General features: G+C 44.6%; 1 protein-coding gene across 1 annotated transcript; it reads right to left on the reverse strand.

The window, feature by feature from the left end:
- Positions 1-289: 289 nt before the first annotated feature.
- LOC100497454 lies at positions 290-10,555 on the reverse strand. The gene is made up of 8 exons (XM_002942579.4): positions 10,378-10,555; positions 7,376-7,423; positions 6,480-6,797; positions 5,849-5,893; positions 3,301-3,612; positions 1,848-2,105; positions 865-998; positions 290-780 (listed from the first exon to the last, which is right to left on the reverse strand). Exons 1-7 carry the CDS (start codon positions 10,421-10,423, stop codon positions 880-882), a joined length of 1,146 nt encoding a protein of 381 aa, XP_002942625.1. The 5' UTR covers positions 10,424-10,555; the 3' UTR covers positions 290-780; positions 865-879.
- Between the last annotated feature and the right edge of the window lie 61,534 nt (positions 10,556-72,089).

The raw sequence follows: 72,089 nt of genomic DNA on the forward strand, positions 1-72,089 counted from the left end.
TTCATGGTCTCCTTGTTGGAGCCTCTAGCTGCTCTGCTAACTACCCTGATCCTGCCTCTCACTCCTACAGTGAGCAATTACAGACCTTTCCTGGCACTTACTTCGCCTACTGGAACCTACCTCCATTTCAGGCCTTTCAGCACCGACTCCTCCAGCGAGCGGGGACCAAAGAGACAGAACATGTAGTGGCTTCTCTTTATTCATTGGAGAGAAATTACTTCCTTGGGGGCAGACTACACTCTTAAGTACTTTAAATAACAAAAACAGTCTAAATACACAAGCACAACAGTTTATGGATAAACACAGTTTTATTAAATAACAAACAACATTCCAACATTCTGTTATATAATTATATCCCTCTTGTTTTGCTTTTGGAGTTGGGGTACAAGCTTTCGGCCCTGAGTAGAACCAACTCCCCAGTAACTCACTCAGAACTCTAGAGAAGCAACATATTTATGGTCTCTGACTCCCGTTCCACTTCTAGTTTGAATGAACAAGAATGAGTAAAGGCTGAGGTGACTGCAAAGTAGCTTGGAGCTTCTTGGAAGGAGACCTTAGTAGGAGCTGGTCAAGAGTTGGCCATCTATTTCCATGCCGTGGGTGGGTAGATACATATATACAAGTGAATCTCATTATTCACCAATGAGAGAGAATGAGTAAGGGGCACTACTGATCATTTCACTGTTGTCTGCAATTAGCAATTATTGTACAATTACTGTGTAAAACTGGTATTTGTGGCTGTGGGGCCTTTCTGTACTGTCTGTTTTCCTTTTGTTTTACCTGAAAGAGAATGAAAATAATTTTAGATGAATATTCTTTAATTAAAAGCTTAATTACTGGGGGTGGGGTTGCCAAAAGTCTTACCTTCCAAAGATGTTTTTAAATCTTTCCCAGATCTGGAGGTGGGACACCCTGGTCTTTCATGATCTGATTCTCTTCCAACGCATTCTCACTGAAAGGTGCAACAGTTGCAGGTCTCGGTCCCTCTGGCTCTGCTCCTAGTAACAGGCAGGTACTATTGTTTCTATTTATGCCGGAAATGCTTTACTGTGTCCTGTGTCCCAGTATAAAAGCTGAGCTGACTTCCAAACCACATCTCTGAGAAGCTAACATTTGACCCCCTGAAGTGATTGAACCTTTCCTTCTTCTTTAATGGAACTGCGTTTAGCAAACCCATCTTGTATCCCCGTCTGAGCTCACATAGAGCAGCCGTAACCTAAAGAGCAATAAGGACTCAGCAGAAGAGGGTTTTGGGTGGAATGTGCATGGCTGGTTCTGCTTCTTTATAAATAGCTGGAATGAGTAGGTTGAACAAGGTCCAATAGACCTTGAGATTTAAAGTCTTGAGAACTACCTAGGGCCCCAGATAATTGACTCCACTGCTTCATCACACGCTAAAGGTTGGGGCTACTGTAGAGTTACCTTCCCTTTTACCCATTCTATCCACACCGGTACAACATGGCATGAATATATCCCAGTCATGTGAATCTTTTTCTCACCAACTCTGTAATGGAACCCCAACATCCTACTGTCATTACCTACATGAGCTCAAGGAACTTTTGCACCAAGCTCAATGCCTTAATTCTCTTTGTAAGGGGAATTATCTTCCTTTATCAAGTTAAATGGGTCCCTATAAAAGCTGAAGACTCCCAGATAAAGCCACTTGGGAAATGGGTAAAGAAACCAAATCGCCACTTATTATATTACAAGTAAAACCCGAAGAGCGTCTCATAATCCCAGGGTGCCTCCTATACACACTGGGCAGCATAAAAGACAAATTACCCCCAGAAGATACTGTAAGGCAGAGATGCTCTAGTTGGGGGCAAATAGAAGAGACAAATCATTACCTTTATAACAGAGATCCCAGGGATTTATAGATCTGGAGGCCCTGCTGATGGGATTCCGTGCTGTACAACTGTAAGTAACATTTGTAACTACATTATAGATGTGAAGAGTGTCTCCTTCCACCTCTGTGCCGATCTGATTGGTTTCATCCCAAGAGACGGTCACTTCTGGTTGGGCCACGGCACAGGTCAGGGTAATGTTACACGTTCCCATTCCAGTGACATTGTGATGGATCAGGATATCTTCAGCTTTTACTGGTTCTGTGGCAAAAACACAAATAACTCATTACATATAGCAGCACGGGACCAGGAGCAGTACCAATGTCTCATCAGTGCTGTCCAAGTCTCAGGCTTACAGATAAGGAGGATTTCACAATACATTAATATAATTGAAAGGAGGACTAAAAATATAATAAAAAAATAAATTCAGATGAATTGACATCATTTCTGGTTTGTACTTGTGTAAATAATTTAAGTTCTATTTGTTATTAAATTGTAATTTCTGTTAGTTCTAGTGTCCTTTAACCACTGTCTAAATTACCTTTCCTGTCTATAACATGCAGCCAGCAAGTTTTCACAATTTGTCTCACCAGGTCCAGACACCATTTCCACCATCTAGATGGTGCTAGAGTGCAAAGACTTGTCAGCAAAACACAACAGAAAATGCCATAGACCATGCGCCACCTGGTGGTGAATTTTGGTATTTATTCCCCCTGGCAGAAACAAAACGTGACAACATCGTCAAGGAACTTGGCTGCATCTGTATGTTAAGTGCAATTGCACAAAACGTATAAACAATTGCTTTCAAGAAATGATGATACATGGGGTTTTATATTAAATTTAGACTAAATGATAATAATAGGACCAGGAACAGAACCTCGGAAGGCAGGGACCAGGAACAGAACCTCGGAAGGCAGGGACCAGGGACAGAACTTTGGAAGGCAGGGACCAGGGACAGAACTTTGGAAGGCAGGGACCAGGAACAGAACCTCGGAAGGCAGGGACCAGGAACAGAACTTTGGAAGGCAGGGACCAGGAACAGAACTTTGGAAGGCAGGGACCAGGAACAGAACCTCGGAAGGCAGGGACCAGGAACTGAACCTCGGAAGGCAGGGACCAGGAACAGAAACTCGGAAGGCAGGAACAAGGACCGGGATAGGATTCCAGAGGCAAGATTACAGAAAAGAGCTCAATGACCAAGCAAGGTGCAATGGCCAGGGACAGACTGATAAAGGGGCAAGATTACAAGATGGAAAACACATGAGGATAACGAGGTGGGTGGAGGAAAGGGAGTGGGCAGAGAGAATACAATGAAAGTGACAGGAGAATGGGTCAGGCCCAGCCCAAAGTGCCTCCAGTGGTGAAATGCGGAAATTCACTGAGAATCCATACCTGGTGGAAAAAATTTGCTCATCACTAATTTTTACTTGTTTTGTGTTAAAGTATCAGGACTTACTGTAAACCCGTAGAAAATACTTATGGATACACTCAGGCCATCCTGACCATTTAAGGTAGGTTGGTGGGTCCTTCATGGTTACATTAGTGATGATTAAAGAGCCATTCTCTGTGCTGCTCAGTCTCCCTGTGAATGGCTCCTTTATGTCCCATATGATCCCATCAGACTTTGTTTTAGCAAATATTCTATACTGGTATCCGTTATCAAATCGCCAAACGAATATCGTCCCCTCGGGCACTGGTAGAATCACGTCTCTTCCTTCTCCAACGCTTATTTCTATTACCGATACACAAAAATACCACAGAAGAATATCTAAAAAGAAATAAAAATGAAGGTCTTTAGTGGAATCTACATATTCATCACTATCATCATCATTATTATTTATACAGAGCCACCAGTTTAGGCAGCACTTTATATTGATTTATAATGTAACCCCCGGTATGGCTGTACCCAACCTTGTCCAGCTAGTGAGGTTAGAGCGTGGGGTACACTGGACTCTCTTTCTTGGGATGGGCCTTTGCTATACAGAAGAGTATAACTGGAGGGTGTTGTTGAACTACATCTCCCTCTGTCAAATGTAAAATAAAGTTTAAAAGAAGGACACCAGGAGTTCTTATGCAGCAAACTGGAATGTATAACTTGTATTGTCCAAGACAATAGCAATGCAAAGCAGGGTTGTCCAAGAATAAAGCAGTATCACCTGATGCACCACTATGGAGGAGCAGCCGGGCAAGTAGATTTATGTCCTTCAATGGCCCAGATCCCTACAGCCGACTTGAATCAGGGAACTGACCTATGCCTGAATTCCCTACTGCGGCCCTACACTAAGGCAGCAGAGCCTGTAATGGGGAATACTCCCTGCTATCTCTCCTGGTTGGAGCAAAGAAGCTGCTCTTGCTAACTAAGACTGTCTCACTTTCCTAGAAACTAACCTGCTCTTTCACACTGACTGTCACAGCTACCACTCATCTTTGAGGTGAAACTAGCACCAGTTCTTCTAACTTCTACCTAGTCCTAACGAGGTGAAGTTGTCCAATTGGTCTGTCTCTGAAGCCTGTCCTGCCATTAGATGTTATCAGGGCAAAAAGGAAGTTCTAGGCTCCTGGCTGAACTGAAAATTGCCGTAACTATTTATATGAAATAAATCTATTTATCACCTCCTCCAATGTTTGTTAAATGATCTGCTTTCACATTTGGGATGACAATGCTGTTTCGCCTGCCCTTGGATGAGCATTGAAAGTCCAGTTGTTCTAGACTTATCTCTAGTAGATATATACTCTGGATATCACGGCCTGGATGAATGATATTGATATAGATTTACTGATGTAGGTTTCCATGTGTCTTCCATCTGCCCCCCCCCCCCAGGCTTGCTCCTTTTCTAACACTTTGATTCAATCTCAAGCAAGTAAAAGGCTAATAGTCCCCCATCAATACATTTCCCAGGCATTGGATTCTTGAAGTGTTACCATTTTCTCCAAGCAACACAAAATGTGGTTTTCAGTATTCTGTATTCATGAGTCCTGGCAGGTCCCATAATTAGTCTAATTGTGAATGGGACAGAGTCAGCTTTGTTATTTTTGTAACCAGGGACATGCTTGGGCCTAAACCAAGTATTCAGTTGCATTTCCCTAAAAAAACTTCAATGCAAACTATCCACATATTATGAGAATACATAAACACTCTAATGCCTACCCTAGGTCTTCACTACAACTATATAAGGAATAATTCCAATAAAACCAGATTTTTACTTAGTTATGCTTCAATCCCAGCCTGGGGTTATAAGTCTATGCTCCATTCCCCTTCAAGTAGAGCTGTGGATCCACAAAAAGCCGCAATCCTAATGTGCCATTGAGACTTTGTACAGCAGCCATTAATGCTGGCAATGCCTGTTAAACTCTTAGCTTGTTGGGATAAAACATCTCATTGTGATTCCTTCAGTCTTTTTTTATTGAGCTCAATAGCTTTTTAGATAAGGGATTTTAACTTTTCGAGCTTATCCAGAAGGAATCGGGGCTCCACCACTACAGCATGTCCTACAGCATGTCCTTATGGCCCTACAGCATGTCCTTATGGCCCTACAGCAAGTCCTTATGGCCCTACAGCATGTCCTTATGGCCCTACAGCATGTCCTTATGGCCCTACAGCAAGTCCTTATGGCCCTACAGCATGTCCTTATGGCCCTACAGCATGTCCTTATGGCCCTACAGCAAGTCCTTATGGCCCTACAGCATGTCCTTATGGCCCTACAGCATGTCCTTATGGCCCTACAGCATGTCCTTATGGCCCTACAGCATGTCCTTATGGCCCTACAGCATGTCCTTATGGCCCTACAGCATGTCCTTATGGCCCTACAGCATGTCCTTATGGCCCTACAGCATGTCCTTATGGCCCTACAGCATGTCCTTATGGCCCTACAGCATGTCCTTATGGCCCTACAGCATGTCCTTCTGTCCTGCCATTTTCTGCCAGTCAGAGTATTAATAGTAAGATGTGTTATAAACTGAACTGCAACTACTATACTGTATAAAATCATTAGGGTAGTACTCACCGGAATCTTTGCGCCTGACAATAGGATCCTTTTGTGGGAAATGATCTGTAAAGCAAAGCAACAAATAACATAAAGTTACATCATTCATTTGGTTGGAAAAAAGACAATAGTCTATCAATTTAAACCCCTCCAAATGATTCCCAGTGCATATATATATATATATATATATATATATACATACAAGTACACTCTGAGTATTACATAATATAAGGGATAATGTACCCCCTTGGGACAGATATTAGGAAAATAAAGATTATTACACTCATGGCCTGAAGTATTAGTTGGGGGTAACTCTGTCTGCATCAGAACCTGTATATTACAGTTACAGCTCAATAACATATTTGTGTCAATAAACTGTTTCTCCTCTTGTTAATAATCACATTTCTAGTGAAACTGTGGTTGGTAAATGGGGCACAATTAAGAATGCACGGTACTTAGTGGGTGCCACTAATTATACTGAAACTCTTGGAATGAACTGCATGATGGGTTCAATAAGCATAGAAAGTGCATCCATTTTCACTCTTTGCTTATCAGACATTAGTAGATAAACTGTTACGGCTAATTCTATACATATATATATATATATTGTGTTACTTATAAGTATATACAATAATAGGAGAGTGAGACTTACTGTAGACCTGTAGATGATATCTCTGGATACAGTCAGGCCATAGTACTTCTGGCCATTCATAGTAGGAACGATGGTCCTTAGTGGTTACATTAGTGATGATTAAAGAGCCATTCTCTGTGCTGCTCAGTCTCCCAGTGAATGGCTCCTCTATGTTCCATATCTTTTCACCTGGTTCTGTTTCAGCAAGTTTCGAAAAGTAACTATCATATCGCCAAGTAAAAGCTCCGGTCTGCAGTCTGTTCACTGGTAGAATCACGTCTCCTCCTGCTCTGGCGATTATTTCTATTTCACTGTAGCACAGATTCTGCCAATCTATTGCTATCAAGAAATGCACAAAGAGGTCTTAGGGCTCTGGCACACGGGGGGATTAGTTGCCCGTGACAAATCTCCCTGTTCGTGGGCAACTAATCTCCCCGAAATGCCATCCCACCGGCGAAAATGTAAATCACCGGTGGGATGGCATACGCGGCGGCGCGATTGCAGTGAAATCACGCAAGTTGCCTCAAGAGTTGCCGCCGCGTATGCCATCCCACCGGTGATTTACATTTTCGCCGGTGGGATGGCATTTCGGGGAGATTAGTTGCCCGCAAACAGGGAGATTTGTCACGGGCAACTAATCCCCCCGTGTGCCAGAGCCCTTAGTGGGGTGTAATTACCCCCAGCAGCCCCAGTACCCACATTAATGATTACAGCTAATGACCCAGTATAATTACAGGCAAACTGCACCCAGACTCTCATGTAATAAAGTTATAATTTAGGCCCCGTCAATGGTCTGCGACCAGTTACTGTAATGGCTTTATGTTTGTGTGTCCTCAGATTTGGCAGAGACGGGGATAGAAGCCAATTAGGGCATTAATTAACTGTAGCTTCTATACTGTGTGACAGTTACTACTCACTGGAACCACTGGCCCGACTGAGGAACCCATCCATTTCTGGGAAAATACCTGTAAGGCAAAGCAACAATCATAAATACATGTGTGTTTATATCAATATACAGAGGATAATGTACCCCCTACTGTAAATGATAAGGATATTAGCAGTCACTGAGGGGTTCTGTGCCCATATAAAGGCACAAGGCTGCAGGCTGAGTTATACAGGAACACTGAGTATCACTCATGTATTATAAGGGATAATGTACCCCCTACTGTAAATGATAAGGATATTAGCAGTCACTGAGGGGTTCTGTGCCCATATAAAGGCACAAGGCTGCAGGCTGAGTTATACAGGGAACTCTGAGTATCACTCATGTATTATAAGGGTTACTGTACCCCCTACTGTAAATGATAAGGATATTAGCAGTCACTGAGGGGCTCTGTGCCCATATAAAGGCACAAGGCTGCAGGCTGAGTTATACAGGGAACTCTGAGTATCACTCATGTATTATAAGGGATAATGTACCCCCTACTGTAAATGATAAGGATATTAGCAGTCACTGAGGGGTTCTGTGCCCATATAAAGGCACAAGGCTGCAGGCTGAGTTATACAGGGAACTCTGAGTATCACTCATGTATTATAAGGGATAATGTACCCCCTACTGTAAATGATAAGGATATTAGCAGTCACTGAGGGGTTCTGTGCCCATATAAAGGCACAAGGCTGCAGGCTGAGTTATACAGGGAACTCTGAGTATCACTCATGTATTATAAGGGATAATGTACCCCCTACTGTAAATGATAAGGATATTAGCAGTCACTGAGGGGTTCTGTGCCCATATAAAGGCACAAGGCTGCAGGCTTAGTTATACAGGGAACTCTGAGTATCACTCATGTATTATAAGGGATAATGTACCCCCTACTGTAAATGATAAGGATATTAGCAGTCACTGAGGGGTTCTGTGCCCATATAAAGGCACAAGGCTGCAGGCTGAGTTATACAGGGAACTCTGAGTATCACTCATGTATTATAAGGGATAATGTACCCCCTACTGTAAATGATAAGGATATTAGCAGTCACTGAGGGGTTCTGTACCCATATAAAGGCACAAGGCTGCAGGCTGAGTTATACAGGGAACTCTGAGTATCACTCATGTATTATAAGGGATAATGTACCCCCTACTGTAAATGATAAGGATATTAGCAGTCACTGAGGGGTTCTGTGCCCATATAAAGGCACAAGGCTGCAGGCTGAGTTATACAGGGAACTCTGAGTATCACTCATGTATTATAAGGGATAATGTACCCCCTACTGTAAATGATAAGGATATTAGCAGTCACTGAGGGGTTCTGTGCCCCCCATATAAAGGCACAAGGCTGCAGGCTGAGTTATACAGGGAACTCTGAGTATCACTCATGTATTATAAGGGATAATGTACCCCCTACTGTAAATGATAAGGATATTAGCAGTCACTGAGGGGTTCTGTGCCCATATAAAGGCACAAGGCTGCAGGCTGAGTTATACAGGGAACTCTGAATATCACTCATGTATTATAAGGGATAATGTACCCCCTACTGTAAATGATAAGGATATGCTGTATCTGTAATAATTTTGATTTATTTGATCCATATTAGTCTAATTACCCCCTTGGGATATTTCCCAGCACACAGATATAGGAATAATTATACCCATGGAACAGCCTGAGGTATCAGTTGAGCTCTATGTACATCCCTCCTTGTATATTTCAATTACAATTCAATGACAGTATATTTTCCACCATTATATTAATAATTCACATTCTGTTGACACTCACACATTCCCTAGTGAATCTGTACTTTACCCTACTGACCCCGGTGGGACCTGCTTCTGCCCTGACTAAACCAACAGTATAACTGGCAGCCATTATCTGCCCCCCCCCCCCCACCGCCTTCTCTGCTCTTCATTGGAATTTCTATCTTTGTGTTTATTTTGATTCTCATTTGTTGCCTCAAATGGGTTATGCAACTTTATCTTAATATTTATTTTGTGCAAAAATTACTTTTAGATTTCTCAATACCCTTGTGTGTTGTTTTTTTAATATTACACAACTATGTGTAACAGGGAAACACATTCTAACAGCACTACCCAACTCCGTTGGCCCAGGACAAACCAATCACCTGGGAGTACAGGGGGATACTGGGTACATGGGGCCCCCACCCAGAGGAAACTACTAGGGAGTAATAACTAACATACATGGGATATAAAGAAGCCCAAGATCATAAACTCACTTGGCCCCATAGAGCCTCATTATACGGCTGCATCTGTCCCCATTGTGTCCTCCCAAACTAAAACCAAAGAGCTTTACCATATTTATTGGGAAATGGCAATGCCATACCCTGGTTGAGTCCATCTCAGACCCTGCCGTATGACTACCGACCTACTTACAGTTACAGTGCGGCCAACCTACAGGGCACTGTTTGGCCAGCTGGGCTCACACCAATCACAGGCTTTCCAGGTGTCCCCTAATAGGTCTCCCTTATACCAACCCAACAATTATCCTCTAGCCTAGTGGGTCCCTATGGGCCTGGGCACCTTCTCCTGTATCCTTAGGAAGTTGCTGGGGGCTATCTGCCCTGTTATGGTTGCTCAGTTGCCCATGAAGGAAGCAGAGGCAGTATGGCAGCGCCACTGCTAGAGGCAGGTACCCGCACAGCCGTGCCAGAGGGTAACAAAGTGACGGATACAGATCAGGCTGCTAATAAACTCATAGCTGGGTGACAGGGTGCCCCTGGGTGCTGTACCCCATTTGCCCTGACAAACTGAGCTGGGGGGCTGCACTGAAATGAACCCCCTGCTATTCTACATTCTACTTGATTAACACAAGGAACATAAAGAATCCCAGGGACCTGCTGCTCACATTTAGCAACTCAAACAGAAATCCTCTCAGTGCCACCCATGCCTACCCATAAGCCTCTCTGTTCCTTTATACACATCTAGTCCAACTCCGGCCCCAAATATACAAATACAGAGCAAGAGGGAAACTTACATTTCAGCAGAATAAAGAGCATGAGGCTCCGGTACAGAGGAACCATTTTCCTTCTGCTTCTCCCTCTTTATACAGGATTTCTATGTGCAACTCCCGCAGCCTCACACCCAGAGGGGGATCAGTACTAGGGCTCTGTCAGTCCTGATTCCAACAGGGACATACAACTAAAATCCTTTGCCCTCTCCTGTAATTCATATAACTGCCTGTGCCCCGCCCACCTCTCCTAAATCCCTCCCACCTCTCCTAAATCCCTCCCATATCCAAGGAAACACATTAACCAGTCACTGGCCTGGGAAGATGGGAGATATCCCATATAAAGCTTTATTAAACACATTATCCACAGACACACAGTCTCATCAGCCACTTAAGCTAAAATCTTTAAAGGGAGTCCTACCTCCCTGCCAATATTCATATCATAATAGATATTTGTTAAAGACCTGTCAGCTGTGTAAAACAAGATTCCTATAGTCTAGAACAGTGCCATACTCTGCCTGCACTATGCTGCCTGTGTGTGCCATACTCTGCCTGCCCTATGCTGCCTGTGTGTGCCATACTCTGCCTGCCCTATGCTGCCTGTGTGTGCCATACTCTGCCTGCCCTACCCTGGCTGTGTGTGCGATACTCTGCCTGCCCTATGCTGCCTGTGTGTTCCATACTCTGCCTGCCCTATGCTGCCTGTGTGTTCCATACTCTGCCTGCCCTATGCTGCCTGTGTGCGCCATACTCTGCCTGCCCTATGCTGCCTGTGTGTGCCATACTCTGCCTGCCCTATGCTGCCTGTGTGCGCCATACTCTGCCTGCCCTATGCTGCCTGTGTGTGCCATACTCTGCCTGCCCTATGCTGCCTGTGTGCGCCATACTCTGCCTGCCCTATGCTGCCTGTGTGTGCCATACTCTGCCTGCCCTACCCTGGCTGTGTGTGCGATACTCTGCCTGCCCTATGCTGCCTGTGTGTTCCATACTCTGCCTGCCCTATGCTGCCTGTGTGTTCCATACTCTGCCTGCCCTATGCTGCCTGTGTGCGCCATACTCTGCCTGCCCTGCACAGTGACACAATGCTGGCACTGCTCCTACAGTCTGCACAATAACTATGTATTAAAAAACTTTCTAATCGTAGTACCACCTCAGTATATGTTCTTTGTGTAGTATGCAGGGTTTATTTATGGGTTTCTACTGCTCCTACAGTCTGAGGTGTGAATGTGGGTGATTGAGCCTGAGGTGTGAACACTGCAGAGGGTGAACAATGCAGGGATTAAAAGGTGTGAAAAACACAGGGGATTACATATTTAAACAATACAGCCTGATTACAGCCTGAATCTGAGGTGAGAACCATGCAGGGGGCAGTTAATCTCAGTACTGATACCATTTAAAGCTACAGGTGGGGGGCCACACAGAGGGGGGTCGCGGGCCGCCAGTTGGACAGCACTGGTCTAGAATATCAGCACAAATACCCTTAATACATTTGTTGCACTAGATGAATACAAATGAAGGTGTTTAGTTGTACTGTGGGGCTATAGAGTATTTCAGCTCTCCAGCCAACTTGAGGCAAATCACTTTGGGCCTAACCACTTGCTACAGGCCATATGGAGTGTTCACACTCAAGACAAATCAGTCTAAATACTTTTTGGAAAATAGATTAACAGGCACAACACTGAGATGTCAGTCAATCTTTCCCCCAGTCCCTGTGACTGTGCAGCCATTGCTACAATTGTATTTTTGCTCCGCTGTGTTATTTTGTGGCTTTTATGGTTTTGTTCGACACTGAATACATTTCATAGAAGATTTCGATTTTTTTTTAATAGACGCTGTCATGATTCCATCTTTATAATGATTTATTAGGTTTTATTGGGGTTGTTTCTCTGGATAAAAAGCAGCTTGCTAGGAGACGTGATTATGTTATACAAGTACGTTACAGGGGATTATAGGTAGATAGGGGTAATCATAAAAAATATTAGTGCGCCATTTTTTCTGAGTGCTAAATCCTGCCTGTAGATGGTGCTAGAGTGCAAAGACTTGCCAGCAAACACACAATAGAAAACGCCATAGACCATGTGCCACCTGATGGTGAAATTTGGTATTTTTTCCCATGTGGTAACTGGAAGAGACATCACAGGACTAGTTATGAGTACATTTTTTCAGCAGGCATGAATTTGCAGCGAATATCCGCATTTTCCAATTGGCAAATTGTTTCATGAAATATCCACGTCAAGGCGCGTGGACGGGTCGGGTAAAAGAGACACACAACACCCGTGTTTTGTGAATTTTTCTCCATTTCACAAGCAAACCTGGCTGCATCTGTATGTGCACTGGGGTTACTATGGAGGGCTTGAACTTGATGGGACTATCAACCTTATATCTGTGATGGAAATCCATCTCCCCAAACTGGTCAATTTATGTAGGTCTGTGATATAAAGCCCCTTTTTTTTGCTATTTATAATGTGCTTCATGTGCACCGTTCTTTGCATTTCATTCTATTTCTATGTTCTCATTCATCTCCAGTTTCAACCACAATTACAGGCAAAATTAATTTGGGACACCTAAAAACAGCCTTGCCCCCCTGTACCTGATGTCCAATCACAAAGATGCCCGCAGGGTTGGCAGCCGCCATGTTTGGACACATCTATGGCTCCCCGGCGCCAATGTTAGGGTCACATACCCCTGCGCTGGGTTCTGCTTGTCCTTTAGCAGCAGGGACCAATGGAACTGGGAGAGATGTGGCCTTTACTTCTCTTTCCTTCTTTAGTTTTCACTATTTTAGATACTTTCTAGAAGTCTGAAATTAACTATAAAATTCAATTTTTAATGTTTACATTTTATTTTGATGGTTTCTCAAAGTGAGTCTGGTTGGCTTATTTTGCTTTGTACTGATATGGCTGAGGGGAACCTTTTTTGTACCTTCTGTACATGAATATTGTGAAATTTGTTCAGAAGAACCACAACAATATCCTTTGATTAATACAAACACAAAGCAGAAATTGCAAACAAACCCGAGCCCAGGGACCTGGGAGATCTGAAAAAATGAACTTCTTTAAAACTTCCACCACAGACAGTGTCGGACTGGGCCAGCAGGATACCAGGAAAGTGTCAGTGGGCCCTCTTGCTCCTAACTATTTGCTGGGGTTGGACTGGGCCATTGGGATACCAGGAAAACTCCCGGTGGGCCCAGGTGTCAGTGGGCCCTCCTGCTTCTAACTATTTGCTGGGGTTGGACTGGGCCATTGGGATACCAGGAAAACTCCCGGTGGGCCCAGGTGTCAGTGGCCCCTCTTGCTCCTAACTATTTGCTGGGGTTGGACTGGGCCATTGGGATACCAGGAAAACTCCCGGTGGGCCCAGGTGTCAGTGGGCCCTCCTGCTTCTAACTATTTGCTGGGGTTGGACTGGGCCATTGGGATACCAGGAAAACTCCCGGTGGGCCCAGGTGTCAGTGGGCCCTCTTGCTCCTAACTATTTGCTGGGGTTGGACTGGGCCATTGGGATACCAGGAAAACTCCCGGTGGGCCCAGGTGTCAGTGGGCCCTCCTGCTTCTAACTATTTGCTGGGGTTGGACTGGGCCATTGGGATACCAGGAAAACTCCCGGTGGGCCCAGGTGTCAGTGGGCCCTCCTGCTTCTAACTATTTGCTGGGGTTGGACTGGGCCATTGGGATACCAGGAAAACTCCCGGTGGGCCCAGGTGTCAGTGGCTCCTCTTGCTTCTAACTATTTGCTGGGGTTGGACTGGGCCATTGGGATACCAGGAAAACTCCCGGTGGGCCCAGGTGTCAGTGGCCCCTCTTGCTTCTAACTATTTGCTGGGGTTGGACTGGGCCATTGGGATACCAGGAAAACTCCCGGTGGGCCCAGGTGTCAGTGGCCCCTCTTGCTTCTAACTATTTGCTGGGGTTGGACTGGGCCATTGGGATACCAGGAAAACTCCCGGTGGGCCCAGGTGTCAGTGGGCCCTCTTGCTCCTAACTATTTGCTGGGGTTGGACTGGGCCATTGGGATACCAGGAAAACTCCCGGTGGGCCCAGGTGTCAGTGGGCCCTCTTGCTTCTAACTATTTGCTGGGGTTGGACTGGGCCATTGGGATACCAGGAAAACTCCCGGTGGGCCCAGGTGTCAGTGGCCCCTCTTGCTTCTAACTATTTGCTGGGGTTGGACTGGGCCATTGGGATACCAGGAAAACTCCCGGTGGGCCCAGGTGTCAGTGGGCCCTCTTGCTCCTAACTATTTGCTGGGGTTGGACTGGGCCATTGGGATACCAGGAAAACTCCCGGTGGGCCCAGGTGTCAGTGGGCCCTTTTGCTTCTAACTATTTGCTGGGGTTGGACTGGGCCATTGGGATACCAAGAAAACTCCCGGTGGGCCCAGGTGTCAGTGGCCCCTCTTGCTTCTAACTATTTGCTGGAGTCGCAAAGAAACTGTGTTGTTGGATGGAGCACGCCAGGACTACTTTTCAATAAAACTTATATTCTTTATTTCTTGTCTCCATTAAAATCATAGCAAAACTACACCATCAGCCTGACGCGTTTCGTGGCTTACTGCCACTTCTTCAGAAGCTATAATGTGTAAATCACACCCTCCAGTGCCCTAAATACCCAGGTAAAGACCCACCCCCATAGGTGTGCTTTAACCCCCGAGGTGCCACATTTATAGCACACATGCAATATATACAATTCAGTGAAACGTTTAAACATCAGATAAAAACATTAGGGCAATAAAATCATTATAAGATCTCTATATACATAATAGCTATATATCCCCTTTCTTATAAAATATTAGATAGATATGTATGCAAGAGATATATTATCACTTCACAGGTGTATTTCGCTGATTGTGTCATATAGTCTATGGTATGGTATGTAAATGTATCCGGGCATAAATATTACATCTAGGTAGTAGATCAGAACGATGGGCATACCCTTTGATATAAGAAATCACAATAGTTCTCAGTGTCGTCTATGGCTAACTCCATCCCGTCCCAATACATCACAAAACCCAAAAAATAATAATAACAAAAGACAACAAGGACATACATCCAGAAGAGAGGTAGGAGGATCAACAGTAACAAGAAAGCTCCAACTCTCTGTTCAGACCCCCAAAACATTCAGTGGTTTTCAAATAATATATCCAATAAACTTCCCTCTCTGAGAACTTCTTATCCAGTTCCCCCTTTCTGACATTCAGTCTAGGTTTATCAATGATTTGAAAGGTAATCGTACACCTCTTACTATGTGCTTCAATAACATGCTTGGCTACCGCAGACCTTAGATCGCCCCTTTCTGCTGCTGACATATGTTCAAGAAAGCGTATACCTGCCCCCCGGATAGTCTTGCCCACATATTGGGCTCCACACTCACATGTGGCTAGATAAACCACCCCTTTTGTCTGACAATTGAAATATTGGGGAATCTGATAGACACGCCCTGTATTGGAGCTCCTGAAGGATTTGGATACCTTAATTAAACTACAAGCTTTACATCTCCTTCTACCACATTTATAGGTACCCTTATAGCGCATCCATGTCGCCCCCTGTTTATGAGTCTCAGTGGAGTATAGACTTTTGGAGATCCATGAAGCTAAGTTTCTGCCCCTTTTAAAAACAAACCGGGGTGTCTCATCCAAGACCTTACACAGATCTATATCTTGTAATAGGACCGCCCAATGCCTGCGGACACTTTTTTGTATTTCTGTGACTCCCTTACCATAGGTAAGGCAAAACCTATTACAACTTATGGTTGTGTTTCGCCTTATCTTTTAGGCATCCCTTGTCCTGAGATGCACTACTAAGTAAATCAGACCTACTGGTGGCAACTGCCCTCTCATAGGCTGTTCTGATGGTCTCTGTGTCATAGCCTCTCTGTGCAAATCTGTCCCACAGTTGCATAGCCTGTTTTTGAAAGGAATCCCAAGAGGAACATATGCTTTTAAGATGCAGAAAACTGTCCCACTGGGATTCCTTGCACACAATTCCGGGGATGCCCGCTGTCTGCATGTAAAAAAGCCGCTCCTGGTAACTTTAAGAGCTGAATTTCCGGTTTTTAAACCGGAAATTCGGCTCTTCTAGTGCAGAGAGCGCAATTGTGCTCTCTGCACTAGCGATCTCAGGTAAGCGCTGGGGAGCTGGGGGGGCGGCATCCAGGAGCCGCCTCAGGCCGGTGGGCCCAGGTGTCAGTGGGCCCTCTTGCTTCTAACTATTTGCTGGGGTTGGACTGGGCCATTGGGATACCAGGAAAACTCCCGGTGGGCCCAGGTGTCAGTGGCCCCTCTTGCTCCTAACTATTTGCTGGGGTTGGACTGGGCCATTGGGATACCAGGAAAACTCCCGGTGGGCCCAGGTGTCAGTGGGCCCTCTTGCTTCTAACTATTTGCTGGGGTTGGACTGGGCCATTGGGATCCCAGGAAAACTCCCGGGGGCTGCTTCATGGGCTATGTCTGTATGAGAACAGAGAGGAACAAAGAGCCTAGGGTAATAAAGAGATTAAATAAGCAAAGGATGAATAATAGTTTAGAGCAGTGGTTCTTAACCTTCCTAATGCTGCGACCCTTTAATACAGTTCCTCATGTTTTGGTGACCCCCAACCATAGAGGAGCGGTGTCTCGGTTCCTAAGACCATCAGAAATATGTTTTTTCTGATGGTCTTAGGCGACCCCCAAAGGGATTGCAACCCACAGGTTAAGAACCACTGGTTTAGAGCGTGGGCCCATGATCCAAGTTCTCTGGTGGGCCCTCTGGCATCTCAGTCCAACACTGGCCACAGAATAAAACAGAAACCCCTGGTTAGAGGGTCAGCACACAGAGCCAAATGCAGAGCCTGAGGGACACGTGTGGATAGAAGGAGTGGGGATAAACTGGTTGGACGAAATCAGCAGAAATTCTCATGATTCCTCTATACAGTTCCTCAGAGTCACAATTCTGTGTATATGGAATAATAGGGGGAGGATATTAAGCTAACCAAGTGTAACTACAGTTCTTCTTAGATCCACTGACACCCAACCAATCCCATGACTGTGGGTTTATACCAACTCTTCCCCCCCCCACCATTGGCTTCCATTAGCCAAAACAGAAACTGCATTTGGTTATGGCAGATCAACAGCACTTACAGTATCTCCTATAACTTGTTGCATTGATATTAACACTTTTTATATACAGTGTTTATCCAGGGAACAGTCCAGCTGCCATGTTTAATAGAATGAGCATTTATCTGCTTATAAGGCAATTCGCTGAAAGCTTCAATTGGGAAACTGTCCCTTTCCCCTGGATCAACAGGAAAATAGAAAAGAACAGGAATTATTCAGCAATAGGTTTAACTTGATGGGCGTGTCTCTCTGTTCAGCCAAAATGGAGATGTGAGTAAAGAGGCCCCGCCCATGAGGAGTTACAATATAACCAGCCTATCAGCTGAGATCCTTATAATATATTTTCATGCCGTGAAAGTGTTGGAGGATCAGATATGAAGTAATAATCAGTATCACTGAGGCCAAACCCAAACGGATCATGTTCTGCCGGGTATAATCTCCAACTGGTGCTTCTGTATTATCTGAAACAAAGTGAAATTGTAATATGTTAATATTATATTTCATATCATGTAACTATCCCATATACAATTACATGGAGCTGACAGATGGAATACTTTGCTCACAATACAATCTATTGGCAAGGTTTAAAGATCCCAATTGGGTAAGGACGGCATTGGCACATAGATACAGCCCCCCCCTAGGGGTTCTCCCCAGGCCCCATTCTGATCTTATCATTGGCCAGCAAGGTTGCCAAACAAGTAGATCTTTAGCCAATTTGGCACAGAGCATTGGTGGCCAAACTGAGTAAAGATACATTTCACAGTAGCACCAGAGATACCTGGAACTAATGAATAATGGGCTTCATTTATGTGAGGCTGCTGGGTCCTAGTGTAGTTGTGTTACACAAATGGCCATAGTATGGTCAGTGACATCACAAGGGTAGCCAGACACACCCCATGATGTCATAAATGAAGTGTGAAAACATCTCATTGTCAAACAAATGGGTCATGGCCAAGGTCAGTTAAATGAGTCCGTTTTACTGGATTAAGGTTTTTTTGTGATTTCTCTCATGTAGAAAAAAAGGTTAAGCAACTGCCAGGGCCTAGTAACCCTTAGCAACCAATCAGGTGCAACTTCATTATAAAAGTGACACTAGAGTAAGTGCTGCTGGTTACTATGGATCACAACAATTGTTCTTCTTAATAAATTACCCCCAACATTCCCCCCTCCCCCCTTCCCAGTGTAACCCTATAAACTCTAGGAGCCCCCTATATGAAACCCACCTCTATTGCAGGAAATGCGTCCAGTTCTGGAAGCCTCGCTGATTGGGTTCCGGGCGGTACAGCTGTATGTAACATGTGACTGAGCATTATAGATACGGAGCATGTGATTGGTCACTTCTGTGCCGGGGCTGTTTGTGTTATTCCAGGTGAGAGTCACATCTGAGCCAATCACAGCACAGGACAAGGTTCCCGTAATAGTACAGGGCCCATTGTGGGTCTCACTAAGGGTGACATTTAGATGGATCAGGATATCTTCTGATGTGAGAATCTCTGCATGCAAAGAGAATGTGGGATGGTTATTATGGCTTTACCTATTATACTCAATTTAAGGGGACATTTTGCCCTACAGCCTATGGGTGGGCTTCTCACAGAGCCAATGAGCCAATATAAGTTATTACAGGTCTAGCGATTCTGAGCATCATGTCCCTTGTGAATTGTAATAGATCAGCAAATCCCAAGTCACATTCATATGTGTATATGTTTCTCTGTCTCTTAATCATTATCATCAATTATTTATGATCCTGCTTTTTACTCCATAGGTCGTGTTTGTTAGGGGGTTGGGGTCTGGCACAGATAAGTAATGGGGGGGGACAAGGATTCAGATTGGAAAGTGAGTTCAGGCCTGTAATGTGTCAGTATCACACTCATGTCTCTTGGGTGGGTTTCTATTGTAGCAAAAATACATGACTAATGCAGCGTCGAGCCTGTTGTGCCCCCTTTTCCCTCCCCCTAGTACCAAAATAAGACAACGGACAACTTAATTTGGGGAGAGAAGGCCGCAGTTGTTTAATATAAAATTTAGTATAAAACAGTAAATATATCTGTAAACAACTATAACTTGTATTAAACTGTTTGTAAGTCCAAACATTAAAACAGCAGTCAACTTATACCTCTAAGGAGGTCTGACCCTGAGCCCAGGCCCGGAGCCTGTGTCCTGTCTCTTATCCAAGTCCCCTTCTAGGATTATCCATCTCCCTGAGGACCCCAGGCCTACCCAGTTACCCATTCATTTTCCAACTGCAACTTTTTAATTTCCTCTGGGGCTCAAAGTCGACCCCACCCCCGCAACTGCGACTACTGGACTCCTATCTAATAGGGAGGGAGGGAGGGATGCTGTTGATCCTGCTCCTTCTCCCGCCGGAATGATGTGAGTTCACATCCGGGGAGGGTCTACCTTTTCTTTGCCCTGCCTGTACCACTGTAATATCCTGGGGTGAAAAGGGGGGTGGCTTTTCCTCCTAACATAGTCATGCCCTGCTTCCCTAACATTTCATTCGGGTCATTGGGCTCCCCTCCTGCACCTTGGGCCCCTCAACCGTATCCATTACAGTCAATGGGAGGGGATATGGGCAGCGGATATGGACTGGCAGAAACCCCCCATGAAGGAAATTAGCCTTGAAGGTACAAGTGCACCATAGCAACCCAAAAGGGGTTCTGCCGGATAGAAGCTGAGAAGCTGAAGCGCTAGGGGGGCTTATGTAGGGGCTTCTCTGATGGGGCCACATATTCCCCTACATGTAATAAAAGACACTAGGTTTATTAACCCATAGCAACCAAGATGTTTGCTTTAAAACAGGTGACCAGTATATGGTGCCTGCTGATTGGTTGCTATAGGTGTTTGAGCAGTTGGAGACTTTTATTACATTTCTCCCAATTGGGAATCTCTTTCCAGCCTACTGTGAGTGAGTGAGTGTGAGTGAGTGTGAGTGAGTGTGAGTGAGTGGGTTTGGGAATAAAGTTATGTTACTATAATGTCAGGCCTAGATGCTAAAATCCCTGTGAAGGACTTACTGTACCTGCATTTGCCATAGATGTGCTAGTACTGGGCTCTGTGCTGTTACAGGTAATACAGGAGAAATAGGGCAGAAACAGAATAACATGGTGCAGTCAGACTCTGCTGAAGATAATTTGGGGCGAGGGGGTGGGGCCAATTTCACTTTGGGTGGGAACTTATTTACCCCCCGGCTGCTGCCCCAATGCGCATTCAGAGCAGGGGAGGAATATTATATGGGTGCGGTAATACAGGGCCTTGTACCCTGACTGCCCCACACCCAGACTTACTATAGACTTGGAGATGATACAGTTGCTTGCACTGCTGATTTGTTTTCTGGCGAATGTTTGCTGTGTAGATTCCCTGGTCCTGATTGGTTAGATCCGTGAGGGTTAAGGATCCGCCTGTCTCACTGCGCAATCTCCCCTCATACTGAGCATCACGGATATCAATGGGCTCATTGGATTTTGTTGTAGCAAAATGATTCTCACTTATAACCCAAGCGATGTCTTTTATCTGCCCCCATACCCTCACTGGTAGCGTGGCTCCTCCCCCTTCTGCGCCGGGCACATTTATCCTGGGGCCACATTCCCTGTTACATGAAATATCTAATGAGGCAAAAATAGAAATTTTACTGAAAAGTGTAAGTTCCAAACCCTCTCACAGTAAGGTCTGTAAGTGACCCCCACATCAAACCTCCTTTTTCCTCCAAGGCCCAGTTCCAGTGAAACATGAGGGAACTCCCATGCTAAAAACATTCTAAATATTGGTTTTTCATTTCCCAGCAATGATAGGGCCTCTTCATTTATACCCCTGTACCCATGGGGGGGGGCACTGCTTGGGGGGGCTATGGAACTTGGGAAACTCACTGTATGGATATAATGAAGCTTTCTGTATCTCCTTATATATAACTGGGGCAATAACATAAAACATTTTGTGTTTGTCTAGTAACCCATGGCAAACAAACAGCAGGTTGTATGTACTGGACACCTGTCTGAAATCAAAGATATGGTTGCTATGGGTTACTAGACCTGAGAAAATGTTTATTGTAACTCCATCCTACAGTCCCTTACACATTGCCCAGGCATACTAAAAGGGGCACATTTAGGGGTATATTTATCATGCTGTGTAAAAAGTGGAGTAAAACATTACTAGTGATGTTGCTCATAGCAGCCAATCAGATGCTTTGCTTTGGTTTTTTAACTAGTTGCTGATTGGTTGCCCTGGGCAACATCACCAGTAATGCTTCACTCCACTTTTTACACAGCATGATAAATATAACCCCTTAGTCTACAAGCTCAGTATCACTCATTAGAATCTCACAGGTTAGAGGCTTCCATTTGAATCCCACGGCACAAATTGTTTAATGAAACCTGCAATCCATATTTATGTTTACCTTAAAAATGAAAGAAGAATGTAAAGGGGAAACATGATGTCCCATACAGACCAGTAATACAGAGCTATGGGCTGAGATCCTATTGCCCCATACAGACCAGTAATACAGAGCTATGGGCTGAGATCCTATTGCCCCATACAGACCAGTAATACAGAGCTATGGGCTGAGATCCTATTGCCCCATACAGACCAGTAATACAGAGCTATGGGCTGAGATCCTATTGCCCCAGACAGACCAGTAATACGGGGCTATGGGCTGAGATCCTATTGCCCCAGACAGACCAGTAATACAGGGCTATGGGCTGAGATCCTATTGCCCCAGACAGACCAGTAACACAGGGCTATGGGCTGAGATCCTATTGCCCCAGACAGACCAGTAATACGGGGCTATGGGCTGAGATCCTATTGCCCCATACAGACCAGTAATACAGGGCTATGGGCTGAGATCCTATTGCCCCATACAGACCAGTAATACAGGGCTATGGGCTGAGATCCTATTGCCCCAGACAGACCAGTAATACGGGGCTATGGGCTGAGATCCTATTGCCCCAGACAGACCAGTAATACAGGGCTATGGGCTGAGATCCTATTGCCCCAGACAGACCAGTAATACAGGGCTATGGGCTGAGATCCTATTGCCCCAGACAGACCAGTGACGGAATAGGAATGGGGTAGAAGGGGAATAGTCAGTATAAAGGTACCTGTCAGTAGGGAAGTGAGCAGCAGGCACCTGATGGGAGACATTTCTCTCTCTTCTCTAACTGCCTTCCCCTCTCTTACCCCCTTGTACCCAAACCCACACACATTCACAGGGGAAGTGGTCATTTGTTTTAAGGAAGCACTTAAAAAAAATATAGTAAATATTATGAGACATAGGGCAGGGTTCAATTTGATGAGAAAGACATATCCCTTATTTAAATTTGAGATTTTATTTCATGAGAAAGCGTTACGGGTTATCATGTTATAGGCAAGATTCAATTTAATAAGAAAAAGCTTTTCCCCTAATTGAATTCCAGTTTTTTTCATAGACCTCAATAGAGATTTCATGTCATAAATAGTGAGATACGTTTTTCTCATTGAATTGCATTTGGCTCTTTGTGAAAATCTGGAATTGAATTAGGAGATACCGTATTTTTCGCATCTATAAGACGCTCCGGAATATAAGACGCACCCAATTTTAAAGGAGGAAAATCTAGAAAAAAAAGATTCTGAACCAAATACTGCAAAAGGCAGTGTGAAAAGGACTTGCTTGGTGCATAGGCGCTGGTAGGTAGATCAGGGGAAGGGGTTACTTGTACTAAACTAATGGCTTGTCCCGAAGAGCTTACACTCTTATTACACAGTTACAATGTGACTTGCCCCTTGCTGGTCCCATCCTGCTTCCCCTTGCCCCCCACTGCCTTAAGAACGGCCGGAGACTGCCACTCATGACAAGCCCATCCGTGCCCCAATTGCCTCCTTAGAACTACATATCCCAAAATGCAGCGCGACTGGGTTGTACTGAGGAACATGTGATTGTGATCTTGAGCTGAAGATGTAACGCACTCGCACGCACCAGCCCCCCTGTGGACGGAGGTGAATGCGTGCGCGTTACATCTTCAGCTTCAGCTCAAGTGTCGGCAGGACAAGTGGAGGGAGGTACGGGGGAGGTATGCGCGATTGAACGGATGCGTGTCCATGCGTGCCCGTGCTCACCTCCATCCATGGGGGGTGTGTGCGTATATTTGTACCGTATATTTGTCATATAAGACGCACCAACTTCCCCCCCCCAGTTTTGGGGAAGAAAAAGTGCGTCTTATACGGCAAAAAATACGGTAAGTTTTTCTCATTAAATGAAATCTGGCCAATAATGGAATAGAACCCAGGACTGGGCAGTTACAGAAATGGGGATCCATTTGGGTTTGATAAAGAAATGTTTCTTCTTTTCCTTTATAGGATTTACAGCAATTAATGAAGAGGCCTACATGGGTGTAGCCCTGTCCCCCAAACCCAGTGTTGGAAGTAAATGAATTACTCTCTAGATTCCCTGCAACTCTCAGGCTGAATATGAAATGGGGCTTTGGCTGCTTATTACACATTAAAGGAATGTGAAAACTGTCTGGGGGCCATTTTGTAAAACCCAGTGCCCCCAGCAATCCCACCGGGGACGTTAGTAGAGAATACTGTATCTGGACAAGATCACTAGCAGTAGATGTACATAGCAGCCCAAATAAAAAAGTAGAAAAGAAAAGGGAAAAGAACCCACAACCTGAACATTTTATGGCTAAACACAGTGTTTGGGTACAAAACCCACATTAACCCAGTTGAAAACAATCAGTTTAAAATCCATCACTGATCACATCCTAAATGATTCCATCTCTTGTTACCAACACAGCCATATACTCAATGTCTATTCCAGAACAGATATCATCTATACATGTTCCAGAGCCACAATATAATCCATACATGTTCCAGAACCAATATAATCCATACATGTTCCAGAACCACAATATAATCCATACATGTTCCAGAACCACAGTATAATCCATACATGTTCTAGAGCCACAATATAATCCATACATGTTCCAGAACCACACTATAATCCATACATGTTCCAGAACCACACTATAATCTATACATGTTCCAGAGCCACAATATAATCCATACATGTTCCAGAGCCACACTATAATCCATACATGTTCCAGAACCACACTATAATCCATACATGTTCCAGAACCACACTATAATCCATACATGTTCCAGAACCACACTATAATCCATACATGTTCCAGAACCACACTATAATCCATACATGTTCCAGAACCACACTATAATCCATACATGTTCCAGAACCACACTATAATCCATACATGTTCCAGAACCACACTATAATCCATACATGTTCCAGAACCACAGTATAATCCATTCATGTTCCAGAACCACAGTATAATCCATACATGTTCCAGAACCACAGTATAATCCATACATGTTCCAGAACCACAATATAATCCATACATGTTCCAGAACCAAAACCAATGTAACTATTGCAAAGCCCAAAGTGTAGGCTCCTACATAACAACACTCAGTACAAACCTTCAGCTAATACACTCTGGAAAATGAAGTTTTCACTTTATTTTGTGCAAGAATACTAGTTACTATGTGTTACCTATCCTGCCCGCTGTGGGTTTTCTATGCACAAATGTGTTTATTTAAGAAACTGTGACATCCTGTGGTTGGTTGTTAAACAGAATATCGGCCTTCATGCAAATTCTTGGCTTCATCTAACCCCAGCCCTGAGTAAAACCAACTTGCTAATAACTCACTCACTCATAGAACTCTACAGAATGACTAAAGGCTGAGGTGACTGCAAAGTAGCTTGGAGCTTCTTGGAAGGAGACCTTAGTAGGAGCTGGTCAAAAGTTGGCCATCTATATACAAGTTAATCTAATCAGTCAGTTCTGAGACCAGACAGGAGTCACTTGGCTTCATAAATACAGGTTACAGCAGTAGATCCCATAGGAGGGGATCCGCTATATTTCCATACAAGGGGCCTGACACCAATGAGAGACCAATGAGAGAGTAAGGAGTAGTACTGATCAGTTCATTGATGTTTACAATCAGGAATTATTATACAATTAGTGGATATGTAAAACTGGTATTGTAACTGGTTTTCATGGCTGTGAGACCTTTCTGTACTGTCTGTTTTCCTCTTTTTACCAGAAAGAGAACAACAATAATATGATATAATACTTACACTGATCACATCCCAAATGATTCAATCTCTTGTTACCAACACAGCGATATACTCAATGTCTATCCCAGAACCAATATAATCCATACATGTTCCAGAACCAAAAACAATCTATTGCAAAGCCCAAAGTCTAGGCTACTACATAATATCCTAAAGTACAAACACATATGTTTAAATAAATATGAGGGCTGCATTAATAGGCTGGGTTGGTGCTCTCCAAATGGGCTTTTTAATATACAAACGCAGCCAAGTTACTTTACCATGTCGTCGAGTTATGTCCAGTTAACACAGGGAAACAAATACCAAATTTCACCACCAGTGCATGGTCTATGGCATTTTCTATTGTGTGTTTGCTGGCAAGTCTTTGCACTCTAGCACCACCTAGAGGCAGGATTTAACACTTAGAAAATGGTGTCTGGACATGGTGAGAAAAAAATGTGAAAACTTGCTGCCTGAATCTGTATATGTATGTATATACTTATTTATAAAGTGCTACTTATGTACGCAGCGCTGTACAGTAGAATACATTAATACAAACAGGGGGTTATTAAGATAATAATTGATAAATACAAAGTATAACAATAAATACAAGATAAATACAGTTGCAATAAGTTAAAGTTAAAGACACAAGAGGATGGAGGTCCCTGCCCCGTAGAGCTTACAATCTATATGGGAGGGTAAGAGTCAAAGACACAAGAGGATGGAGGTCCCTGCCCCGTAGAGCTTACAATCTATATGGGAGGGTAAGAGTCAAAGACACAAGAGGATGGAGGTCCCTGCCCCGTAGAGCTTACAATCTATATGGGAGGGTAAGAGTCAAAGACACAAGAGGATGGAGGTCCCTGCCCCGTAGAGCTTACAATCTATATGGGAGAGTAAGAGTCAAAGACAGAAGAGGATGGAGGTCCCTGCCCCGTAGAGCTTACAATCTATATGGGAGGGTAAGAGTCAAAGACACAAGAGGATGGAGGTCCCTGCCCCGTAGAGCTTACAATCTATATGGGAGGGTACCTTACAGACACAAGAGGATGGAGGTCCCTGCCCCGTAGAGCTTACAATCTATATGGGAGGGTAAGAGTCAAAGGCACAAGAGGAAGGAGGTCCCTGCCCCGTAGAGCTTACAATCTATATGGGAGGGTAAGAGTCAAAGACAGAAGAGGATGGAGGTCCCTGCCCCGTAGAGCTTACAATCTATATGGGAGGGTAAGAGTCAAAGACAGAAGAGGATGGAGGTCCCTGCCCCGTAGAGCTTACAATCTATATGGGAGGGTAAGAGTCAAAGACACAAGAGGATGGAGGTCCCTGCCCCGTAGAGCTTACAATCTATATGGGAGGGTAAGAGTCAAAGACAGAAGAGGATGGAGGTCCCTGCCCCGTAGAGCTTACAATCGATTTGGGAGGGTAAGAGTCAAAGACAGAAGAGGATGGAGGTCCCTGCCCCGTAGAGCTTACAATCTATATGGGAGGGTAACTTACAGACACAAATAGGCAAATATAAGTGCTGTAGGTCACAGTGGGTGACACTACAATATAAGTGCCAGTTCCCAGGTCAGGGAACCAAACGGTTGCTCTGCGAGGAACGAAGGAGTCGGCCAGGAACGTACAGAGACACCAGGGAAGAGATGGAGTGAGGAGCAGAGGAATGGGGGGAAGGTTAAGAGAAGAAGTTTGTAAGAAATTCTTTGTTTAATAGGAGCCACGATAAGGCCTTTAGCAGGGGAAGGGACTGAACTCTCCTGGGTGAGAGGAGGAGAATTCTGGCAGCAGTGTTTAATATAGACTGTAGGGGGGAAAGATGGGAGTTAGGGAGGCCGGTTTGTAGCAGGTTACAGTAGTCAAGTCAGGATAGGATGAGAGCATGCATGAGCAGCCTAGCTGTTGCAGTAGAAAGAAAGGGATGGATTTTGGCAATATTGCGCAGGAAAAAGTGACAGGTTTTGACAGGGGTGTTAATATGGTCAGAGAAGGAGAGACAGGAGTCAAAGATCAGATGGTATTTAAAGCTGAATGAACGGATAAGATCTCCCAAAGACAGCGTGTAGAGAGAGAACAACAACGGCCCGAGTACAGAGCCTTGGGGTACCCCCACATTAAGTACAGAGCCTTGGGGTAACCCCACATTAAGTACAGAGCCTTAGGGTACCCCCACATTAAGTACAGAGCCTTAGGGTACCCCCACATTAAGTACAGAGCCTTAGGGTACCCCCACATTAAGTACAGAGCCTTAGGGTACCCCCACATTAAGTACAGAGCCTTGGGGTACCCCCACATTAAGTACAGAGCCTTGGGGTACCCCCGCATTAAGTACAGAGCCTTGGGGTACCCCCGCATTAAGTACAGAGCCTTAGGGTACCCCCACATTAAGTACAGAGCCTTGGGGTACCCCCGCATTAAGTACAGAGCCTTGGGGTACCCCCGCATTAAGTACAGAGCCTTGGGGTACCCCCACATTAAGAGGAACTGGAGATGAGGTTTTATTACCATAGGAGACAGTGAATGAGCGGTTAGAGAGATAAGAAGAGACCCAGGATGCAGCCTGACTACGGAGACCAATCGAATGCAGAATTTGCATCAGGAGGGAGAGGTCAACCGTATCAAACACAGCCGATAGATCGAGGAGGATTAGTATAGAAAAGTGAAGTTTGGCTTTGGCACCTGAAGATCGTTTGTAACTCTGCACAACGCTGTCTCAGTAGGGGGCGCAGGCCGAAAGCCAGATTGCAGCGGGTCTAATAAATTATGTGCATTAAGGAAGTTAGTGATACGGGAGAAGACAATACGCTCTAAGATTTTGGAGGCAAGCGGTAGGAGCGAGACAGGACGGTAGTTAGAGAGACAGGACGGGTCCAGCGTGGCCTTTTTAAGAATAGGCTTGAACCAGGCCTGTTTGAAGGAAGAGGGGACACTTCCAGAAGTCAGAGAAGAGTTGAAGATGTGAGTAAGAGCCGGAGTAAGTTCAGCAGCACAGTGTTTGAGTAGAGAAGAAGGCATGGGGTCTAGAGAGCAAGTGGTGACCGGAGCCGAGAATAGAAGCCGGGAGACTTCGGAGACAGTTACAGAGCTAAGACATGCAGAAGGGGACTGAGGAAGGAGGAGATGGTTTGTATTAGTAGAGGGGGGAATCTGATTGCGGATGGACTCCACTTTGTTCATGAAGAAATCAGCAAAGTCCTGGGGAGAGTGCATAAAGTGAGGTAATGGGGTCGGTGAGGGACGCAGAAGGGTATTGAATATAGAAAACAGGCGTCGCAGGTTGGTTTTATTATTGTTTATAAGGGTATTGTAGTATTCCTGTTTAGCCTCTGACGAGGCAGAGTTGAGGCAGGCCAATAGGAATTAATAGTGGATAAAGTCCGCTTGCTTATGGGATTTCCTCCACATACGTTCCGCAGACCCTGCACAGGAGCGTAAGGATTTGGTGTTTACATTCAGCCAGGGGCGTGGGTTTTGAGCCCGAGTATGCTTAGGCTGAAGGGGTGCAAATGAGTCAATGGTGGAGGCTAGTATGCTGTTGTACTTGCTAACCAGGGTATCAGGGTCAGACATCTCGTCAAAGAGAGAGACTGGACCTGAAGAGCGAGCTAAGGCCTGGCCTATGTCACATGTATTTCGAATTAATACAGTGGGGGAAGGAGCAGGTTGGGAAGGAGAGTGAGAGGCAGAAAATGTAACCAGGTGATTATCAGAGAAGGGAAAGGGGACACTGTTAAAATCAGAAAGGGGGGGGCGGAGCTGACCGCACGTATGTGAAGACGTAGGTTTGTTGGGCTCCCGCTCCGTATCTCACACAAGCGATAATTTTGCTTACTTAAGCAACACTTTTCCTATAAGAGCTGATGGATTACAATCCCTGCATACCATATAGAGATGGCAACATCCAAATCTCGACCTCAACGTGAGGCAGGAAACTTTTTTAAGCGGCACCGACAGGACACGCAGAAAGCACAAGATGGCGGCGAGTCTCCACCCCACACTATGCGGGAAGAACACAGCAACTGCCTGACAAAGTCTGACCTGGATACTAGCCTGGATAGGCTCCTACAAAAGATTACTAATACATTTCAAGCTGAACTGAATTCAGCAATCTCTGAAATTACCTCCCTAGGAACACGCACTGACCTCTTGGAATCTAAGCATGATGATTTCATAGCGACACAAAACGCTCTACAACAACAGGTGGCATCACTAGAAAGGTCAGTACACGCTCTTTCTGAACATACTGAAGACCTAGAAAACCGGTCTCGCCAAAATAACATTCGGATTAGAAATGTACCTGAATCTTACACTGACTTACGCAAACTATTAGACTTACTATTTGCTAAACTCCTGCCTGAATATGCAACAGAATTGCTACTCATTGATAGAGTTCATAGATCACTAAGGCCAAAACCACAACATGGAGAACCTCCTAGGGACGTAGTGGTATGGCTACATTACTTTGAAACCAAAGAGATTTATTGAGGTCTGCTAGAACCCATGAGGCTGTTGAGATTGACAGAGAATCCATACAAATGTATCAGGATTTATCCCCTATTACCCTACAGAAAAGGAGAGATCTCCCCCCGGTTACAAGTTCCCTAACCAGAGCGGGTTACAAATATCGATGGGGATTTCCCTTTCACCTCACAGTGGTCAAGAACGGGGTCCCACATACCCTCACAGATCCCACAGATGGTGAAACCTTCCTAGGAAAACTGGGACTACCTGATTCGCCTTCACCGCCCAAACTAGCCAAGACAAGTGACCCCTCTATAGCCTATATGGGAAAAGGCGACAACAAAACACAACACTTCCAGCAAAGCTTCACAACAACAGGGATCCCCCAAACACCACTCTCAAGCACCAGGATGATGATACTATCAAACACCTAACTTACGACTTCCTATCATCATTGCCTTATATCTCTTCACAACTACTTGTGTACGAAACCGGACCGACTCTTGTGACCTGTTAGTGAGGTCAGAAGCGGGAGAAGCCACGGACCAGTTTCCCCTTACAAAGCGTCTCACCCTACCCCCGCAAGGATCACCCTCACTGTTTAACTACACCTCTCCAAAAAAAAGCCACAGATCCTCCTGAGAAACACCACCTCAGGATAGGAACTTTCCTATTCATATAATGCATACCTTATCGTATACATTCTACTGGTTTGTTACGTTTATAATTCTGTTTTTTTTTCATGGTTAAGACCTCCAACAACTCTAGAGGTCATTTTTATTTTGTTATATATAAGTTGATTTTATTTTTGGTAGACATGGGTAATACTATACAATACGATTTAGCCTTGACCGGGTCTTTGCAAACATATATACAAAACAATCCCTCCTTTCAATTATCCAACTGTTGTAATCGTCCAGTTTATTTCTCCATAGAGTATATATCCCTAGGCCAAAGCCATGGAATTAAAGTTTATATTCCATAATGTTAAGGGGCTGAATCCCCCTGTAAAACGAAGAATGGCAGGCCAATACTTTCACAAGATACAAGCAGACATAGTGGCATTGCAAGAAACACACTGGTGTGATAAAGCCCCCCCCCCCCATGTAAACAGATACTATCAACAAATATATGCTACAACCTACCATACTAAAGCTAGAGGGGTAACTATAGCCTTCTGCCCACATGTTCAATTTATACTTACAAATCCTGTGTTAGATACTGAAAGCCGATATATACTAATTAATGGTACAATAATGGGCAACCCGGTAACATTTCTTAATCTGTATGCACCACCCACAGGGACTAAACAATTTTTTAGTATTTGAATTGTTGTCATTATATGCTCAAGGTATTACTGTTGTTATGGGGGACTTTAACCTGGTACTTGACCCACGCCTTGACCGCTCACAACACATAGTTAACCCAACATTGGCCTCTTCAAAATTTTTAAAACAACTCATAGAGGAAACATCCCTAGTAGACACCTGGAGAGCTATACACCCATTCAATACAGATTACACCTTTTATTCCCCAATACACAATTCTTATTGAAGAATAGACCTAATCTTAATTCCACAACTGCAACTTCCCAATGTTAAAGATGCTTGTATCCTTAACATAACTTGGTCTGACCATGCACCTACCACTTTAACATTACAACTAACTTCTGCACCACAACCCATGCATTCTTGGCGCCTGAATGAATCATTGCAATCAGACCCTACCATAACTACATCCATTGTTGATGACTTACAGGAATACTGGCTCACAAATCTAGATGAAGAACTCTCTATGGGCACAATTTGGGCAGCACATAAAACGGTCATAAGGGGGTCATTTATCAGGTTGGCATCCCACAAAAAGAAAAAAAGAATTGAAACAATTGTTAAACTCGAAAGAGAATTGAGAGACTTGGAGGCAAAACACAAAATATCTACTGAACCCAATATTTCTTAAAAACTGACCGAAACGAGATCAGAATTACAAAAACTCTTGATTAATAAAGCAGAAAAATCAATAAGATGGTCTAAATATAAGTTATTCCATCTTAAAGATAAACCTAACCAATTATTATCTCAAAAATTAAAAAAAGACCAGGGCTTTAGACAAATCTCCTATATAAACAATTCTAAAGGAGTAAAGCTAGTTAACCCAGAAGACATAATACGAGAATGCCACAATTTTTACTCCTCACTATATGCTTCCCCACCCCTGATGAATCGTGATAAAAGAGATACTTTCTTGGAAGCCATATCCCTCCCTAAATTGACCCAAAATAAAAGATCTCTACTTAATAACCCGATTACAGAAGAAGAAATCACCTCAGCCATTAAAACCTTAAGGTCTAACTCTAGCCCCGGATCAGATGGCCTTCCAGCAAGCTATTGTAAAAACTTTAAGGAAATTTTAATCCCACATCTGACCACCCTCTTCAATGATATGATGCAAGGTCACTCTCTCCCAGCTGACATGCTCCAAGTGAACCTATCCCTCCTTCCGAAACCAAATAAAGACGCAACAAACATACAAAATTATCACCCTATTTCGGTACTAAACGTAGATATTAAGATTTTTTCTAAAATATTGGGTTCCAGACTTAACAACTTAATGCCTAAACTAATACACCCAGATCAGTCAGGCTTCATTCTGGCACAGCAAACAACAGATGCAACCAGACGACTGCTTAATATAATAGCAGACACTAATGCCTCCAAGTCTCCCATACTCATATTAATGTTAGACGTATACAAAGCTTTTGACTCTGTGACCTGGCCCTACTTATTTAACGTCTTATCCCACTTTAATATATCTGGAGCCTTCTTAGAAGGACTTAGAGTACTGTACAACAATCCAACCGCTAACATTAGATTGTTCCATAAACCATCTCTTCCTATACAGATTAAAATGGGAACTCGTCAAGGGTGCCCTTTGTCACCACTACTTTTTGCATTAGCAATGGAGCCTTTAGCACAAATCATAAGATCAAACGCAGATATCTCAGGATACACTAAAGACCCCAAAGAATACAAGATTAGCTTATATGCAGACAATATATACGTATGACGCTAACTAACCCCCTGACGGGTCTCCCTAATCTGTTTCAAACCATAGACCGATTTTACCACATTTCAGGATTGAAGGTCAACATATCTAAAACAGAAGCCTTACCAATTAACATCCCCACCCCACAAAAGAAATTATTGGAACTTAACTTTCCTTTTCAATGGAAACAATAATCAATAGCATATCTTGGAGTTAACATAACCAAGACATATGTCGTTATACACAGCTAACTACCCCTCCATTTTTAAACAACTACATGGGAGACTTGCTGACTGGACTAGATTACAGATCTCCCTGTTTGGGCGAATAGCAACAATCCGTATGATAGTCCTACCTAAACTCCTATATCTATTTAGAGCCCTTCCCATCCCAATTTATGCTAAAGAAATTCACACTTTCCAAACAGACACCATGAATTTCATTTGGAACAACAAAAGACATTGATTAAACAAAGACACCTTATTCAGAGCCTATACTCAAGAAGGACAAAATGTCCCCCACTTTCTCACATACTATAGAGCAGCAAGGCTTACCTAACTCATCCAATGGCACGCACAACCAAACACAGTCCCCTTGGTTGACTTTGAGAATGCCTCCATCTTCCCCTTACAAACTTCAGCTTTACTTTGGGCAACCACACATAACATACAATTTCATCACATATCAAACCCCATAATCTCACACCACCTAAAGATCTGGTCTCTGCTGAAACCCAAAATTTTAACACACCAAACAAATAGCAATCTACAACCACCGGTAGGGAACCCATACTTTATACCTGGACTAAAAGCAAAAAACTTCTCTTGGTGGTCACAAAATAACTTTAATAAACTAACAGACCTCATCACTCCTAGAGGACTGAAATCACAAGACTATCTCAAGGAAAATACTACTATCACCCCCTCAGAACATTATCGATATACACAAATCCACCACTTTTATCTTTCACAAAAACCTAATCGCCCAACCACAGAGATGTCTAGTTTCGAACTCAGGTGCAAGTCTCCCACACGCCTCTCAGGGTTAATTACTCAAATTTATTATCATTTAAGGACAGAGTTCCCGGATAACTTATGCAAATATATGAAAGAATGGGATACAGATCTACATTCCTCATTCCCCTACCAAAAATGGGTAAAAACATGGCAATCTGCAAAGAAAATCTCTCCAAATATAGGCATTAAAGAAACAACATATAAACTTCTTTGTAGATGGTATGTTACACCAGTCTTAAAAAATAAGTTTAACCCTATGTTCGCGTCACTATGCTTTCGGGGCTGTAAAACACAAAGAAATTATTACCATTCATGGTGGCTCTGCCCAATAGTGGAAAGATTCTTGTCCCAAACATTTCAACTTATTTCTCAAGTATTGCAAACAGAAGTCACTATGGACCAAGAACTAGCACTATTCTCACTACCCATCAAAAGTTTAACTAAAACCCAGAACAACCTGGCCATACAATATATAGCAGCAGCACGCTGGGTTATCGCTTTGAACTGGCTAGCCCCACACTTATCTATCTCCCAATTAAAATACCGGGTAGAATATATACAAACCATGCATTACCTTGCAGCTACTCTATCGGACTCATTGGAACAACATCATGAAATTTGGGAACCCTGGACAACCTTCTAAACTCAAGAACTCCAAGACCAACCTATAAACAACGAAAATAAATCTTCTTGACCTTCACTGGGACAACTCTCTTTCCCCCCAAGACAGGAAATACTACCTATGGACATAGACACTAGTCAACGCTTTTTACTTAAATGTACTGTAACCCATGTCACCGATATTGTTACTAATTAATGTAAAAAATGAAAAAAATCAATAAATAAAGAGATTATAAAAAAAAAAATCAGAAAGGGACAAATTTTTGGTAAAGACTAAATCCAGAAAGTGGCCATCCTTATGAGTCGGAGCGTAACATACATAAATACACATAACAACCCACAGCGGGATAAATACATTGCCAATTCCATGTATAATACCCCAGAACCCCCAGTAGGATAAATACAGTGCCAATTCCATGTATAATACCCCAGAACCCACAGCGGGATAAATACAGCGCCAATTCCATGTATAATACCCCAGAACCCACAGCAGGATAAATACAGTGCCAATTCCATGTATAATACCCCAGAACCCACAGCAGGATAAATACAGTGCCAATTCCATGTATAATACCCCAGAACCCACAGCAGGATAAATACAGTGCCAATTCCATGTATAATACCCCAGAACCCACAGCAGGATAAATACAGTGCCAATTCCATGTATAATACCCCAGAACCCACAGCAGGATAAATACAGTGCCAATTCCATGTATAATACCCCAGAACCCACAGCAGGATAAATACAGTGCCAATTCCATGTATAATACCCCAGAACCCACAGTAGGATAAATACAGCGCCAATTCCATGATAATACCCCAGAACTCACAGCAGGATAAATACAGTGCCAATTCCATGTATAATACCCCAGAACCCACGGCAGGATAAATACAGTGCCAATTCCATGTATAATACCCCAGAACCCACAGTAGGATGAATACAGTGCCAATTCCATGTATAATACCCCAGAACCCACAGCAGGATAAATACAGCGCCAATTCCATGTATAATACCCCAGAACTCACAGCAGGATAAATACAGTGCCAATTCCATGTATAATACCCCAGAACCCACGGCAGAATAAATACAGTGCCAATTCCATGTATAATACCCCAGAACCCACAGTAGGATAAATACAGTGCCAATTCCATGTATAATACCCCAGAACCCACAGCAGGATAAATACAGTGCCAATTTCATTTATAATACCCCAGAACCCACAGTAGGATAAATACAGTGCCAATTCCATGTATAATACCCCAGAACCCACAGCAGGATAAATACAGCGCCAATTTCATGTATAATACCCCAGAACTCACAGCAGGATAAATACAGTGCCAATTCCATGTATAATACCCCAGAACCCACAGCAGAATAAATACAGTGCCAATTCCATGTATAATACCCCAGAACCCACAGCAGGATAAATACAGTGCCAATTCCATGTATAATACCCCAGAACACACAGCAGGATAAATACAGTGCCAATTCCATGTATAATACCCCAGAACACACAGCAGGATAAATACAGTGCCAATTCCATGTATAATACCCCAGAACCCACAGCAGGATAAATACAGTGCCAATTCCATGTTAATACCTCTGAACAAATGACAGAACGAATATAGGACCAATTCCATGTATAATACAAAATAATATACATTTTGCTGTATGGGGCACTAAATTAATTTGACCGAGGAACTAATGCACCCATTTTTAGAGCAGTTTTGGTAGTGTAGGTAAAAATAAAATAGGTGCAAATGGTAGAGGAAGGGTGAGTATAAACAAATATTAGAAAAATTTCCCACAAGCCAATTTGTCCAATCCGTACCTCTGTGAAATACTTACTGTAGACCAAGAGAGAATAGTGTTGCTTGCATTTCAATGTATCTCCATTTATATCTGCGGTGTAGTTAGCTTGGTCCCTCCTGGTTAGATTCCTTATAACTAAGGAAGAATCATTTAAGCCCTGAAGTCTCCCCTGGTAGTGATTATTTCGGATCTCCAATTCTCCATTGGGTTTTGTTTTAGCAAAACTTCTGTCCTCGGAAATAACGTTCCAGTAGACGTCTTTAGTGCCCGTCACATTCACCCGTAGGAGGGCGTCTCCTCTTTCAGCTTGGACTATTTTTATTAAGGGTCCACATTGTTTAGAACAAAACACAGCTAATAAGAGAAACAAAAAAAAAAAAGATCAAGTTGTCTTTTTAGCTTGAAAAATAAGTATTTCACACCTTTCAAAAGGACAAATTTGATATAGACAGAAGAGATAAGTATCTTTCACTGACACCCATTTGACAGCCCCAGGTATTTATATATTTGACTTTGTATCTGATGAATAAAAGCAAGACCTAAATGTATTTGCCATTTTCTTTTTTGTGTTGGGATATGTACGCATCACGTTCCTATGCCTCAGTGTAACCCCACCATTTGTTTATGAGAGGGTGTGTACGTTAGTTGCCTCATCCCCAATCAATCACAAGGCCTCCCAACACCTCAATTATGGCTATTCACTATTAGCTCTGGGGCAAGCTCTGGATTGCTTTCTGAAGTGAAACGATTAAGATATTTATTGCTTTGGTTTTATTGGATTTTTTGGATTAGATGGCAGATAAACATCAGATACTAGGGCATGCATATTCATATTCAGGGTGCTTTGTTACCTAATAGCATGTGGGAGATAAGATGCTATAAAATGCTCGGACTTGAGTTTTAGAAACCTTATTAAAAAAAAAACGTACTTTACGAAAGCACTGCAGTTTAGTCATTTTGAGTAGAAAGACATTTGTACCCATTTTGGATTCGTTAGAATGTGTACTCTTCAACAACATATGGGCCAAACTTACCATTTTGATTTCTGGAGCGGGCTGAAAATTCAGTATTGTGCTGCTAAGAATTTTTGATCTCTACACATAAGGAATCCGCAAAAAACTATTCATATTTGGGTTTCTGATACAGTCCGTGCCACTGGGATTAGATGCTATGTAATAAAGATAGCTAGAATCTATTTTACAAATAAAAATAACATCTCTAAGTCACAATAGTCATGTCAGAACAGAGCTTAGTCTTAGTAAGACAAAGGCAGCCCTACATGGCCAGATGGGACTCATTAAGACCAACTTGGAAGCTTATCTGCTTGTTGATATAGTTCTCGCCCCAATGCCCTGTATCATCCTAGTGCCAAACAATCAAATGAGCCCTATATGGCCCACCTCAAAGCAGGCATAAGAGCTCAAACAAGAGGATCTTTAAGTACATCGCTAAAACATTTGAGTCACTTCCCTATGGTGTTTGAAAGTGTAACTAAATTAATTTCCATTCTACTCCACCCAGACACAAAAAGTGTGTCTACACACTGTTCAGTCCCCTTACTTCACGGTTTCTCTTCTGTGCATTTCAAGAAATAGCACCAAGGCTAATTGTTTGCTATTCTCTTCCTGTTTCACAAAATCTCCCTTTATTAACCCCTTCCCCCCGACCCACCTACCCCCTACTTCTAGCTATTTCTTCTAACCACTGTGTCCGCTAACAGTACCAAAATATGCTTTTTAAACGGGGTGGGTGCAGGGAGTCATAGTTCAGCATCATCACAGAAGATCACAAGTTCTCCCTGAGAAAACGTTAGTAGCTGTGAAACCAAAAGTGCTCTGTTCAGCTCAGTAGCAGCACCGAGCACAATCACGTGCCCAAATTCCTTCGCTCTGATGCATGTTGCATGCTCGGCATTTACATGCAAGTACCCCCGTTCTGCTAATTCAGGAGCACATTATAAGGACTTCATTAAACAGATGGGTGTTTGGTAGCATTAGGGAGTGAGACCCCTTTTTGGCTGTAATATCGTACTCCAGCTGCTCACAAGGGTACTGCACCGTTACACTGGTAACCATTCACCATCACAAACAGATTTGGCCCAGAGGTTCCTTATCAGGAACAGTAGATGCATTGAACAGTAAGATACTTCCTTTGTACCCCAAATATCCCCAGCATCACCAAGGCCTTGGCTACCTTAGGGCTTAATTACTTAATTAAGAATTTTTTGGGTGGAGATCCCTTAGACGTGTCAATAGTTTGATTTTTTTTACTCAAGGGCACGGTTGCAAGCCATAAAGGGATTTGCTGATATGGAGCCGAGAGATAAGTGAGTCTAGACCAGACTAAAACTGTCAATGGCAGGAGAGTGGAAGAACCCCCGTACTGTCTCAGTAGCTGAATGACATTAAATTAAATCATTAAAAATACAAAGATCATTTGCAAAGTCGCTCAGGTGACTTCAGCCTCAGAGGTGCAGAACAATTACAGGTATGGGATCCCTTATCCGGAAACCCATTATCCAGATAGCTCTGATTTACGGAAGGCCTGTCTCCCATAGACTCCATTTTAATCAAATAATTCAGAATTTTAAAACTGAATTCCTTTTTCTCTGTAATAATAAAACTGTACCTGTACTTGATCCCAACTAAGATATAATTACCCCTTCTTGGGGGCAGAACAGCCCTGTTGGGTTTATTTAATGGTTAAATGATTCCCTTTTCTCTGTAATAATAAAACAGTACCTGTACTTGATCCCAACTAAGATATAATTACCCCTTATTGGGGGCAGAACAGCCCTATTGGGTTTATTTCATGGTTAAATGATTCCCTTTTCTCTGTAATAATAAAACAGGACCTGTACTTGATCCAAACTAAGATATAATTACCCCTTATTGGGGGCAGAACAGCCCTATTGGGTTTATTTCATGGTTAAATTATTCCCTTTTCTCTGTAATAATAAAACAATACCTGTACTTGATCCCAACTAAGATATAATTACCCCTTATTGGGGGCAGAACAGCCCTATTGGGTTTATTTCATGGTTAAATGATTCCCTTTTCTCTGTAATAATAAAACAGTACCTGTACTTGATCCCAACTAAGATATAATTACCCCTTATTGGGGGCAGAACAGCCCTATTGGGTTTATTTAATGGTTAAATGATTCCCTTTTCTCTGTAATAATAAAACAGTACCTGTACTTGATCCCAACTAAGATATAATTACCCCTTATTGGGGCAGAACAGCCCTATTGGGTTTATTTAATGGTTAAATGATTCCCTTTTCTCTGTAATAATAAAACAGTACCTGTACTTGATCCCAACTAAGATATAGTTACCCCTTATTGGGGGCAGAACAGCCCTATTGGGTTTATTTAATGGTTAAATGATTCCCTTTTCTCTGTAATAATAAAACAGTACCTGTACTTGATCCCAACTAAGATATAATTACCCCTTATTGGGGCAGAACAGCCCTATTGGGTTTATTTAATGGTTAAATGATTCCCTTTTCTCTGTAATAATAAAACAGTACCTGTACTTGATCCCAACTAAGATATAATTACCCCTTATTGGGGGCAGAACAGCCCTATTGGGTTTATTTAATGGTTAAATGATTCCCTTTTCTCTGTAATAATAAAACAGTACCTGTACTTGATCCCAACTAAGATATAATTACCCCTTATTGGGGGCAGAACAGCCCTATTGGGTTTATTTAATGGTTAAATGATTCCCTTTTCTCTGTAATAATAAAACAGTACCTGTACTTGATCCCAACTAAGATATAATTACCCCTTATTGGGGGCAGAACAGCCCTATTGGGTTTATTTAATGGTTAAATGATTCCCTTTTCTCTGTAATAATAAAACAGTACCTGTACTTGATCCCAACTAAGATATAATTACCCCTTATTGGGGGCAGAACAGCCCTATTGGGTTTATTTAATGGTTAAATGATTCCCTTTTCTCTGTAATAATAAAACAGTACCTGTAATTGATCCTAGCTAAGATATAATTACTAATTAATTAATGATGTATCACTTAATTGTTTTTGTTTTGTGTTTTTTTGTGAATTTTGAATTATTTGGTGTGATTTTAATATAATTATATGATATGTGCTATATGCAGGGTTGTCTAGAAACCCATGGTCATGTATATTTAAAAAGGTTTTTTCGATATGCTAATAGCCTGATAGAGGGTTAGCTAAATAACCCTGTACACTGTATACCACAAATACCAAGGGTATATAAGGGAAATGACACAAGAAAACCACACCTCCTCTGATGAAGCGCCACATGGTGCGAAACGCGTTAGGAGATTAGGATGCACCTGGTCATGTTTTGGTATAGTATGCTTTTGTTATGAGTTATGTTTATGTTTATATTTATTTGAGCCAATAAATGTTGTTGTTTTTATTCCACTGAAATCTTTGCAACTTATTCTTTAAGATATAATTACCCCTTACTGGGGGCAGAACAGCCCTATTGGGTTTATTTAATGGTTAAATGATTCCCTTTTCTCTGTAATAATAAAACAGTACCTGTACTTGATCCCAACTAAGATATAATTACCCCTTATTGGGGCAGAACAGCCCTATTTGGTTTATTTAATGGTTAAATGATTCCCTTTTCTCTGTAATAATAAAACAGTACCTGTACTTGATCCCAACTAAGATATAATTACCCCTTATTGGGGCAGAACAGCCCTATTGGGTTTATTTAATGGTTAAATGATTCCCTTTTCTCTGTAATAATAAAACAGTACCTGTACTTGATCCCAACTAAGATATAATTACCCCTTATTGGGGCAGAACAGCCCTATTGGGTTTATTTAATGGTTAAATTATTCCCTTTTCTCTGTAATAATAAAACAGTACCTGTACTTGATCCCAACTAAGATATAATTATCCCTTATTGGGGGCAAAACAGCCCTATTGGGTTTATTTCATGGTTAAATGATTCCCCTTTCTCTGTAATAATAAAATAGTACCTGTACTTGATCCCAACTAAGATATAATTACCCCTTATTGGGGCAGAACAGCCCTATTGGGTTTATTTAATGGTTAAATGATTCCCTTTTCTCTGTAATAATAAAACAGTACCTGTACTTGATCCCAACTAAGATATAATTACCCCTTATTGGGGCAGAACAGCCCTATTGGGTTTATTTAATGGTTAAATGATTCCCTTTTCTCTGTAATAATAAAACAGTACCTGTACTTGATCCCAACTAAGATATAATTACCCCTTATTGGGGGCAGAACAGCCCTATTGGGTTTATTTAATGGTTAAATGATTCCCTTTTCTCTGTAATAATAAAACAGTACCTGTACTTGATCCCAACTAAGATATAATTGATCCTTATTGGGGGCAGAACAGCCCTATTGGGTTTATTTCATGGTTAAATGATTCCCTTTTCTCTGTAATAATAAAACAGTACCTGTACTTGATCCCAACTAAGATATAATTACCCCTTATTGGGGGCAGAACAGCCCTATTGGGTTTATTTCATGGTTAAATGATTCCCTTTTCTCTGTAATAATAAAACAGTACCTGTACTTGATCCCAACTAAGATATAATTACCCCTTATTGGGGCAGAACAGCCCTATTGGGTTTATTTAATGGTTAAATGATTCCCTTTTCTCTGTAATAATAAAACAGTACCTGTACTTGATCCCAACTAAGATATAATTACCCCTTATTGGGGCAGAACAGCCCTATTGGGTTTATTTAATGGTTAAATGATTCCCTTTTCTCTGTAATAATAAAACAGTACCTGTACTTGATCCCAACTAAGATATAATTACCCCTTATTGGATGTAAAACTATCCTATTGGGTTTAATTAATGTTTTATTGATTTTTTAGTTGACTTAAGGTATGGAGAACCAAATTACAGAAAGACCCCTTATCCGTAGCATTCTGAATAACGGGTCCTATACCTATACAGCCGAGCGAAAGAGATCTACTGACCAGCCCGCATTTTACATCTCGGAACTATCTGCCTGCACCCTTACTTTATAACAGTCACACCCAGTGATACATTTGGGGCTTTCATGCACCTCTGTCTTTAGATAGGAATCAATGGCTCCGACACCCTATAGGATCTATAGGCAACTGCTCTTTAAGCTGTACTGTTATTTGCAACCCATCAGGCTCAAGCCTCAGAGTCAAAAGCTGGTACTTACATCTGGATACCGACATGTGTATGAGAATGAAGATGAAGAAAAGGTACCCCGAAGGCATGTCTGCACACTGCTCCTCTCATCTGATATGGCCCGAAATGATAGAGTGGATTTCCTCTTCCTCTTTAGCGGCTGTTTGCTGTAGATCAGCCCCCACTAGCAATGTAACACATGCACTCATTTTTGTTCTATTCTTGTCCAGTTCTATTTAGGACACAGGCAGGGTCAGACTGGGGGGTGCGCCGGGTTTTTTCCAGGTGCCCCCTGATCTGATGCTGAACGCAGGTCTAGTGAATCTCCGAAATATGTAGAATTGAGAAGAGCACTCTTAGGCAAAATAACTCCTGTGATTAAGCTTTATTGCAGACTACCTTACACAGGGCTGGCAATAGGCCAATTGAAACTATTGGGCCCAATAGGGCCCTGCACCCATGGGGGCCCCACACCAGAAGGAATAATATAACTCTATAGCCTGCCCGATAATGCTGCTATGTGTTCTGGGACATTAAACACAAAGTGGGCACTGCTTTCATACTGCTACCCTAGGGTATGTGTCTTTCACTGTGTAGAGTGTGCTTGGGGTATAGAAGAACAGGAACAGCACCTCTTGTCTTTTAGATTAAAATGCCTTTATTGCAAGCTTGATAAAAGGTCAGATATGGCCTGAAACATTGCTGCTGCTGTTATTTGCCCCAAACATTTTGCAATAAAGGCATTTTAATCTAAAAGACAAGAGGTGCTGTTCCTGTTCTTCTATACCTGGATATGCTGATGGAAAGTGGCCATTGGGGAACCTGCGCTGCTTCTAACTAATAACAAGGTGTTGTGCTGAGTACTACTCTCCAATAATCACTGTTTCACACTGTATATAGTATACAGGGGAGTGCCCCACCTTACAAGCAGGGATGCACCAAATCCACTATTTGGGGATTTGGCCAAACCAAAAAGATTTGTCTGAAACAAAAGGGAAGAATTAAACAGAACAGCGCACTGCTTGTGTGGTGAAAGATTTTCTACTTATTTTCCGAAAAGTCACATGATTTTATAGATTTGGATATGGTTTGGCCAGGCACATGGATTTGTCTGAATCCTAATCCTGCTGAAAAAAGGCAGAATCTTGGCTGAATCCTGAACCGAATCCTGGATTTGGTGCATCCCTACTTATAAGTGAAGGCAAAAGGCACTCGATCTCACATCTTCCTCTAGCAAAGCTATATACTGTATATAAATAGTTTAACATCCCTACTCTCAAATGTATTCAAACATTTCAGTGTAACAAAGACAGCACAGACAAACCCCCAGACACCTACAGAAATGATGTCCTACCTGTAGATAAAGAAAAGACTATCAGGACCAAGGCGAAGATGTCATATCCAAGAGACATGTAACACCTATTTGGCCTATTTAAGGACAAATCCAGGCTAGTAGTATAAGGGAGAGCATGGGTTACATGCGACACTTAATACAAAGCAGTGAGCCTCCGCTATATGGGAGAATTAGAATGGAGCGAGGGTGTAGTGGAACTACAACTAGCTGAGGTGTGTGGGGCAAATAGTAAAAGATGGACGCCAGAGGATTCTTTATAGTTAACTATAGTACAAGTTTATTTGGATACAGGCACAGTGTGGTAGTGCAGCAGGGTTTATACTCACAGACACAGCAGTGGATGGTCACAGAGGATAACAGCAGATGTGACACTTAAGGAACAGTATAGCCCACTTGATAGGATATGTAGAGTATTAGCTGTATACCAGGAATGGATGCCCTTTACTGGAACGGATCCCCTCCAGCCAACTATGGTTCAGGGTAAGGAACTGCCTGAATCCTGCGTCTTAACTGTGGTCCCTACAGCAAGGCATACAGAGCCTGGGTTAGACTAAACCCTTACAGTCTCCTTTGATGGGGCTAATGGCTGCCCTTACTAAATAAGCTGTCTATGCTCACCACTCCTAGAGGGTGCTATTAATAAAACTGACTGTGCTGGCTTTCCCTCGTTCACGGGGCCCTGTCCCCGACTTATCACTAGGGTAGGTGGTCCCCTAGGGTACAAATGGCTTCTGGGCCTATGTTCTGGTCCAGGCTCAGTTGGGCTCTGTCCAGAACACAGCATGCAGCCAAAAGAGAAAGCCACTTCCTTGTGCAAGACACTATATAGTCTGCCAAGGGGAGTGGTTTACCTGGGCTAAACCTATAGGGGGTAGCTTAATAACTGAAATAGGAGTGCAGAGGGCTCTGCCCTATAACAACACAGATTAGATAAAGGTAAGGGATAACACCATAGGGAGCTTAACCCTATGGGTCCCTACATTCACCCGGGGGAAGAATCCATTCCGACCCGGCAATGGTAAATAACAATAAGTACACCTTTCAAGCAATAACATTAGTGCAAAAATACAGTACCCTTACATCCGTTTCTGATACCCTCTCCTGAGGAGTATCCGGTACATTGGATATCTATAAAAAAAGGAAAAATTTAAGGCACAGAAATTTTTAACTGTTTCGTTACTAGTTACGTTTCTGTAAACCATTTACAATACATGAGTGTCACTATGGATCACTCAGGCACTTACTTATAAAGATCCATGAGATACCTTCTGACTCTGCAACAGGGGTATAACAGGCACAATACTTATAGAAATCTTGAGTCACCTTCCTGACCACTAAACAGGGGTGCTCAGGCACACACTTAAGGGATCCGTGATATACCACCTGTAACCTGCAACAGGGATATAACAGGTACACTTACACATGGGAACGATCCTGCCTTCACTCAGGGGTCCCCAGGCACATGCTTGGCTGTAAAGAAATTGTTATTGGGCACAATTTAAACTGTAATACATCCCCACCCATAACTTTATTAAGTCCAGGCCTTCCACCCTAACCCCAGTGTTCATGAATCTCCCGACATGCACTCCGTAGGTGTGGATTAGGCAATGAAATAGAAGTTGTAGTGGGATGGGGCGCAGCAGTCTTTTCTTTGAACACCCAACTTTTAAACTTTACAGTCCTCAGGGTTGAGGCTTCCAGAACATGAAATTGTAAACAAATTTAGAACAGACCCACTCTATGGGTAAACTGAAAGGAGGGTCACACCCTTAGTCTCAAACAAAATGGGAGTTCCACAGGTATGTGCCCAAATATGGTGGGTGTTGCCCTTTTCCTTTTTAAGGGGAAACCAACCCACTTCCCACCCGGGGGAAAATCCCATCAGCGAAGGGTATCCAAGCCGGCATGGGGTTTTCAATGCATGTTCCTGTCGAACTTTGCCTTTGTCACCTCGTAGGAGACATAATACGCAGGATGGGGTTTATCTATCTTGCCTCCACTGGGGATGTCCGAGAGTAGTGCAAAGTTCTTATCCTTCTCATACTTTCCACAGGATCTCACTCTGTGTTTTAGTATTGTGCGACCAAACCACCACTCCCGGGCGATGTTAGCCAGATAGTCAACATCCTGATGTCGCTTCTCTGGGGTTTTAGCAAGCAGCCCCCCAAATCCAAGCTTCTCGCGTCTGGATATCTCGCCATACAACCACTCATCTTCTCCACCTCATCATAAACCCACTCTGGGGCGTAAGGCATGTAGAACTGCCAAAGTTCATACACTTTGTTATTGATCAGTCTCTGGACCCGTGACACAACCCTATACTTCTCAGGATCTGCACGGCCTGGAGCCACCCAGCATGTTTCTTCTTTGCTGAAGGTGTAGTGAGGTGGTGGAGTATTTGGCAAAACAATGGCACCTTCTGGCCAACTCTGAGGTGGCCTTAGAGGTGCAGGTCTCTCCTCTCTCTGTGGGACAGTCTCAGCAGTGCCCCCAAATACCATATTAGGCCAATCTGGCTTAGCACGGCGGCGTTGTCCAGGGTATTCTACCGGTATCCTGGACCCTGAGGATGAAGCAGCACTAGCCCGCTCTGGGGTTAAAGATCGTGCCCTCCCTCGGCCGGTGCAAAAACTTAAACGTTCCGTTTTCTGGGATAGCTCAGTATCCCTTGTGGCCCTATTGTAAGGCCAAATGGCTTCTGACTTTGCCACTGAAGGGGGTGCTCCTTGCTCATCATCACTAGTGGTAGGTGATAACAGGGCATCCCCAGATGATTCCGCTATTGGTGGGGTGGCAGGTCTGACCGGGCCTGCACTAGGGGTTGGCGTAGCAGGTGGTGGTGGTGGGCTTGCAACTGGTGAGGCGCCCTCCTTACCAAGTGATGGGGACTCTATCCTCACTGTAGGCCCAACCCAGCAAGTGTTCTTGCAGCCAGGGCATCTGGCTTGCACATCTCCCAGGGCCTGCTCGAATTCCTCATTACAGCAGCCACTATAGGGTACTAGCCAGGTCTCCCCTTCTTCCCCACTCTTTTGGCCAAAAGTGCCCAGCCACACATACCGGTGCTGGGAACTAGGACATTGCATGGAAAATGCGCTGTCTGTGGCCTCTTGTTTTATTTTTAAGGTATCAGTGATATCCGCCATTCCAATATTATGAAGGGAGTAAATCACCCCGCAGCCGCAGCAGTGAATATTAGATTCCTTCTTTAGCTGGTCCCAAACCGCTATGGCGGCTCTTAAAAGACCTTTAGGATCAATGTCCAGTATACTAACAGGCACTGTTCTGCAATATACTCTTTCTGCAGCCGCAGTATAGGAGTAGTGATTCCCGCTATTTATCCGGCCCAGAACGCAGCCGCGTATACTGGGTTACACCCGGGGGAACTATAGGTAACTGCCGGGTTATCCGGTGGTCTCAGCAATCGATCGGGAAATCTATATAAGGTAGTGGTCCCACAGCCGTGGGATACTCACAGTCCTAAGCCCTTCTCGGGGCCCCAGGTCGCAGCCGCGGATCCTGGTTCCGGAAGGTATAAAGCCTCGGTCCCGGTTTTACTCTCTGCAGCCGCAGAGATAAGCAGGGTAACCGATATGCGGTATTGATGTTAGAGCTTTTAAGGGTAAGCAGCCGCTTTACACTCTATCCAGCCGGAGCTCTTACACCATGCGTCCTTCCTATTCAAGTGAGAGGCACAAGATGGCCGACGTGAGGTCACGATCTCGTGAAATGGCCGCCGAAGTCTCACAAACAACCCGCCTCTCGCGGGATTTCGTAGGAAAGAGCACCAAATTTTAGGGGCGGTGATTGACAACTCCGCCAACCAATGGGATTACACGGGGGAATCCTCAAGCCCGAACCCACGGCCAATTAGTACTGTGCTTTTACGATCAGGTATGCAGGCGCCTTTTGCCTATCGCGTCCGGCAATGCCTGTCAGTAAAATTTAAAGCAACACACACACTTTTACTCAGCCCCTCAGGTAATGGCTCCGAAAATTTCAAAATGGATTTAACCCTTCGGGCCCCACGTTGGGCGCCAAATGTAACACCTATTTGGCCTATTTAAGGACAAATCCAGGCTAGTAGTATAAGGGAGAGCATGGGTTACATGCGACACTTAATACAAAGGAGTGAGCCTCCGCTATATGGGAGAATTAGAATGGAGCGAGGGTGTAGTGGAACTACAACTAGCTGAGGTGTGTGGTGCAAATAGTAAAAGATGGACGCCAGAGGATTCTTTATAGTTAACTATAGTACAAGTTTATTTGGATACAGGCACAGTGTAGTAGTGCAGCAGGGATTATACTCACAGAAACAGCAGTGGATGGTCACAGAGAATAACAGCAGATGTGACCCTTAAGGAACAGTATAACCCACTTGATAGGATATGCAGAGTATTAGCTGTATACCAGGAATGGATGCCCTTTACTGGAACGGATCCCCTCCAGCCGACTATGGTTCAGGGTAAGGTACTGCCTGAATCCTGCGTCTTAACTGTGGTCCCTACAGCAAGGCATACAGAGCCTGGGTTAGACTAAACCCTTACAGTCTCCTTTGATGGGGCTAATGGCTGCCCTTACTAAATAAGCTGTCTATGCTCACCACTCCTAGAGGGAGCTATTAATAAAACTGACTGTGCTGGCTTTACCTCGTTCACGGGGCCCTGTCCCCGACTTATCACTAGGGTAGGTGGTCCCCTAGGGTACAAAATGGCTTCTGGGCCTATGTTCTGGTCCAGGCTCAGTTGGGCTCTGTCCAGAACACAGCATGCAGCCAAAAGAGGAAGCCACTTCCTTGTGCAAGACACTATATAGTCTGCCAAGGGGAGTGGTCAACCTGGCTAAACCTATAGGGGGTAGCCTAATAACTGAAATAGGAGTGCAGAGGGCTCTGCCCTATAACAGCACAGATTAGATAAAGGTAAGGGATAACACCATAGGGAGCTTAACCCTATGGGTCCCTACAGACATATTCATTTTTGCTTCATAGTCTTTTTCTTTTTTTTCACACTAAACATGAAATTATACTGAAAACCACATCCTGTGCGTAGGTGAAGTTGAATTTTGTAGTTTGTAGTTAAAGAGATACTGACGCCTGAAATTAAACTGTTAAATATATATCATAACATTGTATTTTAACATTTTATTTATAATTTTGCCACACAAGTATTTGCCTGATGCTTTTACATTCCCTATCTGATCCCCCATGTTCCTCTATGAGGGGGCGGCCATATTTGTGCAGCAGGAGGCCGTTAGCATTAGAAGCTGTAACTGACAGGCTGAGAAGGGACAGGCAGGTTGGCCAAACAGTCAGGTTTAGGGACTTCCAGTAACAATTACTTACAAAACCAAGCCTATAGGTGAAAAATGATGAACACAACATATAGGTAACTTTTTACGTACATTAATATTTTGAAAAGTAGTTTTTTCATGTCAGTATCACTTTAAAGCAACTTACATTTGGTCTTTTTGTTTTGTTCTGCTGCCCCCCCCCCATCGCTCTGTTAATCCCAGGATCCATAAGCCAGATCCATATAGAGGTGGTTGAGTATCACAACTTGTGTACACGTTTTGTTTATTAAGACACCAGTGCAAAGCACATCAACCTAAAGAAAAATCAATGACCCTTAGATATACAAAACATCTTAGTGGGAGCCAGGGAGAGGGACCCCATAAAAGAGAGCGGGTAGTGTGCGACAGTACAGCAACTGTTACACTTGTTAGGCAAAGATGGGACAAGGGGTGCCACCTAGCTGGATGGAAAAATACTTGACGCCAATGTAATTAAAGAGATACTGACACCAGAAATTAAACCGTTTTTACATTTATTATAACATTGTCTTTGCATGCTATTTATAATTTTGCCATAACTGTATTTGTCCAAGGTTTTTACATTCCCTATCTGATCCCCCATGTTCCTTTATGAGGGGGCTGGCAGGTTGGCAAAACAGTCAGGTTTAGGAACTTCAAGTAACAATTATTCACAAAAACAGCCCTATCGATGAAAAATAATCGACATGACCTATAGGGAAATTTTTATGTACATTGATATTTTGAAGAGTAGTTTTTTTAGTGTCAGTATCACTTTAATAGGTGAGAAAGACTATATATATATATAGGAAGGTCAGTATTTTTTTATTCAGAAAAGGAGGCAAGCCTATGTGCGGCAGAGCTGGGATGGGGAAAGAGAGGAGCTGAGAGGAGCTGGGGTGGGGAAAGAGAGGAGCTGGGGTGGGGAAAGAGAGTAGCTGGGGTGGGGAAAGAGAGGAGCTGGGGTGGGGAAAGAGAGGAGCTGGGATGGGGAAAGAGAGGAGCTGGGGTGGGGAAAGAGAGGAGCTGGGGTGGGGAAAGAGAGGAGCTGGGGTGGGGAAAGAGAGGAGCTGGGATGGGGAAAGAGAGGAGCTGGGGTGGGGAAAGAGAGGAGCTGGGATGGGGAAAGAGAGGAGCTGGGATGGGGAAAGAGAGGAGCTGGGGTGGGGAAAGAGAGGAGCTGGGATGGGGAAAGAGAGGAGCTGGGGTGGGGAAAGAGAGGAGCTGGGGTGGGGAAAGAGAGGAGCTGGGATGGGGAAAGAGAGGAGCTGGGGTGGGGAAAGAGAGGAGCTGGGGTGGGGAAAGAGAGGAGCTGGGATGGGGAAAGAGAGGAGCTGGGGTGGGAGGAGGAGCTGGGATGGGGAAAGAGAGGAGCTGGGGTGGGGAAAGAGAGGAGCTGGGATGGGGAAAGAGAGGAGCTGGGGTGGGGAAAGAGAGGAGCTGGGATGGGGAAAGAGAGGAGCTGAGGAGCTGGGGGGGAAAGAGAGGAGCTGGGGTGGGGAAAGAGAGTAGCTGGGTGGGGAAAGAGAGGAGCTGGGGTGGGGAAAGAGAGGAGCTGGGATGGGGAAAGAGAGGAGCTGGGGTGGGGAAAGAGAGGAGCTGGGGTGGGGAAAGAGAGGAGCTGGGGTGGGGAAAGAGAGGAGCTGGGATGGGGAAAGAGAGGAGCTGGGGTGGGGAAAGAGAGGAGCTGGGATGGGGAAAGAGAGGAGCTGGGATGGGGAAAGAGAGGAGCTGGGGTGGGGAAAGAGAGGAGCTGGGATGGGGAAAGAGAGGAGCTGGGGTGGGGAAAGAGAGGAGCTGGGGTGGGGAAAGAGAGGAGCTGGGATGGGGAAAGAGAGGAGCTGGGGTGGGGAAAGAGAGGAGCTGGGGTGGGGAAAGAGAGGAGCTGGGATGGGGAAAGAGAGGAGCTGGGGTGGGGAAAGAGAGGAGCTGGGATGGGGAAAGAGAGGAGCTGGGGTGGGGAAAGAGAGGAGCTGGGATGGGGAAAGAGAGGAGCTGGGGTGGGGAAAGAGAGGAGCTGGGATGGGGAAAGAGAGGAGCTGGGGTGGGGAAAGAGAGGAGCTGGGATGGGGAAAGAGAGGAGCTGGGATGGGGAAAGAGAGGAGCTGGGATGGGGAAAGAGAGGAGCTGGGGTGGGGAAAGAGAGGAGCTGGGGTGGGGAAAGAGAGGAGCTGGGATGGGGAAAGAGAGGAGCTGGGATGGGGAAAGAGAGGAGCTGGGATGGGGAAAGAGAGGAGCTGGGATGGGGAAAGAGAGGAGCGGGGATGGGGAAAGAGAGGAGCTGGGATGGGGAAAGAGAGGAGCTGGGGTGGGGAAAGAGAGGAGATGGGGTGGGGAAAGAGAGGAGCTGGGGTGGGGAAAGAGAGGAGCTGGGATGGGGAAAGAGAGGAGCTGGGGTGGGGAAAGAGAGGAGCTGGGATGGGGAAAGAGAGGAGCTGGGGTAGTGCTGGGCGGTATACCGGTAAAAACCGATCACCGGTTTTTTTTTTGAAACCGATATGAATTTTCTACATACCCCCATACCGGTGTGCTGAATACTTCCGGGTGCGCACGTGACGTCAGCGCGCACGTGACGTCAGCGCGCACGTGACATCGCGCGCACGTGACGTCAGCGCGCACGTGACGTCGCGCGCACGTGACGTCAGCGCGCACACTCTACAAAAGCGCCATCACTAGGACGCATTCAGAGTCGGATACCAATGTGAGCTGTCGGGGGGTTCCTGGCCAGTAATTATATTTTATGTGAAGGGGATGGGTGGGGGTGGGTGGGTTATACTTATGTGAAGGGGATGGGGTTGTGTTTGGGGGGGGTGGGGTGGGGGGTTATATTTATGTGAAGGGGATGGGGGGGTGTTTGGGGTGGGGGTGGGTGGGTTATACTTATGTGAAGGGGATGGGGTTGTGTTTGGGGGGGGTGGGGTGGGGGTTATATTTATGTGAAGGGGATGGGGGGTGTTTGGGGTGGGGTGGGGGGTGTGTGTGCGGATGGGGGGGTGTTTGGGGTGGGGGGGTGCGTGGGGGTGGGGGGGTGCGTGCGGATGGGGGGGTGGGGGGGGTGCGTGCGGATGGGGGGGTGTTTGGGGTGGGGGGGTGCGTGCGGATGGGGGGGTGGGGGGGCTGCGTGCGGATGGGGGGTGTTTGGGGTGGCGGGGGGGGTGCGGGTGGCGGGTGTTTGGGGGTGGTCACCTAATCATGCATGGGGGAAAAAAAATACCGTCAAATACCGTGATACCGATATAATTTTGAAAAATACCGTGATATAAATTTTTGGTCATACCGCCCAGCACTAAGCTGGGGTGGGGAAAGAGAGGAGCTGGGATGGGGAAAGAGAGGAGCTGGGGTGGGGAAAGAGAGGAGCTGGGGTGGGGAAAGAGAGGAGCTGGGGTGGGGAAAGAGAGGAGCTGGGGTGGGGAAAGAGAGGAGCTGGGGTGGGGAAAGAGAGGAGCTGGGATGGGGAAAGAGAGGAGCTGGGATGGGGAAAGAGAGGAGCTGGGGTGGGGAAAGAGAGGAGCTGGGGTGGGGAAAGAGAGGAGCTGGGATGGGGAAAGAGAGGAGCTGGGATGGGGAAAGAGAGGAGCTGGGATGGGGAAAGAGAGGAGCTGGGGTGGGGAAAGAGAGGAGCTGGGGTGGGGAAAGAGAGGAGCTGGGGTGGGGAAAGAGAGGAGCTGGGATGGGGAAAGAGAGGAGCTGGGATGGGGAAAGAGAGGAGCTGGGGTGGGGAAAGAGAGGAGCTGGGGTGGGGAAAGAGAGGAGCTGGGGTGGGGAAAGAGAGGAGCTGGGATGGGGAAAGAGAGGAGCTGGGATGGGGAAAGAGAGGAGCTGGGGTGGGGAAAGAGAGGAGCTGGGGTGGGGAAAGAGAGGAGCTGGGGTGGGGAAAGAGAGGAGCTGGGGTGGGGAAAGAGAGGAGCTGGGGTGGAGAAGGACTGACACCGCTACAAATCCATCTTTGGTTCTGTTTCACCCGTTTATGTGGTACTTGGAACCTGTTCAGTTTCTGTTATAGATCTATTGGTCCAATGTTCTAATTCATTTTTTTTAGAACTCCCCTAAAATGGACTTTCTTTGCTTGAATGTATGGGGGATCAGCTGCAATTCATTATCACTTATGATTATTTTAATACAATTCTCAGATTTTTTTCTGCCGGCGGTATTTATAAAACTTAGGGCAGACTGGGGAATAGTTAGGTATATAACCGGCGTGTGGTAATCACGGGCAAAAATCAATCGAATTAAGTTCCAGGGCTGCGCCCCTCCACTGGGAACGGCTTGATTGGTAACAGTGAGGTTTTAGCGCCAATAAGCAGAGAGCGCACTGTATGGGGAGGTGTATAGGCTCAATAAAGCTGTGCCGCCACAACCCCACCATCAGCTACTCATATAAGTGCAGCAGCCCAACAGCCCCGCTTTCCCACCACAATCCCACAACTAATATCCCGCAGCGCCTCGATTTCAAGCCAATGATCACGTCTCATCTCGCAAGATTATGACGTCACAGTACAGGTATATAACTGCAGTAAGGCGGGCACAGCGGCAGTGAGGTAGATGGGAAAGCGCGTTGGTTTGTGTAGTCCGTCATAGGGAGGCTCATAGAACTTGTTTTCAGGACATGCAGATTCTTTTTTTGTCAGGGAAAAATACTTTAACCTAATAGCTGCCACTTTAGGTGGTTTTTTTCTTGGTTCCCCAAAGTGCCTACTCCTTCAGAGCATTTTCTTCCAAAAAGGGGAGAGGAAAGTGCTAGGTTTTTTTTTTCACAATTTTGACTGAAAGGGCTGATGTAGGACGAGATGACAGCGGGTGAAATTAACTTTTGCGTTTCGATTACTGTAGTCCCAACACAAGTGTGCAGGTTTGCTGCCAGGTCTGTGGGAGAGAGTCAAAGTCCATATTTTTCACAACGTGGTTTCATTTAGGAGAATATAATTAGTTAAATATACCAACAATAATCCTTAGTTGTCAGATTTTTTTCATTGGAGGGTCCTAATGTTGTAAGTAGAAGCTGGGGCCATTTTTCATGTTGTAGCATAAAGGGCTAATTTAGAGACTTGACAAAAAAAATGTCATTTTAGGTTCTTTCACAATGGCACTGGGGGGGCAGATTTGACACAATTTGGGTCAGAACAAGGGCTAATTAAGGAGAAGACTGGGGGAAATTCTTTGCTCTGGTCCTAGCTTAATTGGGCAGGTTCCCAGTCTGTTTCCCTGCCGGCTGTTTCCCATGGTTTTCTATTATTAGACTTATTTTGGGTTACAGTTCAGGGCCATTTTTTTAGTAATACGGGGTAATTATGCAGATGACAGAAGGTCAACTTGACCAAAAGTAACCATGATTTTTTTTTTTTTGTGCAGCCAATGTCTAGAAATTGAACCAAAAGTAATTTTGAGCTATTTCATGTAAAAACTAGAACCAGATTTATTATAATTATGGGACAAAAAGGGCTGAATAAGCAAAGTGTAATGGGTGAAGTATTCCAACAGTTTAGTTAGTTTAGGCTTTTTTCTTTTGATGATGACAGATTTTCTTTTCTCCTAACTCCCCCCCCATTGACCCTTAATCAGACTATTGCAGTTTGTTTTAATTCCTGTCCAGTGTTTCATGTGAACCCTAGGGCCATAGATTTCAAAATTATAGTCTAGTTCTTATCTTTTACATTTGTATAGGAGGGTCCCAATATTTATGGGAGATCTACAGCCAGATTATTCACAATTTAGGGAGGAAAAGGGCTAATTTAGAAGGAGCCTAAAGCTGGCCATACACGCCAGTGCTTTCAAGCGAGCGGATCTTCACCCGATATCCCCACCTACGGGTAGCGATATCGGGGAGGCATGTAGGCGAATTCGATCGTTTGGTGAATTCTGCATGCGGCAATGGGGCAGTCGGTTCGGGGGCCGCATCAACAAGCCGATGCGGTCCCTGATCCGACTGGATTTACTAACCTGGCCGATTGATATCTGGCCAATTTCAGGCCAGATATTGGTCGGCCAGGCCCCTCGTTTCTGCCCCTACACGGGCCGATAAGCTACCGAGTCGGTCCAAGGGACCCATATCAGCAGCTTCTACCGGCCTTAAGGTTAAAATTGGCAAAAAAGTAATCTTACATTTTTAGGCTCCAACTGTGGCATTGGAGGGGGACAATTATTTTTGTGCAAACAAGGGATATATTTGTTACAATTAAGAGAAGACTTGTTAAAATTGGCTAAAAGTCATCTTTAAGGTGGCCATACACGGGCCAATTGTAGCTGCGGATATCGGTCGCTTAGACAGATTCGGCTGCTTATCGGCCCAAACGATGGGCCTGCCCGACCGATATCTGGCCTGAAATCAGCCACGTATCTATGGGGCAGGTTAAAAAAGTTAGTTGGATCGGGGACTGCATCAACGTGCTGATTGCCAAACGACCGAATAAGCCTAAATTCCTCCGATATCGCCCACCCATAGGTGGAGGATATCGGGAGAAGATCTTAACATGTATGGCCACCTTTATTCTTCATTGACACTGGTATTACTATGAAATATGCAGGTTCCCAGTTTGTTTTGCAGCAGAAAATTCCAGTGCCTCAAGACGGGTGTCGCAGATTTGTCACAAAAGAGGTAACTCGGAAGCCTGGGTTAAATTGCCCAAAATGAATATTTACCAGAAAGGTGTTGAAGACTGGTGCTGCCAGGGGTTTCCCCTGTTTCGTGGAGGGGCTAGACCACACCAGCTGCTAGTTTGACTAGGGCCATATTTTTCATAATTTTGTGACCAAAATATGATCGGATTTCCACGTTTTGCCTTTGGCGAAATTCAGCGCGACCAAAATTTGTTGTCCGCGTCAAAAACATTTTTTAACAATGGACTGAGATAGAGCCTACACACCCAATATTGCAGCTACAAATACATTTGTTCGATAATAACATTTTAAATAGTGTAGTGATTTGCAATGTAAACTGTAATTTATGAATTAAAAGTACCCATAAAAATTATGGCACGATCCCTTTAATGGATAAAAAAGTCTAAATTAGCAGAATGTAATGGGTGAAATATTGTGAAGGGAATCTTTGGGGTTTAGGTCCCTGCTTTTTATTTTTTGTTGACGATGGCTTTGGAGGGTCCTGGGGCTTTTTGTGATTTTTCCCAATTTAGGAACAAAACATCTTTAGAAGATGAATTGTGCAATAGATCACATTGCTTGTTACCCATAAACAGACTTAATGTTATGGAGTTGTGGTTTTTTACAATTTAGGAATAAAATCTGGGCTAATTTAGGAGAAGACAATGAGTGAATTTGACCAAAAATAATAATGAGTCATCCCGCCATCTCTGCTCTAATACTGAATATTAAATCTAAAGCATTTGTGTCATTCCCCCTGGCATAGATGAATAGAATCTCATGGTGGCTGCCTTGTTACCTGGTACAGGTATATCCTGCTATTTGTGGCCTCTCCTACTGAGCCAGTGCAGCTCTCCCATAGGATGCTTGCTCCTCTACTTTCCTATGGGCCCAGTATACAAAAGAATTTCCACAAATATCCACAATCAATAAAATGGGTAAGGAATAAGCTGTTGATTTTATAGGCTGGAAAGTATGAAGTGGACCTTTTACTTACAGACAATCTTATTATGCATACTAAGGGGCCCATTTATCAAAGTGCGTTTGCTTCCGAATACAAAAAAATCTTATTTTTTGTAAGTTTTCGTACTGTGCGTATTTTCGCCGATTTTTCCGCTAATTTGCGCAACTTTTTCGTACTGACAAAATCATATTTGTCACAACGAGTATGGAAGTTTCAGATTCATTCAAGCTTCGTAACTTTCCTTTGGCCGGGTTGGAGCTGCAGAGTGCCATTGAGCCCTATGGGAGACTTTCCTTGGGCCGGGTTGGAGCTGCAGAGTGCCATTGAGCCCTATGGGAGACTTTCCTTGGGCCGGGTTGGAGCTGCAGAGTGCCATTGAGCCCTATGGGAGACTTTCCTTGGGCCGGGTTGGAGCTGCGGAGTGCCATTGAACCCTATGGGAGACTTTCCTTGGGCTGGGTTGGAGCTGCAGAGTGCCATTGAGCCCTATGGGAGACTTTCCTTGGGCTGGGTTGGAGCTGCAGAGTGCCATTGAGCCCTATGGGAGGCTTTCCTTGGGCCGGGTTGGAGCTGCAGAGTGCCATTGAGCCCTATGGGAGACTTTCCTTGGGCCGGGTTGGAGCTGCAGAGTGCCATTGAGCCCTATGGGAGACTTTCCTTGGGCCGGGTTGGAGCTGCAGAGTGCCATTGAGCCCTATGGGAGACTTTCCTTGGCCGGGTTGGAACTGCAGAGTGCCATTGAGCCCTATGGGAGACTTTCCTTGGGCCGGGTTAGAGCTGCAGAGTGCCATTGAGCCCTATGGGAGGCTTTCCTTGGGCCGGGTTGGAGCTGCAGAGTGCCATTGAGCCCTATGGGAGACTTTCCTTGGGCTGGGTTGGAGCTGCAGAGTGCCATTGAGCTCTATGGGAAGCTTTCCTTGGGCCGGGTTGGAGCAGCAGAGTGCCATTGAGCCCTATGGGAGACTTTCCTTGGGCCGGGTTGGAGCAGCAGAGTGCCATTGAGCCCTATGGGAGGCTTTCCTTGGGCCGGGTTGGAGCTGCAGAGTGCCATTGAGCCCTATGGGAGACTTTCCTTGGGCCGGGTTGGAGCAGCAGAGTGCCATTGAGCCCTATGGGAGGCTTTCCTTGGGCCGGGTTGGAGCTGCAGAGTGCCATTGAGCCCTATGGGAGACTTTCCTTGGGCCGGGTTGGAGCTGCAGAGTGCCATTGAGCCCAATGGGAGACTTTCCTTGGGCCAGGTTGGAGCTGCAGAGTGCCATTGAGCCCTATGGGAGACTTCCCTTGGGCCGGGTTGGAGCTGCAGAGTGCCATTGAGCCCTATGGGAGACTTTCCTTGGGCCGGGTTGGAGCTGCAGAGTGCCATTGAGCCCTATGGGAGACTTTCCTTGGGCCGGGTTGGAGCTGCAGAGTGCCATTGAGCCCTATGGGAGGCTTCCCTTGGGCCGGGTTGGAGCTGCAGAGTGCCATTGAGCCCTATGGGAGACTTTCCTTGGGCCGGGTTGGAGCTGCAGAGTGCCATTGAGCCCTATGGGAGGCTTCCCTTGGGCCGGGTTGGAGCTGCAGAGTGCCATTGAGCCCTATGGGAGACTTTCCTTGGGCCGGGTTGGAGCTGCAGAGTGCCATTGAGCCCTATGGGAGACTTTCCTTGGGCCGGGTTGGAGCTGCAGAGTGCCATTGAGCCCTATGGGAGGCTTCCCTTGGGCCGGGTTGGAGCTGCAGAGTGCCATTGAGCCCTATGGGAGACTTTCCTTGGGCCAGGTTGGAGCTGCAGAGTGCCATTGAGCCCTATGGGAGGCTTCCCTTGGGCCGGGTTGGAGCTGCAGAGTGCCATTGAGCCCTATGGGAGGCTTTCCTTGGGCCAGGTTGGAGCTGCAGAGTGCCATTGAGCCCTATGGGAGACTTTCCTTGGGCCTGGTTGGAGCTGCAGAGTGCCATTGAGCCCTATGGGAGACTTTCCTTGGGCCAGCCAGGTTGGAGCTGCAGAGTGCCATTGAGCCCTATGGGAGACTTTTCTTGTGCCGGGTTGGAGCTGCAGAGTGCCATTGAGCCCTATGGGAGGCTTTCCTTGGGCCGGGTTGGAGCTGCAGAGTGCCATTGAGCCCTATGGGAGACTTTCCTTGGGCCGGGTTGGAGCTGCAGATTGCCATTGAGCCCTATGGGAGACTTTCCTTGGGCCGGGTTGGAACTGCAGAGTGCCATTGAGCCCTATGGGAGACTTTCCTTGGGCCGGCTTGGAGCTGCAGAGTGCCATTGAGCCCTATGGGAGACTTTCCTTGGGCCGGGTTGGAGCTGCAGAGTGCCATTGAGCCCTATGGGAGACTTTCCTTGGGCCGGGTTGGAGCTGCAGAGTGCCATTGAGTCCTATGGGACACTTTCCTTGGGCCGGGTTGGAGCTGCAGAGTGCCATTGAGCCCTATGGGAGACTTTCCTTGGGCCGGGTTGGAGCTGCAGAGTGCCATTGAGTCCTATGGGAGACTTTCCTTGGGCCGGGTTGAAGCTTCAGAGTGCCATTGAGCCCTATGGGAGACTTTCCTTGGGCCGGGTTGGAGCTGCAGAGTGCCATTGAGCCCTATGGGAGACTTTCCTTGGGCCGGGTTGGAGCTGCAGAGTGCCATTGAGCCCTATGTGAGACTTTCCTTGGGCCAGGTTGGAGCTGCAGAGTGCCATTGAGCCCTATGGGAGACTTTCCTTGTGCCGGGTTGGCGCTGCAGAGTGCCATTGAGCCCTATGGGAGGCTTTCCTTGGGCCGGGTTGGAGCTGCAGAGTGCCATTGAGCCCTATGGGAGACTTTCCTTGGGCCGGGTTGGAGCTGCAGAGTGCCATTGAGCCCTATGGGAGACTTTCCTTGGGCCGGGTTGGAGCTGCAGAGTGCCATTGAGCCCTATGGGAGACTTTCTTTGTGCCGGGTTGGAGCTGCAGAGTGCCATTCAGTCCTATGGGAGACTTTCCTTGGGCCGGGTTGGAGCTGCAGAGTGCCATTGAGCCCTATGGGAGACTTTCCTTGGGCCGGGTTGGAGCTGCAGAGTGCCATTGAGCCCTATGGGAGGCTTCCCTTGGGCCGGGTTGGAGCTGCAGAGTGCCATTGAGCCCTATGGAGACTTTCCTTGGGCCGGGTTGGAGCTGCAGAGTGCCATTGAGCCCTATGGGAGGCTTTCCTTGGGCCGGGTTGGAGCTGCAGAGTGCCATTGAGCCCTATGGGAGACTTCTCTTGGGCCGGGTTGGAGCTGCAGAGTGCCATTGAGCCCTATGGGAGACTTTCCTTGGGCCGGGTTGGAGCTGCAGAGTGCTATTGAGCCCTATGGGAGACTTTCCTTGGGCCGGGTTGGAGCTGCAGAGTGCCATTGAGCCCTATGGGAGACTTTCCTTGGGCCAGGTTGGAGCTGCAGAGTGCCATTGAGCCCTATGGGAGACTTTCCTTGGGCCGGGTTGGAGCTGCAGAGTGCCATTGAGCCCTATGGGAGGCTTTCCTTGGGCCGGGTTGGAGCTGCAGAGTGCCATTGAGCCCTATGGGAGACTTTCCTTGGGTCGGGTTGGAGCTGCAGAGTGCCATTGAGCCCTATGGGAGACTTTCCTTGGGCTGGGTTGGAGCTGCAGAGTGCCATTGAGCCCTATGGGAGGCTTTCCTTGGGCCGGGTTGGAGCTGCAGAGTGCCATTGAGCCCTATGGGAGGCTTTCCTTGGGCTGGGTTGGAGCTGCAGAGTGCCATTGAGCCCTATGGGAGGCTTTCCTTGGGCCGGGTTGGAGCTGCAGAGTGCCATTGAGCCCTATGGGAGGCTTTCCTTGGGCTGGGTTGGAGCTGCAGAGTGCCATTGAGCCCTATGGGAGACTTTCCTTGGGCCGGGTTGGAGCTGCAGAGTGCCATTGAGCCCTATGGGAGGCCAATATGATATTATCATGACTATTACGATTTTTTCGTAAGCATATTCGTGACATTTCAAATCATCAGAAATTATCGTATCTAATCCGAATTTTACCCATTTCGGGATTCAATCTCCTACTTTGATGAATCAGCCCCTAATAGTCACCCCATATCATGGCCTAATGCATATCTTAGAACATTTGGATTTCCATCTGCGCAGGCACTGTATTTGTTGCTTACTGCTGCCACTGTAGGCGCTCCAATCCTGACACATTCAGACAATTTACAAAGGGCAATTTTCCAAGCCCCCTAACTGCTAAAGACTTGGATGCTGCATCTTGTGGGCATTTATGGGTCGTGTTTACCAACTGTTACCCAATGTAAACTCTCCTCTTTAATGGGTTCCTTTTTATGTACCTTTGGCCTTGCCGCCCTGTTCCATCCCTGAAGGTTTCACTACCAGGCAATTTGGTCACTTGCAGAAATTATATTGCCAGTTTTTGAACATTTTGTGCTCTTTGTCTTTAGGGGACTTTTAGTTTACCCAGAAAAATGATATATCATCAAATAATATTCCAAACATGTATAGCTTTATAAAGGTTTCAACTTCAAAACTCCCAGTAGTACCCTACCAAATTTCCATAGCACTGCTATGAAACAGATTTTTTTAGAACAGATTCCGACAAATCCAAAATAGATATTTCTTTTTACAACAAAATACCAAGTTGCAATGCATTCCTGAAGTTATTGGTGTTTATAAAAATTTATGAAAGATACCTCAGAGCTTCCAGTCTACAGCATCTTACCTCCCACATTAGGTACCAAGATAAAACACCCTACATTTAAACCCCAGGGGTCCACTGAACAGCTTGATGCCCAATATGTATAGGTTCACCTAAATATGTGCCATGTAGGGGCCCCAAAATCAAGATATTCCATTCCATTAGATTTTGATGACATTCCCAAAAATCAACTAAAATCTTCCACTTTGCAGCATCTTATCGCCTACAGATCATTAGGTACCAAGATAAAACACCCAAAGTAAAAACGACAGTGGTCCACTGAACAGTTTGATGCCCACTGTACATATGGCATTCTTTCATGGCTTATATTTACACTAATTCACAAACACATCGCTGGTTTTATGTGTGGTTAAAGCTTCAAAAAAATACAGTGACCCCTGAAAACGATATATTTTTGGAAAGTAAACTTTCTGATGAATCTAAAATGAGTTTTCTTTCTACTCCAAAGTACTAAAAAGCAAAGCTTTCCTAAAATTAGTGGTTTTGATGCTGCCATTTCTGAATATGACCTAAAAATGTTGCAATTTGCCTCATTTATCTTGTACAATTTCTTGCATGCAAAGGTAAATCACCCTAAATATGAACGCCAGAGTTCTGCCAAACAGTTTGATGCCCAATATGCATCCATTTACCAAAGTATGTGGTGTGTACAGACCCCAAATAAATGTGGATATTACATTTCCAAAATAATAGAAATGGTGAAAAATGTGCGAAGTGTGTCTTTTGTGCAATACATTTTTTGGCGGCGGAAGTTCCGCAAAACAATTCACCAATGGCAAATTGAAGAAATTTGCTGCAAATCCATGCCTGGTGAAAAAAAATTGCTCAGCACTAGTCATAAGGCCACCTAACTGTACAAAGATCCCCAGAAAATTATATATTTTTAGAAAGTAAACATTCTGGTGAATCCAAAATAGGTAAAGATGTCTTTCTACAATGAACTAATAAACCAAGTGGTGTAGTATCTATAGAAAACCACAAGGCTAGCTCCTCCTTAGTTTTAGGGCAACTAGTATGGGATACAGTTGGTTATCCGGGCTGATTCTTTCCACTTTTTGAATTTCAGTAGCTATCTGCGTGATAGGGTCCAAATTACCTTAGCAACCAGGAAGTAACAATAAAATTGGGATCAAGTACAGGTACTGTTTTATTATTACAGAGAAAAGGGAATCATTTAACCATGAAATAAACCCAATAGGGCTGTTCTGCCCCCAATAAGGGGTAATTATATCTTAGTTGGGATCAAGTACAGGTACTGTTTTATTATTACAGAGAAAAGGGAATCATTTAACCATTAAATAAACCCAATAGGGCTGTTCTGCCCCAATAAGGGGTAATTATATCTTAGTTGGGATCAAGTACAGGTACTGTTTTATTATTACAGAGAAAAGGGATTCATTTAACCATGAAATAAACCCAATAGGGCTGTTCTGCCCCAATAAGGGGTAATTATATCTTAGTTGGGATCAAGTACAGGTACTGTTTTATTATTACAGAGAAAAGGGAATCATTTAACCATGAAATAAACCCAATAGGGCTGTTCTGCCCCCAATAAGGGGTAATTATATCTTAGTTGGGATCAAGTACAGGTACTGTTTTATTATTACAGAGAAAAGGGAATCATTTAACCATGAAATAAACCCAATAGGGCTGTTCTGCCCCAATAAGGGGTAATTATATCTTAGTTGGGATCAAGTACAGGTACTGTTTTATTATTACAGAGAAAAGGGAATCATTTAACCATGAAATAAACCCAATAGGGCTGTTCTGCCCCAATAAGGGGTAATTATATCTTAGTTGGGATCAAGTACAGGTACTGTTTTATTATTACAGAGAAAAGGGAATCATTTAACCATGAAATAAACCCAATAGGGCTGTTCTGCCCCAATAAGGGGTAATTATATCTTAGTTGGGATCAAGTACAGGTACTGTTTTATTATTACAGAGAAAAGGGAATCATTTAACCATTAAATAAACCCAATAGGGCTGTTCTGCCCCCAATAAGGGGTAATTATATCTTAGTTGGGATCAAGTACAGGTACTGTTTTATTATTACAGAGAAAAGGGAATCATTTAACCATGAAATAAACCCAATAGGGCTGTTCTGCCCCAATAAGGGGTAATTATATCTTAGTTGGGATCAAGTACAGGTACTGTTTTATTATTACAGAGAAAAGGGAATCATTTAACCATGAAATAAACCCAATAGGGCTGTTCTGCCCCCAATAAGGGGTAATTATATCTTAGTTGGGATCAAGTACAGGTACTGTTTTATTATTACAGAGAAAAGGGAATCATTTAACCATTAAATAAACCCAATAGGGCTGTTCTGCCCCCAATAAGGATTAATTATATCTTAGTTGGGGTCAAGTACAAAGTTCTGTTTTATTATACATTTTTTAAAAATAGGAAATCATTTTTTTAAATTAGTATTATTTCATAAAATAGAGTCTATGGGTTTACAGATAACAGATCTAATACCTCTACTTGAAAAACTGTCCCCCGTGTTTAAATATATAAGGGGACCATGAAAAAACCTTATTCTAGATGTTTCCAGAGACATGAGAGCATGCTTCAGCATAAAGTTGAACTTGATGGATGTGTTTCTGTTCAGTCTCAGCCTCACTATGCAAGTAAACTGCCAGTTTGTAGATTGTCTCTTAATGAGCAATGTGATTGCTGATGGCCAGTTGTATTTAGTACTGTAACCATTGTATTCATTATTTCGAACAAGCATTTATAAAGTGCCAACATATGCATCAATGCTGTACAAGGGTAAATACATAAAACATAGATTACACACAAATTCTGGCAGATACATGAGTTTACAGGCCCCGCCCATGAGGAGTCACAATATAACCAGCCTATCAGTTGCTGGGTATCATGTTTCGCTTTTCCTGCCATGAAAGTGTTGGAGGATCAGAGATGAAGTAATAATCAGTATCACTGAGGCCAAACCCAAACGGATCATGTTCTGCCGGGTATAATTTCCAACTGGTGCTTCTGTATTATCTGAAACAAGGAGAAATTGTAATAATTTTATTATATATTTGTATACAACTATTCCCTAAACAGTGACACTCATCTTGCAAATGAAGCTTTGCTTTGGCATCACATGGGGCACACAGCTCACATGACACAAGAAGGGTAATTTTTCCATTTCTGGGGCTGCAAGTTCAGGATCATGTAAACGTGTGCCCCTTAGTGATCCCTTGCCGGGCACTTGCATCCCAAAGAATTCTTTCTCTGAACTTAGTGCCTTATTAAAAAACCCGGTACTCAGTGCAGAGAGTAGCATGAAGGGTCCCAGTGTGGGCTGTGCCTCCTGATGGTACCTAACTGGTTTATCTGAATGAATTCTACAAAAGAGTTTTTTTCCAGTTAGCTGCCCCTACATCCTCTTTCAAAGCATAATTATCGTGTTTTATCATTACCAGATAGATAACAGGTTTATTAGTATTTTTCTGTAAGAAGTAAAAATGGACACGCTCTTCTGGAAGGGGCTGTAGATGCAGATTCAGCAGCTTTTATGGTTACCGTATATACTCGAGTATAAGCCGAGTTTTCCAGCACTCAAAATGTGCTAAAAAAGGAATCCTCGGCTTATACTCGAGGCAACTAATTTTGTTAAATAAAAATTATCATACCATGTAGCAGGCAGGTACACACGCATGTCGCACCCCCACGTCACATGTAGCGCTGCCCGGCCCAGGCAGTGCAGCACTACTCATCACAGTGGCGGGTTTAGGTATCAGGAAGTGGTTATAAATAAATAATGAAACAAATATTCCCTAGTGCACTAACTATTCTAACGAGTGATCGTTAGAAAAGAAACAGGAGATGATGTTTTACAACTCGTCACAGTGGTGGATCCGGCGCCCGAGCCTCAGCCAAGCATGCATACACGGCGCTTCTCATTCGTGCGACTGGGGGAGGTAGCACGCGGCGCTAGGGTGCCGGATCCGCCGCTGTGACGAGTTGTAAAACATCACTCCTGTTTTCTACCGATCACTCGTTTTTGCTTGAAACCGGTTAGTGGCAGGTTTTTAATTTGGCGCGTCTCGTTCGTGCGTTGGGGAGGGGTGCGCACGGCGCACTCGGGCACCGGATCCACCGCTGTGACGAGTAGCACTGCAGTGCCCAGGCAGGGTCTGGCCGGCGCTACGTGTGACGTGCGGTGGCGCGACATCGGTGCATGCATGAAATGTGTTTACCTGTCTGCTACATGGTATGATTATTTTTATTTAATAAAATTAAAAACCAGGATTATTTAATTATTCAGTTAACTCAATTTGTTATACTGTGGGCTATACTGTGGCTATACTGTGGGCTATACTGTGGGCTATACTGTGGGTTATACTGTGGGTTATACTGTGGGTTATACTTTGGCTATACTGTGGGTTATACTGTGGGTTATACTGTGGGTTATACTTTGGCTATACTGTGGGTTATACTGTGGGTTATACTGTGGGTTATACTTTGGCTATACTGTGGGCTATACTGTGGGTTATACTGTGGGTTATACTGTGGGTTATACTTTGGGTTATACTGTGGGCTATACTGTGGCTATACTGTGGGTTATACTGTGGCTATACTGTGGGTTATACTGTGGGCTATACTGTGGGTTATACTGTGGGTTATACTGTGGGTTATACTTTGGCTATACTGTGGGTTATACTGTGGGTTATACTGTGGGTTATACTTTGGCTATACTGTGGGCTATACTGTGGGTTATACTGTGGGTTATACTGTGGGTTATACTTTGGGTTATACTGTGGGCTATACTGTGGCTATACTGTGGGTTATACTGTGGCTATACTGTGGGTTATACTGTGGGCTATACTGTGGGTTATACTTTGGCTATACTGTGGGCTATACTGTGGGCTATACTGTGGGCTATACTGTGGGTTATACTGTGGGTTATACTGTGGCTATACTGTGGGCTATACTGTGGGCTATACTGTGGGTTATACTGTGGGCTATACTGTGGGCTATACTGTGGGCTATACTGTGGGTTATACTGTGGGTTATACTGTGGCTATACTGTGGGCTATACTGTGGGCTATACTGTGGGTTATACTGTGGAATATACTGTGGGCTATACCGGGTGCCTGTGCCTGTGTGTAGTTGTGTATGTGTGTGGTGCCGGGTGCCTGTGTGCAAAAATGTTGCAATTAAATTGAGATATTAACCTGTACAACCTTGCATGTGGTTATCTTATGCTGGATGTGCCTCATTTTCCAGCCCATACCTTGTGTTTATTAATATGGTAGTCATGTAAGCACTTGTGAGTGTCCTTTTATTAAATAATTTGATTATTTAAACTTAGCAGTAGTGGCTGCATTTCCCACCCTAGGCTTATACTCGAGTCAATAAGTTTTTCCAGTTTGCTTAGGTAAAATTAGGTACCTCGGCTTATATTCGGATCGGCTTATACTCGAGTATATACGGTAATCTGAGCTTAAGTTTTAAACACATGCTTGACTGGAAAAATGACAGTAATTTCTGTTTGGTTACTATGAATCTCTGGGCCCAGGCAAAACCTTCTTGTTTTTAAGTTACCCCCAAGATTCCCCACCATCCCAGTGTAACCCTATAAACTCTAGGAATTGCCCAAAAAAACCCACTTCTATCACAAGTTACAGGAATATGTGCAGTTCTCTTTCTCTTTCCAGAATTGTGTGAGCGTGAGTGAGTGGGTTTGTGAATAAAGTTATGTTACTATAATGTCAGGCCTAGATGCTAAAATCCCTGGGAAGGACTTACTGTACCTGCATTTGCCATAGATGTGACTGCTAGTACTGGGCTCTGTGCTGTTATATGTAATACAGGAGAAATAGGGCTCTAAACAGAATAACATGGTGCAGTCAGACTCTGCTGGAGATAATAGGGGGTGGGGGGGCCAATTTCACTTTGGGGGGGAACTTATTTACCTCCCAGCTGCTGCCCCAATGCACATTCAGAGCAGGGGAAGAAAATTATTGGGTTGAGGGGTGTCTATGGGTGCGGTAATACAGGGCCTTGTACCCTTATTGCCCCACACCCAGACTTACTATAGACTTGGAGATGATACAGTTGGTCACACTGCTGATTTGATTGCAGACGAAAATTTGCTGTGTAGATTCTCTGATCCTGATTGGTTAGATCCGTGAGGGTTAAGGATCCATTTGTCTCACTGCACAATCTCCCATCAAACTTATTATCACGGATATCAATGGGCTCATTGGGTTTTGTTGTAGCAAAATGATTCAGTCTCCCACCATCACTTATAACCCAAGAGATGTCTTTTATCTGCCCCTGTGCCCTCACTGGTAGCGTGGCTCCTCCCCCTTCTGCGCCGCTCACATTTATCCTGGGGCCACATTCCCTGTTACATGAAATATCTAATAAGGCAAGGAAAATAGACATTTTAACAGAAAAAAGTCCCACACCCCATCCATTTCAGTCTATAACTAACATATCTCAGGCTACTATAGATTTTGCATTTGAGGACCTTTTAGTTTGTGCCTTTATTATAGTGATTTTCAACACATTTAGTTCACCTGCGATATTGTGCTGGGGGAACGGAACATTTTCTTTGCAGGAAGCGCTAAATAGGGGGGCAGTTACGCCACTAACTACCACTTACTAAATCCTCATTCACGGGGGCTGGTGCCGGGCCTAATCAGTAAGTAAGGCCACTTCTGTCTTTGGGTCCTTAGCGCCTCTATCTGCTATTCAGTTGGGGAGCCCTGAGCCCAGTCTGTAGTAGGGATGTAGCGAACCTCAAAAAAAAAGTTCGCGAACCTGTTCGCGAACTTCCGCCGAAAATTGCGAATATTCGCGAACTTTGCGAACCCCATAGACTTCAATGGGAAGGCGAACTTTAAAACCTAGAAAACCCATTTCTGCCCAGAAAACTGATTTTAAAGTTGTTTAAAGGGTGCCACGACCTGGACAGGGGCATGCAGGAGGGGGATCAAGGGCAAAAACCTCTGAAAAATTGACACACGCCGTTTTTCGAAATGATCGGTAATTTTGCGACTTTTTCGTATTTTCCGGCGCTTTCGTAAAGTTATCGTAAGTTTTGCGACTTTTTCGGAGCTTTCGTAACGTTATCGTAAGTTTTGCGACTTTTTCGGAGCTTTCGTAACGTTATCGTAAGTTTTGTGACTTTTTCGGATCATTCGTAACGTTATCGTAAGTTTTGCGACTTTTTCGGAGCATTCGTACCGTTATCGTAAGTTTTGCGACTTTTTCGGATCATTCGTAACGTTATCGTAAGTTTTGCGACTTTTTCGGAGCATTCGTACCGTTATCGTAAGTTTTGCGACTTTTTCGGAGCATTCGTACCGTTATCGTAAGTTTTGCGACTTTTTCGGAGCATTCGTACCGTTATCGTAAGTTTTGCGATTTTTTCGGTGCCGGCGAACCCAAATTGCGAACATCACAAAAAGTTCGCGAATTTGCGGACTTGCGAACACCCGATGTTCGCGCGAATTAGTTCGCCGGCGAACAGTTCGCTACATCTCTAGTCTGTAGCCCCCCCCTCCTTTATTAAACAGCAAAGAGCACATCCATAATATCCAAGGTGCAATACCTCTTGGGCTGCCACCAGAACCACCATGACGAAGGGCCCTTAGAGCTCCGAAAGCTTGCAATGTATTTTTATTGTTAGCCAATATAGGCATCATTTCTACAATACTCTTGTATTTGTGTTTTTGTATTATTTTTGATGCTGCTGTCAATCCCTCCTGTCCAGAGACAATTCTGTCTAAACATCTTTTAGATTGTAACCTCTTTTGGCCAGGACCTTCTTCACTTCTTGAATCGGTGATTGGTTGCTTTGTATGTAATTTTGTATATTTGGTGACATAGGCAGAGGGTGGTTTCTACATTGGGCGGAGGCTAATTTTACTAATTTTTTACAACAAACTTTTGCAAGCCCACACAAACCTATGGTATGAAAAGGCCAAAAAGATATAAATAACGTTTACTTCACATGTGCCCAATATTTTTAACAAATGCGCACTAGCCGTTGAATACAGGGGTTACACTTGACCATTGAAGCTGCAGATACAGTTTGGTATCTAAGTTGAAAAATAAGATGCACTGCAAGTTCAAACAAGTTATTATTGTTATTAGCCCTGAACTAAACTGCTGCTAGCCATACATAATAGAGAGAATGTACCCCCACGTGTGGTATTGATGCTAACTTGGGGATCACTGCTTTTTGGCAGCTATTTCTTTAATGTCTTCCGCAAGCTGCCCCACGCCCCTTATACAGAGGGTTTCCCAGAAATATACACAACATACAAATACAGTATTTAACAGACAAACTCATGCTGATACACGCAGACTGGGGCAGATTAGCGGTACATACCTCTCACATAGGCTCTGTGTATTGGGGGGATACTGTGCATGGGGGCTACTGTGTATAGGGGTCACCTGTGTATGGGGGGGCTACAAAGCTGATACATAGTTATAACTCAGTTATAACTGACTGCCTTCTCTCTATATTTGTATTTTATATGTAGGAGTTGCTATATGGTTTTCCTTAGGTAGTACAGTATGAGGGTATAGCACATTTGCGTCTGATCCCGCCATTTCATCTATATAAAAGGAGTATTTTTTTGTCCCTCTTTTCATTTTTCAAATGTTGGGAGGTATGATACACTCACACCATAACATACACTCACCATTTCCCTGCACTGACCCCCCTTTCTGTGCCCCTCCTGCAAGAAATGAGACAAGCAGAAAGCAGAGACACGAGAAATGAGACAAGCAGAAAAAAACACAGTTTGAAGCTGCAATTGAATAAACCAATGTGAGTGAAACCTCTCCCTGTAGTTATGCCCATTCAGTGTTAGTGATTTACGCTATGAGCCAGGCACTGATAGTGGCACTGTGTAGGGAGATATTTACAGAATTACATTATACATTTTATTCATTGACCCTGACACACTGATGATAGAGCTGAGACAGAGCTTCTTCTCCCCCTAGGCAGTAACTGTGCACTTCCTGTTCCTTCACTACTTCCTCCCCTTTACCCCGCCCACCTGTAACCCACTCTGAAGTGATTGTGAAGTCAGCCTCACTCCCTGCCCACAACTTAACCTGGGGCAGTACCTGTGCACTTCCTGTTCCTTCACTACTTCCTCCCCTTTACCCCGCCCACCTGTAACTCTGTCAGCCTCACTCCCTGCCCACAACTTAACCTGTAGCAGTAACTTTGGCAGAGGTAAAAAGCTTTAAAATAAAATTCTGGGAAAAGTCTGCTTGTGAGGCCTGTGAGGCTGTATATATGATTTGGTTTGGGCAGGCTTAGCCGAGCCTTCATTAAAATCCACCTATGTTTGCTATATAAACCCACTTATTGTACAGCGCTGCTGAATATAATTGAGCTTTATGAATACATAATAATAATAATGGGTGTATAATGTCACTGCCCTGCCCAAGCCTCACAGCCTCACCCCATTGCCCGGCTTTTGCCCTCACAAGCACATTTGGTACAGAGGAAACTGTAATGCTGTTCCATCCATGTTAAATGTTTATTTCCATATTATCTGCTGAGCAACTGGGCAGAGCAGTGAGTAAGGGCAGAGGAAGGAGGAGAAAGGGAAGGAAGGAGGAGCAGTGAGTGTGGGGAGAATAGGAAGGAATAAAGTTCAATGCTACCCTACAGTCAGACTCCCTTGTGTGCAGGGCCGGATTTCTCAATAGGGCACCCCTTTTGCCGCCCACCTCGGCACCCAAGCCTCGCGTATGCGCAGCCCCCCACTTCGTGCCACTTAATTCATTCAAAGCCGTGGGGAGAGGAACCCCTAAAGTTTCTGCGCGTCCTCTCCCCATTACTCCGCATGCGGTCAAATTATTCTGGTGCCCTAGGGCCGGCCCTTTGTGGCCTCGCCACAAATCCGGGCTTGCTTGTGTGAATTATTCTACTTCTGCTTCACTCTGCACTGGGTCCCCCTGAGAGTCTAACCCCATAGTTTAACCCTTTCATCCCCGTTACCAGTTTAGTTGCAGTCTCTGCACTCTCTGCCCATTTACCTGCCCATTTCTCCCCCTCACCCACCAATTCCCTTGCCCAGCCTGCCCATTTACCTGCCCATTTCTCCCCCTCACCCACCAATTCCCTTGCCCAGCCCGCCCATTTACCTGCCCATTTCTCCTCCTCATCCACCAATTCCCTTGCCCAGCCCGCCCATTTACCTGCCCATTTCTCCCCCTCACCCACCAATTCCCTTGCCCAGCCCGCCCATTTACCTGCCCATTTCCCCTCCCCATCCACCAATTCCCTTGCCCAGCCCGCCCATTTACCTGCCCATTTCTCCCCCTCACCCACCAATTCCCTTGCCCAGCCCGCCCATTTACCTGCCCATTTCTCCTCCCCATCCACCAATTCCCTTGCCCAGCCCACCTATTTACCTGCCCATTTCTCCTCCTCATTCACCAATTCCCTTGCCCAGCCCGCCCATTTACCTGCCCATTTCTCCTCCTCATCCACCAATTCCCTTGCCCAGCCCGCCCATTTACCTGCCCATTTCTCCCCCTCACCCACCAATTCCCTTGCCCAGCCCG

The sequence above is a fragment of the Xenopus tropicalis genome, chromosome 8, assembly GCF_000004195.4.
Source record: "Xenopus tropicalis strain Nigerian chromosome 8, UCB_Xtro_10.0, whole genome shotgun sequence".
Classification (NCBI taxonomy): Eukaryota; Metazoa; Chordata; class Amphibia; order Anura; family Pipidae; genus Xenopus; species Xenopus tropicalis.

Bases quoted from the DNA above. Each gene is read 5' to 3' on its own strand.
- LOC100497454 (XM_002942579.4), bottom strand. From the start codon at position 10,423: ATGGTTCCTCTGTACCGGAGCCTCATGCTCTTTATTCTGCTGAAAT. The intron at 6,798-7,375 runs GTGAGTAGTAAC...ATTTCTTGATAG, and splicing joins CAGTCGGGCCAGTGGTTCCA to CAATAGATTGGCAGAATCTG. The intron at 3,613-5,848 runs GTGAGTACTACC...ATTTCTTTTTAG, and splicing joins TGTCAGGCGCAAAGATTCCG to ATATTCTTCTGTGGTATTTT.